General features: G+C 54.3%; 3 protein-coding genes and 1 long non-coding RNA gene across 11 annotated transcripts; all 4 read left to right on the forward strand.

Annotated features, from left to right (window-relative positions):
- The first annotated feature begins 2809 nt into the window (after positions 1 to 2809).
- On the forward strand, positions 2810 to 27780 carry NR4A1 (nuclear receptor subfamily 4 group A member 1). Of its 5 annotated transcripts, none has more exons than XM_008003314.3 (9): positions 2810 to 2947; positions 7597 to 7716; positions 22293 to 23170; positions 23289 to 23408; positions 23990 to 24119; positions 24454 to 24605; positions 25017 to 25219; positions 25312 to 25490; positions 26967 to 27780. In XM_008003314.3, the coding sequence occupies exons 1-9, from the start codon at positions 2854 to 2856 to the stop codon at positions 27221 to 27223; spliced, it is 2133 nt and encodes a 710-aa protein (XP_008001505.2). In that variant the 5' UTR covers positions 2810 to 2853; the 3' UTR covers positions 27224 to 27780. The 5 variants fall into 5 exon arrangements, with proteins under 5 accessions (XP_008001505.2, XP_072876863.1, XP_037853017.1 ...); XM_037997089.2 differs by lacking the exon at positions 2810 to 2947 and adding an exon at positions 9585 to 9694 and having other exon boundaries at positions 7623 to 7716; XM_008003315.3 differs by lacking the exons at positions 2810 to 2947; positions 7597 to 7716 and adding an exon at positions 19371 to 19514.
- Positions 27781 to 38030: 10250 nt separating this feature from the next.
- Positions 38031 to 46000, forward strand: ATG101 (autophagy related 101). Of its 4 annotated transcripts, none has more exons than XM_037997086.2 (4): positions 38031 to 38173; positions 38617 to 38745; positions 42128 to 42455; positions 45303 to 46000. In XM_037997086.2, the coding sequence occupies exons 3-4, from the start codon at positions 42204 to 42206 to the stop codon at positions 45705 to 45707; spliced, it is 657 nt and encodes a 218-aa protein (XP_037853014.1). In that variant the 5' UTR covers positions 38031 to 38173; positions 38617 to 38745; positions 42128 to 42203; the 3' UTR covers positions 45708 to 46000. The 4 variants fall into 4 exon arrangements, with proteins under 4 accessions (XP_037853014.1, XP_008001509.1, XP_008001510.1 ...); XM_008003318.3 differs by lacking the exon at positions 38031 to 38173 and adding an exon at positions 38228 to 38505; XM_008003319.2 differs by lacking the exon at positions 38031 to 38173 and adding an exon at positions 38239 to 38333.
- A 938-nt stretch (positions 46001 to 46938) lies between these two features.
- Positions 46939 to 52723, forward strand: SMIM41 (small integral membrane protein 41). The gene is made up of 2 exons (XM_037997087.2): positions 46939 to 48735; positions 51397 to 52723. Exon 1 carries the CDS (start codon positions 48319 to 48321, stop codon positions 48604 to 48606), a length of 288 nt encoding a protein of 95 aa, XP_037853015.1. The 5' UTR covers positions 46939 to 48318; the 3' UTR covers positions 48607 to 48735; positions 51397 to 52723.
- Positions 52724 to 52867: 144 nt separating this feature from the next.
- Positions 52868 to 60675, forward strand: LOC140712765 (uncharacterized). The gene is made up of 2 exons (XR_012094499.1): positions 52868 to 56136; positions 60411 to 60675. It is a non-coding gene; the product is annotated as an uncharacterized lncRNA (long non-coding RNA).
- Positions 60676 to 60948: the final 273 nt, after the last annotated feature.

The raw sequence follows: 60948 nt of genomic DNA on the forward strand, positions 1-60948 counted from the left end.
TTTCCTATCTGCAATAGGGGCTGTGAAGCAGTGCCTGTAGAAAAAAGAGGAATCAGATATGAAGGAACAAGAGGCTGGGTAGAAAGAGCACTGACCTGGGAGTCAGAAGACCTGGGCTATGGAGACAGAAGACCAGGGCTATGGTTCTGGCTGGGCCACTCATTAGCCAAGTGACCTGGATCAGGGAGACAACAATGGGGCTGATGTTTACTGGACACTTGTAATGACTAAGAGGTGACATTGCTCCTATCTGTGCAACCCCCAAGACCCCCAGTATTCCCAATAAACATACCAGCTGAGCAAAGCTAGGGTAAGCACCTTGGATGTACAGCTTTAAGACAAGGTCCCAAGTCCTCCAAGTCCTCCTGTATGGAAATGGTAGATCTGCCACGATGTGCCAGACTCTACTTCATGCTTTATGTCTGCTATCAAACAGACACTCTCATGGCAACCCTGTGAGATAGGTTTCTTATCTTTGTGTTTGAGGTGAGAAAACTGAAGCCCAGAGAGGGCAAGTAACTTCCCTGAAGTCACACAGCTGCTAAGAGATAGAGCCTCTTGTGGGAAATCAGATTCCTAGGGCAGAGCAGGGAGGAGAACTAACTCTGAGTGCCTGCTGTGTACAAGGCACCTCCACAGCTGTTCAGTCCTCTGACAACCAGTGTCCATCCCAGACCTCTAGAGACTGCTTCTTCCACCATCTCACGCCGCCTCCACATGCCACCCTAAGTGTGCGTGTTCTGGCATTCCACATTTTAGAATATGTTTTATTTGATTATAAATAGGAGAATATATAATAAAGACAAGTTATGCTGAAAGTATTTATGGAAAGGAGAGACCTCTGTGGGCTGGAAGCCTTCATGGAAAAACTGGTAACTGAGCCCTTTTTTTCCCTTCCTGTCTAAATAAATGTATTTCTCCCACACAGGCAAATATTTTAAAATGTATTTCAAAAGTTAGACTTCTGGAAAAAGAAAGGAAAAGAGGGGGTGGGGTAGCTGCTCCTCTAAGAAGCCCATCGGAAAGGAACTGCTGGGGTAGGAAAGAGGACACAGGGTGAGTGAGGAAAAGCCTGTCCCTTTACCCCACCCTGACACCTTGTCATTTTTGAAGCCTCAGTTTCTTTATCTGTAAATTGACCTAATACTTGAACCTGGGAGAGAAATGTACAGGTTCTTGGGAAGTGATTTTGAGACAAACCAGAGGTTCTTGGGATCATTATGAAGAATGAGAGAAAGGGAATTCCGAGTTGCGCTAAGAGTTTAGGATTGGTCCTGCAAAGGATTTCTGGGGGTGGGCAGCGGGGTGGAGAGAGGAATGCAGCCCCTGGAATGAGGGCTGAGTGGAGGTGTGGGGCCTCTTTTGGAGAATTTTGAGCACAGAAGAGATTCTTTGCTGCGTGGGGCCTGGCCTGGGTGCTGGAGATTGTATAGCATGCTCATAATTTAAGGTGGCTCCAAAAGGGAGCAGGGACTAGTGGCTGGCACAGCAGAGCACATGACTGGATCCTCCCTAATGGGTGTTCCCCAATGACCTTGCCTGTATGGAGGTATAGGAACAGAGATGGTAACCCCAAACCCCACCCACCCAGCCAGCCCCAACACCGTTGCTCCAACCTTAAGCTGGCCTTCCTGACCAGCCTCTCCTGAGTGGGCAGCTGATGGGGGAGAAGGATTTGCTCAGGACAGGATGATTCTCCCATTTCCAAAGAGGGCTCCAGTCACATGGGAGAGAGAAACCTTCCAAGTGCCTGCACCCCCAGGAAGATTCTTACCGTGGAAGCCTGGGCCTGGAGACTCTGGTCAGAGGAGGGTGGGCCTTCCAGGGCTTCCTGGCCACGGTGGTGGGTCTCTGAGTGCATTAAACACTCTTGTGGATTGAGGAGAGCAGGGAGAACTAACCCTCAGGGTCTACTGTGTACAAGGCACCTCCACAGCTGTTATCATCCTGACAGCCAGATAGGGTGGATAATCTCATCATATCATCTTTGTTTTAGAGATGATGAAGCTGAGGCTCAGAGAGGTCAAGTGACTGCCCTAGGTCACACAGTGGTATGGGAGCAGCCAGATCAGTGAATCCATCATCTGGGCTTTGCCGGGGCCTGCACCACCACCTCGGGCAGTGCCCTCTTAAGGAGGAAGTCCTATTTTTCTGTAAGCTGCCTTCTCGTGTGGAAGCTGGGTACTCTACTACCTGGGTTCCTTGCCCTTGGGATGGCATGAATGCCAAGCGATGCAGGCAGGGCGCCCGCAGACTCAAAAGGCCAGGCCCTGCCTTCGCCAGCAGCCGAATCGCTGTGTGACTTTCGGCCGCCACCGAGTCTCTCTGGGCCTCTCTCTTTCCACCTCTTCCTGGGGAAGCCCCGGGTAAGTTTATTTATAACCTAGCCCCAGGTGCGCCGCCTCGGGAGGTGTGAGCGAGGCCTCGGCACCCTCACCTGAGAACCAGCTCCCCGGCTCTGGCCGCGGGTTATGTAACCGAGTGTGCGGCGTAGGGGGAGCCGCGGGGCGGGGCGCTCGCGGCTATTCCGGGCGCAGCTATTTTTAGCCCCATTGATGAGGCTGCGTCGGCCGCCGCCGCCGGGATTCCGGAGACGTCAATGGGCACGCGTCACGGTCCCCGCCCCGCCCGCCGGGGGAGGCGCGCCGGGGCTGGGACAGCGCGCGGGCGGCCGCGGGCGCGGGGGCGCGGGGGCGCGGGGGCGGGGGGCGCGGCGAGGCCGGAACTGCGGGTGGGGGGCTTCCTGGGGGCGGGGGGCGCCGAGCGGCGGCGGCGCGGCTGCAGGAGCGCGAGGCGGCGGCGGTGGAACTGGCGGGGTCCCAGCGCGGCGCCCGCGACCCCCGGCCTCCAGGCATGGGCGCCCCTGCGGGGCAGAGCAGCTCAGGGCCTGCTGGTGCGCGACCCCGGAAAGCAGGAGTGGAGAGGCTAGAGGAGCCCGCGGGGCCAGGTGAGGGGCCGCCGGTGTGGCGGGAGGTGGGCCCCGGAAAGGCTGGGCAATCTCGGGTCTTTGGTGGATGCCTTGGGGCGGTCTCAGGGCCACGCCGGAGTCCCGCTTGGAAACTGGGGAGTCGGCGGAGGGACTGGATTCCCAGCGGAACTTGCTGGCTCAGAGTCAGCCCCCAAGGGCGACGGCCAAGGCTTTCTCTCCCCAGCCCGCCAAGGGTGGGGTTTGGCCCACGAGGGGCGCTGGAGGTGGCCAGGCCAGAGAAATTCCTTCCATTTCCCCGCCGGCTGCGGGAACCGGTTCCAGGAGCGCGGGAGCTTCCAGGAGTCTACCAGGAGACCCAGCCGAGAGGGACGGATGCTGCGCCATGCAACCCCTTCACGGGACTGAGTCAAGAAACCAAGGTTGGGGGTCTCGTGGAATCAGGCGGAGCTGGGGATTAGGACTTGGGGCTTGTGTCTCCAGGCGTGTTTTTTGTTGTTGTTGTTTTGGGTTTTTTTGCCGCAACATCTTCCCTCCTTGTATTGGGAGGGGTGGGGGCGCGGTATTTCCAGACCTCCTTACCATGGTGGTCTGTGTTGAGGACAGGACGCAGTTCCCTGACTTGGCTCATTCTCCTCCACAACCTACCCCCCCCACCTTTTTTTTTTTGAAATGAAGTCTCGCGCTGTTGCCCAGGCTGGAGTGCAGTGGTGTGATCTCGGCTCACTGCAACCTCCATCTCCCGGGTTCAAGTGAGTCTTCTGCCTCAGCCTCCCCAGTAGCTGGGACTACAGGCGCCCGCCACCACGCCTGGCTAATGTTTGTATTTTTAGTAGAGACAGGGTTTCACCATATTGGCTAGACTGGTCTCGAACTGCTGACCTTGTGATCCGCCCGCCTCGGCCTCCCAAAGTGCTGACATTACAGGCGTGAGCCACCGCGCCTGGCAGGCTCATATCGTTTTTATGCCTTCGTTTTTGATAGATGACCTGGTGGATAGGGGAAATGCTACAGAGGTGGTTTACAGTGAATTGTTAATTTGGATGTGGGGCTAGTATTAGCGGCACATTGGGAAAACGCAGGCTGAGCAGAGGTCGGTTTCACAACAGTTATGCCCAGTGGGTGCTGATGGATTTGGGGTCTGTTGTCAGCCTGGCCTGGAGCCCTAGTGGTGGGGCTACAAGACTTGCTCCTAGACCTACTCCAAGTGAACGTTTAAGATCAGTGACTTGGATAAAGACTTAAAAAGGAAGTCAGCCGACTCCTTGTAGTCATGCAGAGCTGTGAGGAATGACAAGTGCACAGTATAAAATCAAGATTCTAATTGAAGGCAACTGGTCAGAAGGATGGGCCGAGATTAACAATGTGAATGTGACTGATGAGGCCTGTGCTGAGGCCTCTGCTGGACTTAAGAAAGTCAGCTGAGGAGTTCAGGCCCTGTGCCTGACTCAAAGGCCCAGGAACCCAGGCCCTTAGCTTCTGAGCTGCTCCCTGGGCGGAGGCTGTGGGACTGCTCTGTGCAGTGTGAAGCCTCCATCCACTACACAGGTCCAAGTGGGCGGTAGGGGGAGCAAGAATGCCTGATTCTGGACTCCTTGGTTAGGCTCCCTGGGTTCTAATCTCAGTTTTGCCAATTCCTAGCTGTGTGATCTTCGGCAAGTTGCTTAACATTTCTTTCTGGGCCTTAGTTTCCTCATTGGTAAAATGTTTGTAATAATAATCCCTTCCTCATAGCATTGTGAGGCTGAAATGAGAAAATGCATGTAAAGTGCTTAATGTATCTGGCACATGTTGTTTAACAAATATTAGCGGCTGTTGTTATTGCTAATAGTAGTAATATTCCCATTTCTGGGTAGGAATATTGGCCAATGTAGAGCTTGTACTCAGGAGGCCACCAGGGCCTGTCAGGCAGAGGGCCTGTCAGCGGTGTCCTGTTGCAAGGGGCAGTTTAGTTAAGAAAAGACTAAAATACTTGCTAGGAAGGACTAGAATGAGGCTTCCTGTGGGCCAGTGCAGGGGACAGCTGGGATCCAGGGACTTTTAGAGTCAGGGATGTGATTCAACATAAGGAAGAACGCTCTGGCTCTTGGATCTGCCCCCAAATGGAAGGGACAGCTCTTGAGCTGGAATGCTGTCCCCACCTAGCTGACCTTCCTCCCAGCACAGCTCCAATGCAGGCATGTGCACCCCCCACCTTTCTACGCACGCTTACTGAGCACCTGCCAGTGCTGAGCAGAGTTGAGAGACTGCAGATTCTGCAGTGATTGAGATGGACAGCATCCTTACATTCTGGTTGGGTAGACAGGTAATAAACCAGTGAACAGATGTGAACATTAGACCTCTGATGAATAAAAATCAGGCTAGTGTGGTGGGGTGGGGGTGCAAGCTGTTCAGGGAGGTGACATGGGAATGGAAACCTGGTTGATCAGGAAGAGCCAGTTCTGGGCAGAGGGAACGGTGGATGCAGAGGACCTGAGTGGGGAGAGAAGGCCCATGTGACGGGACCACAGTGAATGGCTGGGAAATGAGGTTGGTGGGGAGCAGGAACTGGGGACTGAAATCTGGCCTGATGGTCCACCCCATTTTGGGGGGTCACTTTCTCCACCAAGCCCACTCAGCCTTTGGTTTGCCCTCTGCCCAGTGCAGATTGTCCTTGACCTTGGTTCATCCCTTATCAGATCCTGGGGCTCTGGGATCTTGGTGTGCTCATTCTTGGCTCTCCTGTGGTTCGGGGCACGCTGCCTGGCTTCCAGGGGGTCCTCAGTAAATGCTTGTGGTGTGACTATTGAGGGGGGCATTTTGATCTGGAGCAGGCAGGGAAACAGATACCTGCTTGAAGATGCTAAAATCATTTGTGGGCACCACCAAGTGCCAGACTCTGGCCCCTGTTCTGAGGACCAGATGGGGAAGACCTGGGTGCTCAGGTTGGGCCTGATTATGGTAGGTGGTATTTGGCCCTCCCTACCCTTCCTCCTCAGCAGTGGGCTGGTAGGGAGAAACGACAAGGCTGGGGGAAATTATAGACCAGTTTCCGGGGGATGGGAGGATGACACTGTCATCCTGGAAAGCAGGTGTAGTCCATGGGCTGGGGCAGATTGGAAGCCTCGTCTTGCTTTCTGTTTAGGGTTAAAGGTGCTCCAGATGTTCCAGTCTGCCCTCCCTTCCCTCCTTCTTTCCTGTGGCCTTTTCCTGCTCCCCATCATACCCACAGGATCGGGAGGGCGGGGTGCTGGTAATGTCGTAAGGGGAGAGCCTGGGTACTGTGGGCCAGAGGTCCTCCCCTTGGCCTGTAGACCTTGGGCAGAGGTCAGGAGGACGAGGAAGCCCATTGCCCACCCTCTGGGGTCCTCCTCCTCTTTGTCCCTCCTAGCTCCCATCATCTCCTTCTCTTTTCCCAGACCTCATCTCGGTCTTAAGGGCAGTCCAATAGCCAGTGAAGGCCTGGTCCTGCCCTCACTCTGGAGTGTAGTCGAGAGGAGAGAGCACTGGAGTGGGTGGAGGAAGAGAAGGAGAGATGTGGGTCAAGGTACCCTAGCTGAATGGGGTTAGGGGAGAGCTGAAGAGGCTGGGGTGTGGGGTGAGGCACATAGTTGGCTTCCACCCTGGAAGGAGAGGCCAGGTGCCCAGGGTGCCTTGGACTAGGAACCAGGGTCTGTGGCTAGCTTTTATGTGTGTGTCCTCATTGAACTTCTCCTAATAATGATATGTAGCAGATATGTGTATCTAGCACTGTCCTAAGTCTTTTACACATTAACTTTTTTTAGCCGGGCGCGGTGGCTCACGCCTGTAATCCCAGCACTTTGGGAGGCCGAGGTGGGCGGATCACAAGGTCAGGAGATTGAGACCATCCTGGCTAATACGGTGAAACCCCGTCTCTACTAAAAATACAAAAAATTAGCCGGGCGAGGTGGCGGGCGCCTGTAGTCCCAGCTACTCAGAGGCTGAGGCAGGAGAATGGTGTGAACCCGGGAGGCGGAGCTTTCAGTGAGCCAAGATGGTGCCACTGCACTCCAGCCTGGGCGACAAAGCAAGACTCCGTCTCAAAAAAAAAAAAAAAAAAAAACAAACTGTTTTAAAAGCCTGCTGATAACCCTGTGATTGTTAATTTTAGAGATGTCATCATTTTTACAGATGAGGAGCATGAGGTACAAAGAGATGATGTAATTTGCCCAAGGTGATAAGCAGTGGAGCTAGGATTTGAACCCACACAGTCTGGGATCCCACATCCACTCTACTCTGAGTGAAACCCTTGCCTTTTGGGGGCCTCTGAGGCTTTAGGGGCCAAACTAGAGGCCCTTAAGGAGAGAGGGGTATTCCGCTCTATCCTCACAATAGCTCCCTTCCTGTGCCTGCAACATGCCCTTTTGTGCACATCAGAGAAGGGTATGAGGTGGAGGGACTAGATGCTGATGTGTTTATATGGCTCTGAAATGCCCCAGATGCTGTCAGCAGCTCCTGGCCACACCCTACACTCCTGGAAGCAGATTGCCTGGGGCTTGGGCCCCCAGGCTCTGATGCCTAACCCAGGGAGGTCCTTGGGATGGCTTGTCCCCCTTTTGCGGCCTGGATCCTGCCACTGCTCCCATTCCTGTGTGTCCTGGCCATGCTGTCTCCAGGGAATGTGCTTGCTGGCTGGTTTCTCTTCACTCACATCGACTCTCCCTCTGTAGGCCTCCACCATGGACAGAGGCCAGGCCCTGCCCCTCCCAGGCAGCCTGGTGCCTTCTCCTGGGCCCTGACAGCTGACAGGATAATGTGGTTGGCCAAGGCCTGTTGGTCCATCCAGCGTGGTAAGTGTTCTGCTATTGTCCTTTGTACACCCCTCCAGCAGGTGGGGTTGGGGGGCAGAGGTGGGGGTGGAGCTGCCCAAAGCGGATGTGGTTAGGGGGATGGAGGGGAAACCCCGCAGAGGTGGCAGCCGAGGTGCTGTTCAGTGTGGGGGATCTGATTTCTTCAGAGGTGGGGGTAATGTGGGTGTGGGGACTGGGGAAGCCTTATTTTCTTGGCAGGATAGGCTGGAGGGCTCTGGGCCCAGGTGACATGGGCTGGTAGGAATAGGGGATGACAGCTGCTCCCAAGGCGGCATGTGCCTGGTTCTAGGAAGCAGATAGGGTGGAATAGGGTATCTGGGGACTGGGCTGGGAGCATCATGGAGCAGACGTGGCAGTGGGGAACTGGCCTGTCTCCCGGGTATAGACACTTCTCCAGGTGAGTGCATGAAGGGAAGGCCGGGACCTCCACTCCCTCATGGAAAGCACGGTGCCTGCCCCTCCTTACTGCGGCAGGCCTGAGGGCCTATGGAGTCTGTGGTGTGTGGGGTGGCCTCTGTGAATGGGAAGGCAGGGACAGCCCTTCCACTACTTGTGATCTAGCACATCTCCTCCACTTACAGAAGAGGATACTGAGGTACAGAAGGGAGAAATGACTTTTCCAGGGGTCCTGCAGTAAGGATGTGTAGAGCCAAGCCCAGAACCATGCCTCCTGGGTAGCTGGCAAGCACTGGCACCTGGTCTGATGGTGGAGGACATAACTTCCTTGACTGAGGGTGCTTCCAGAGAAGGCCCACACTGATTTGGGACTCAGAGGTGGACGACGGGAATGGGATTTCCAGCAGGCCTTTCCTGGGGACATGAGATGGGGCCAAGGGCACTGTAGTCCTAGTTCTGTGCTTAAAGGAGCTGGAGCTCTGCCTTACACCCCAGACAGACAGGGGCCATGAGATTCCCTTCCTTCTTCCCTGGAAGAGGGCCATCTCTGAGCAGCAGCCCTCCCAGGCCTTGAGAGATCCCGGATGAAGCAGGCGCTGGCTCAATATCTCCCTCAGCTTCCCAAACACTGTTGCCTCACAGGGGGTCAGCGTTCAGGGTGCAGAGAGCCTTGGAGAGGTGGCTGGGGTGGGGAGGATGGGATGTCTGGTCCCAGCCTGGAGGGAAGGGGGAAGCCCTGGGAAGCAGGGCCTCCTGTTCTAGGGGCGGGGCTGGGTGTGCACCTGGCCTCCCAATGGCAGCAGGCGCTGTACCACCAACCTCTGGCCGAAGACAGGGAGAGGAATTACTGTAAGAGGCAGGTGTTCTCTGGTCAGCTGGAGATCTGGACTTGGGAGGCACGTGAATGTAGATGACAGCAGTGGCCAGGTGTCCCTCCCTCAACTCGGCCCCCACATCCACCCCCAGTCCAGACCCAGCTTCCTAAGCACCCAGCTCTCCCTCTGGGTACACAGCAGCCTTGGTGGGCAGAATTCCTTGTGTTTACCTCGTTGTCTGGGTGATGGTGGTGATTGGGTGGAACTCCCATGCCAGATACACTGCCAAGGCCACCCTGAGGGGCTGCCAACCGGGGCCCCATGAGTGCTAGAGCTGCTGGTCTTGTGACGTGGGCACCTGTCTGCCAGGCCCGGGCACGGGCCCAGGGTCACGCTCATGCCGGGGCTCCCGTCAGCTGACTATTTTGGGCTCTTGCTGACCTGGGCCAAAGTCAGGCCCAGCCAAGAGGGCCCAAAGTGGCTCCCCCCATCCCCAGAGGCCGGCTCTGGTTTCTGCTATATAAACAGAGGAGGACACGCCGGCTTGGAGGCAGCACCACATCCAGAGCCTGCTCAGCTGCTGCCCGGCCTCGGCTGCGAGGATAGGCTGGCTGGGCAGCACGTCTCTCCCCACAGGGCTCCCTGAGGCTGCCAGAAAGAGCCCCCAACCAATCTTGGGATTCTCCCTTCGTGCAGTTGTCCAGGACCTTTGTCCAGGGTCAAAGCAGATCGTGAGGAGGAAGCTGGTGAGTCTTGGGACGGGGACATTGAGGAATGGGAGCTGGGCTGTTTGGATTTTTTCCCATTGCGACTGTCATGCCAAACCCTTTGGCCTTGGGCTGCAGGGAGGAAGCAAGGGTGGCCAACAGTTGGAGGCATGAGTGTGCAGCTTGACCACAGCTGGATGACGGTAGTTGGACTTGTGAACGCTGTGACTGAGAACTGGGAGAGGTGGACAGAGACAGGTGATGCGGTCTAGCTCCTTCCTCAGAGCTTCCCCACAGGGTCCGTCTTCCTCTCCTGTCCGCCCCATCTGGATGAGGCACTGGTCACTGTGGCAAGTTTGGTGTCCATTGGGGTATCTCAGGATTGGCTTCTGAGTGGGGGCCCCTGAGCCCCCACTAGTTGGGACTGAATGGCTGGGCCAGGGGCTTGGTGCCCTGCTGAGCCCTCAGCCCCTGGCCTGTCCCCCTTGCCGGGCCTCCCAGCTGCTTTGGGTGCCTGAGAAGCAGAGCTGGAGAGAGGTCTGGCAAGTCTGCCAACCAGCTTGCCACAAACACGCTCCGGGACCTGGGCCAGGGACTCTGGCCCAGCATGGAACAGGCAGCAGCTCCTTACGTGGGAGGCTCCTGTGCTCTCCTTCCCAGTTCTCAAAAAAATTTTTTCCCCTTTCTGAACGTGAGTCTCTAAACGAATCCAGAGCCTGTGACTAAAAATACTTTAACAATAGGAAAGTGCATCAGTCTTTCCGGCTGGGACTCGTTATCAGAGGGTTTTTATTTTGGAATTTGAAATTTTGCCCGCATGAGCTGGGTGGAGACCTTGGACAGAGGCAAGGGAATTTGGTGGGTGTTGATGTTCTGCAAGGTGGTGGGAGACCCTCCAAGGTGAGAGGAGAAGAGAGCTGGCCAGGAGCTGAACAGACTGAGGGGGAAACCGAGGGAGGTTCAAGGCGTGGGCCAACCTTTCCCAAAGGAACTCCGTGATCTTGTCAGCGTTTTCCAGCCCCGTCTGGCTGTTGTTCCTGAAGCCTGATCTTATTCTTTTGTGCTGTATGTTAATTTCTTCTGGCCTGAGAGGGAGGGAGGAAGGGGTAGAGAAATCACTGGACTGAAGATAGCCTCTGTGGCCATACCCTGACCTCCTTAATTAACTGGCTCTCTCCAGAGTATTAATTGACCACTTGCTGCATACAGAGTCTGGAATTCTCCCAGTGCTGGGTAGAGCCACATCGCTGGGCACACTCTCATTTCCTCTCACTCAGCCCAGGAATGGGAGAAGTAGAGATGGGGTTACTGTTTGTAGTTCCTGGAGCAGGAGGGCTGCTGGCTCCCCCATCCAGCTGAGGACCTTGCTATCTCCTGCCCCTGCCAGTCCCAGGATTCTGCTGCAGGCCGCTGTGGTTGTCCCACTGCAGACACGAGTTCCACAGGGCCGAGTGCGGGACTTGAGTATGCATGGATTTTGGTATATGTCGGGGTCCTGGAACCCATCCCCCTGTAGCACTTCCCTGTGACTTGGAGGTACTGCCTGCCTCCTGACTTCCACCCTCACTTGCCATTACAAGTTTCCCACGACAGTGGGGGAGCCCAGGCCCCAGGCAGTGCTACATTTGGATGTTGAACCTCTCCCTTCCACTGTGAACTGAATTCTACCAGCACTGGGACTGGTGATGTCTGCATTGGGCAGATGAGGAAGCAGTCTTGGAGAGGACAAGGGACTGGCCTCAGGTCACACATCAGGCTTGCTAGCTCCTGGACAAAGATGCCTCTGAAAGCTCTTCCATCTTTGGCCCCTGCTGAGAGCTGAGGGGAGGGATGCAGGCCTGCCTGGGTCCCTGGGAGGCTGGTTTTGGGGAGATAATGATACATGTGCTCATGGTAGGGCTTGGGCAAGGGCCAGGAGAGCAGAGCCAGGGGTCTGGGCCTTACCCTTCCCCTCTGGTTCCCAGAGCTGCCCATGGGAAGCCCCCGGGGCAGTAGGCAGTGCTTCTCTGCCCACAGTGCAAATCCCCCTGCCCACTGCCAGAGCAGGAAGAGGAAGTGGCCAGGTCAGGGCTGGCGATAGACCCTGGGGCCGAGGGGAAGCTCCCAGGGCCACTTCTGAGCTGGAGAAGGCGAAGCTCACTCCTTCTGCCCACCCCAGGGGAAGGGTGTGGAGGCCCATGGGTGGGGACAGTCTCAGTGAAAGTAGGGCAAGTTCCTGACCTCTACTTAGTAGGGGCGGGGCCCAGCCCAAGGTGGAGGGGTAGCGTGGGAAAAGGGCTGTGTAATTCCACTTCCTTCATCTCCTGTTTACCCATCTCTACCCCCACCCTCTGGGCTGGGGAATGGCAATGGACATTGGCTGCTCATCTGGGGCCTGCCCTGGGCTACTTACCACTGAGGATATATAAAGGATCTTCCCAGCATGGGGTAGGAGACAGTGCCCTTGTCCTCATGGTGTTCACATCTGGTGGGTGAGAGATGGGTCTAAGTACATGATAAATCCCTGGGCCCATAAAATTTGACTAGGAGGGGTAAGGGCCTGGTGAACTGCTCAGAAAATAAACTGTGTTGTCAGCAGGAGGACCCCTTTCTACTATGAGATATTGCATTCCCTGCTAACCGTACTTGTACTCTATCTATTGATAGAAATAATACATAATAAGAAACAGCCACTGTGGTTTCAGAAGCACACACTTGAAAGAATTGTTCTCAATAAATTCCATCTGCATCTGGATCCATATGAAGAAATATGTCTCTCTCATTCAGGCGTGGCTATTTAAAAATAAAATTTGGGCGGGGCGCGGTGGCTCACGCCTGTAATCCCAGCACTTTGGGAGGCCAAGGCGGGCAGATCACAAGGTCAGGAGATCGAGACCATCCTGGCTAACACAGTGAAACCCCGTCTCTACGAAAAATACAAAAAATTAGCTGGGCGTGGCGGCGGGCACATGTAGTCCCAGCTACTCGGGAGACTGAGGCAGGAGAATGGTGGGAACCCGGGAGGCGGAGCTTGCAGTGAGCCGAGATCACACCACTGCACTCCAGCCTGGGTGACAGAGCGAGACACCATCTCAAAAACAAACAAACAAAAAAAAAACTTTGGGGGGAATATAACATAATACAGAAAAGTACACACATCATAGGTGTACAATTTTTTTTTTTTTTTTGAGACAGGGTCTCACTCTGCTGCCCAGGCTGGAGTATAATGGCATGATTATGGCTCATTGCAGCCTCAGACTCCTGGGCTCAAGCAATCCTCCCACCTCAGTCTCCCAAGTAGCTGGGACTACAAGTGTGCACCACCACATCCTGGCTAATTTTTAAAATTTTATTGTAAGGAAAGGGTCTCACTGTGTTGCTCAGGCTGGTTTCAAACTCTGGGCTCAAGCAGTCCTCTTGCCTCGGCCTCCCAAAGTGCTGGGATTTCAGGCATGAGCCACAGTGCCTGGAGTACAGTCTTTTTTTTTTGAGACGGAATCTCGCTATGTCACCCAGGCTGGAGTGCAGTGGCGCGATCTCGGCTCACTGCAAACTCCGCCTCCCGGGTTCACGCCATTCTCCCGCCTCAGCCTCTGAGTAGCTGGGACTACAGGCGCCCGCCACCACGCCCAGCTAGTTTTTTGTATTTTTAGTAGAGACAGGGTTCCACCATGTAAGCCAGGATGGTCTTGATCTCCTGACCTCATGATCCACCCGCCTCGGCCTCCCAAAGTGCTGGGATTACAGGCTTGAGCCACTGCGCCCAGCCTTCAGTACAGTCGTAAGAGTATAGTTTGGCCAGGCGTGGTGGCTCGTAATCCCAGCACTTTGGGAGGCCAAGGCAGGTAAATCATGAGGTCAGGAGTTCAAGACCAGCCCAACCAACATGGTGAAACCCCGTCTCTACTAAAAATACAAAAATTAGCTGGGCGTGTTGGCGGGCACCTGTAATCCCAGCTACTCGAGAGGCTGAGGCAGAGAATTGCTTGAACACAGGAGGCAGAGGTTGGAGTGAGCTGAGATTGTGCCACTGCACTCCAGCCTGGGTGACAGAGCAAGACTCTGTCTCAAAAAAAAAAAAAAAAAGTACAATTTGATGACTTTTCCAGAGTGAACATGCTTGGGTGATTATCGTCCAGATGGGGAACTAGAATGTGTCCATTTCCACAAAGGCCCCCATTGTAGGCACCTCCATTTTCAGTTTATAGGTTGTGTGTGTACCTGGTTTTGTGGTTCACTTACAAGACTCAAGGCCCATGGGGCCAGAAGCCACAGACTCTGGAGGTTAGAGTCTAGGGCCGATGGGTCCTGCACAAAACTGGGAGTTAGGGGACCTGAGTTTCAATCCTGCCCCTGGGCCTCTGTTTTTGTCTTTATACAATGCAGATTGTAATTCCAAACCTGGAAGGGTTGGGGAGAGGGTTAAATGGAAGAATCCATGTGAAGTGCCCTGGCCAAGGTCTGAACCACTCCCAGTGAGAAGGAGCTTATTATAAATGAGTTAGTTGGATATAGTGACTTAGGGAAAAAAAAAAAAAAGAGTTGGGCTGGTCCAGACTCTAAGCTGAGGTCTTGGAGGATCAGCAGGATTATAATAGAAAGGAGGAAGGGAAACAGTGTGCCCAGTGGGTGAAACAGTATGTGCAAAGTGGGTGATGGGAAGGTTTAGCTCAAGGTCCTTATATGGGGTCGGTGGGGAACTGGGGTGATGAGGGCAGATGGATAGGCTGGGCTGTGGTGTGGGGGCCTGACTACTGGGTGGGGCTGCCTCTTGTTTCCAGCATGACATCTTCTCTACCTACCCTTCTGTGTTGTCATGGCCTTGCCTTACCTTCAGGTCCCTGTCTCTAGTTTTGGATACCTCTCTCATTATTACCTGTTCCCTCCTACCCCATCTCCCTGACAATTAGCTGTTCACTCTGACCTTGTTCTTGAAGGTTAGACTTGGGGGGGGGTGTCTGCTGGGAGTCTCTGGCCAGTCTGGGACCAGCATTTGCTTTAGGCCTCCCAAAGTCCACATCAATTGTGCCTTTCTCCAAAGTTCCACTAGCTGGACTCCACTCTTTCAGAGGCCCAGGCCATCCTCCCTGGAGGGCCCACAAGGCCTGGGATCCCCAAGCCCCTTTCACCTCTCTCCCCTTTATCTTAGGCTAGGTGCTCCACACGGGAACCTGCATCGGTGGCCCCAGCTGTGTTTCCACAGAGGGACTTTGCCTTTTTCTCCTTATTTACTTATTTTCAGAATGTGGTGTGTTGAGCACCCCCACCATTCCCCACCCCTGCAAGCATGGCCAGGTGGCAGCTGTAGTTTCTTATCCTCCTTCAGGCTTTGGGGCAGCAGGACTGCAGCCTTCATGACCTGCAGCGGCTTGGGGAGGTGGGGCCTGGGCTGCAGGCCCAGATCTGGAGGCTAGATGCTGAGATTCAGACCAGGGACCTGGACAACTCCTCACCACACTCAGTTTTCCTTAGGCTTATGGGTGGGCCTACCTCACAGGATGGTCTGTGCCACTTTTTACAAATGCCAAGTTGTTAGGAGGAGAGGAGGGTGCCTGAGCTTGAGGCTGGTTCAACTCTCAAAGAGCTAGCAAGGCTGGGTGGGGGGTGGTGGCTCACGCCTGTAATCCCAGCACTTTGGGAGGCTGAGGCAGGCGGATCACGAGGTTAGGAGATTGAGACCATCCTGGTTAACACAGTGAAACACCGTCTCTATTAAAAATACAAAAAATTAGCTGGGCTTGGTCGGGGGCGGGCACCTGTAGTCCTAGCTACTTGGGAGGCTGAGGCAGGAGAATGGCAGGAACCCGGGAGGCGGAGCTTGCAGTGAGCCGAGATCGCGCCACTGCACTCCAGCTTGGGCAACAGAGGGAGACTCCATCTCAAAAAAAACAAAAAACAAAACAAAACAAGAGCTAGCAAGGATGGAGATTGAGCACAGACTGGTCAAGCCATAGACAACACACCTGTTCTTGCTGGTTAGCAGGAAGAACATTGGCTTGGCTGATTATCTTTTGCTACCTATTAAAATTGGTTTTATTTTGGCCAGGCGCAGTGGCTCATGCCTGTAATCCCAGCACTTTGTGAGGCCGAGGCAGGCGGATCACGAGGTCAGGAGATCAAGACCATCCTGGCTAACACAGTGAAACCCCATCTCTACTAAAAATACAAAAAAATTAGCCGGCATGGTGGCGGGCACCTGTAGTCCTAGCTACTGGGGGGGCTGAGGCAGGAGAATGGTGTGAACCCGGGAGGTGGAGCTTGCAGTGAACTGAGATTATGCCACTGCACTCCAACCTGGGCGACAGAGCGAGGCTCTGTCTCAAAAAAAAAAGTTAGTTTTATTTTCTAGGGAAGGCCCTGCTGGGGTGGAGGGAGACATCCCAGGGCAAAGCAGGTGCTAGGTGAGGAAGCCAGCCTGTGACACAGCTGGGATCGGTTCCACCCAGCAAGACGCTGTGTGCTCCTGAGCAAGGTGCAGCTCCTCTTGGAATCCTTGTCTCCTAATCTGCAAAATGGGAGGACTTGAATTCTATACGTGGTTTTAAACCTTTTTTTTTTTTAAGCTGTGGAGTCATTTTCCACAAAAGGATTCCGCAAAATCCAAGCAAAATCTTGGCCGGGCGCGGTGGCTCACGCCTGTAATCCCAGCACTTTGGGAGGCCGAGACGGGCGGATCACGAGGTCAGGAGATCGAGACCATCCTGGCTAACACAGTGAAACCCCGTCTCTACTAAAAATACAGAAAAATTAGCCGGGCGTAGTGGCAGGCGCCTGTAGTCCCAGCTACTCGGGAGGCTGAGGCAGGAGAATGGCGTGAACCTGGGGGGGCGGAGCTTGCAGTGAGCTGCAATCCGGCCACTGCACTCCAGCCTGGGCGACTGAGCAAGACTCCGTCTCAAAAAACAAAAACAAACAAAATCTTATGGAAAAGCCTAAGAGAAAGAAAAGCAAAACTTTGGCTGAAATGAGGTGGGGATCCTGGATGGGTCCAATTGGCAGCATCCTGTCCACACTTCACGCTCAACCAGTGGCCTTGAAGGAAGATGGTTTGGGGCAACCCAGAGCTCTCTGCAGACGCATTCACGTTGAGACTGTATGCTGGGATGGAGGGTTCTGTCAGGTTCTGACCAGATCACTGAAGGCCATCAGCATTACAGTCACCCCTCAGTATATGAAGGGAGTTGGCTCCAGGACCCCAACCTGTACTGTGTGTGTGTGTGTTTTTTTTTTTTTTTTTTTTTTTTGAGGCGGAGTCTCACTCTGTCGCCCAGGCTGGAGTGCAGTGGCTGGATCTCAGCTCACTGCAAGCTCCGCCTCCCGGGTTTACGCCATTCTCCTGCCTCAGCCTCCCGAGTAGCTGGGACTACAGGCGCCCGCCACCTCGCCCGGCTAGTTTTTTGTATTTTTTAGTAGAGACGGGGTTTCACCGTGTTAGCCAGGATGGTCTCAATCTCCTGACCTCGTGATCCGCCCGTCTTGGCCTCCCAAAGTGCTGGGATTACAGGCTTGAGCCACCGCGCCCGGCCATCCCAACTTGTACTGTGAATACTCAAGTCCCACTGTTGGCCCCGTGGAACCTGCACATACTAAAAGTCGGCCCTCTGTATATGTGGGTTTTTGGATCCATGTTGGATTGAAAAAATCCCCAAATCCCCATATAAGTGGACCTACACAATTCAAACGTGTTGTTCAAGGGTCAACTGTATGAAGACTGCTCCATCTGTGGTCGACAGTGAGGCTTTAGAAAGAGAAGATAGGCAGGCTACTGGATAGTCTTCATGGGTGTGGGCAAGGAGTGGTCACTGTGCGCAGGCAGTTGGTCTGTGGGACCAGTGAGGCGTGGGCTGTGGCTGGCAGTAGGAAAGTGGGAGAGGCTGAGTGCAGTGGCTTATGCCTGTAATCCCAGCACTTTGGGAAGCCAAGGCAAGAGGCTTGAGCCTGGGAGGTCGAGGCTGCAGTAAGCCATAATCGTGCCACTGCACTCCAGGCTGGGCGACAGAACAAGACCTTATCTCAAAAACAACAAAACAAAAATGGGGAGAGGAAAGGACCCAAGAGATGTTCCAAAAAAGAATTTCAGGAAACAATGAAGAGTTGCAAATGGGGCATCAGGAGCAGAGATTAGGTGGCAGGCAGGGGGTGCAGAAATGACAGGCTCTGTCTGGAACAGCTGAAATTTGAGGTGCTTGTGGGACCTTTGAGTGGGCAGAAGCGGGGGCTGGAGACGAGGGTGTGGGAAACCTGTGATGGGGGTTGAGGGCGGAAATCAGGAGCAGGCAGAGCCTCCAGGGCAGAGGAAGTCCTATGGGGTGACCAGATGAGGTGAGAACAGGGTGGGTGGGTGCAGGCTCAGTGGAAGCAGAAACTCATGGATATTGACTTACATGGGAAGAAGGGGAATGGTTGGGGGTTGCAGTGGGGTGGCAGGGCTCTCTTTTCCTTGTGGGTTTTTTTTTTTTTTTTTTTAATTCCCTTCCCTCTCTTACCTTGCCATGAGGGCTCCCCAGGCTCAGGAGAGATCAGGGTGGACGGGTGACGGCCAAACCAGGGAAAGCTCCAGGTGGCTGAAGCCTGGTCTGTGCCCAGCAGGGCCCTGGCGGACTGTTCCGCACTCCACCGGGCAGGTGATGACTGGTCAGAGCTGCCGGTGCTCTCTGATGTGGACAGGGGGAGGGGGATTGATAAGAGGCGTGGAGAGATCCCTAGAGATGCAGTCTGTGGCCCTGGGTTCCACCCGTGTGCCACTACTTGGCTGTGTGACCTTCAGCAAGTGCCATTATTTCTCTGAGCCTGTTTATTTATAAAATGGGGAAGAGTTCGCACAAGTTTGAAAAGATTTCTCAGGCTCCGCCCGGTTCTGAAATTCGGTAATTTCCCAAGTAGGGTGCACTCCCCCTGTAAGGGGCTGGGGAAGGGACGGTGCAAAACCAAGTTCAGCTTGTGGAGCGGAGCCGGAGCTGTTGGCCCGAGCTTGGGCCTGGCCGACCAGTGCCCTCCAGAAGGTCCTGTGTAGGGAGACTGCCTGGAGGGACTAAGAGGGGGCTCTGACGTCTCAGGGGCAGCCTCTCAGCCTGAGATCCTGCTGGGGAAGCCGCGTCCTGTGCACTAGCTGCGCCTAGGGCTGAGGTGAGGGCGCAGGCTCCCCAGGGTGTGTCCAAGTTGCCTGTCCCAGCCCACGGCCTGTCCTGACCGCCCAGCAGCGGCAGCAGCGACACCCTAGGGCTCCAGAAAGGTGCAAAGGCGGGGCTGGGCTCGGAGGGAGCCAGAGGGACCGGGCGCGGTTGGCTCCCAGGAGCAGCTGGAGGGTGAGGAGATCCTCGTCCGGGGAAGCCCCACGGCCGCGTCTCTACAGCGCCCCTTCTCGGGCGCTGGCCCTCCCGCTGGTTATTTTGGACCTGGGGGCCCCCAGCTGGGACCCGGGTCCGGTGCGGGGAGCCTAGTGGGCCTGGGAGTTGCTATTTTTAGCGGGCGCGGCGGGCGCGAGGAACCTATTTATAGATCAAACAATCCGCGCTCCCTGCGTCAATGGAACCCCGCGTGCGTCACGCGCGCAGACATTCCAGGCCCCCCCTCCTCGCCCCGCCCCCTCGGGCTCCCCGGGCCGCGCCTCCCCCTGGCCGCCTCCCGCCGGAACCGCACCGCCCCCCGCGCCCTTGTATGGCCAAAGCTCGCCGGGCGGCCTGCGTCAGTGGCGCCCCCGCCCCTCCCCGTGCGTCACGGAGTGCTTAAGAGGAGGGTCGGGCTCGCCCGGGGAGTCCCAGTGGCTGAGGCTGCGAAAGTTGGGGGAGTGCACAGAAGAACTTCGGGAGCGCACACGGGACCAGGGACCAGGCTGCGACTCGGGGCGCCGGTCCGGGCAGGGGCAGCGGGAGCCGGCCGGGTAGGTTCCCTTCGGGGAATGTGCATCTGTTTTTAGGGGTGGTGCATGAGGGAGATGGGTGTACACGCGGGCAGAAAGGATGTCGTGGGGCCAGCATGCAGGAGGGCGGGTGTAGTGTGCAGCTCTAGTGCAACGGGATGAGAACCCAGGTCAAACTGGAAACTACGGAGTGCGGAGTAGGAGGTAGGGGAGGTTGACTACCTGCAAGGTGGAAGCCACAGGGAGTTGGGGTTGGCGCCGGGAGTAGGGGCTTGTCCAGCAGGCGGCTGGCCTTAGTTCAGTCTCCTAGGGTGCCCAACTGGGCGCACGGTGCTCTGAACTTGGGTGGGTGTGGATGGGGATCACAACACCGTGGGGGAACAGGTACACAGAGCTTTGGTGCTGCTGGGGATCCATACGACTCCAACTGGGATTGGGTTTCCAAAAGGCTCTTCTTCCTCCCAGCCTGTCAGCCCCCTCCCAGTGCCCCAGTTGTTTTCAGCTGTGGCTGACTTGGCAGGGGTTCCCCACCCTGAACTTTCTGTCTGAGGTGCGTTAGGAAGCCTCCGGATCACTGAAGGAAGTGACTGGCTTGGTGACCGAGCTGTGGAGGGCTGCTTGCTCTGTATTGAATAAAGGAGACTTCTTGGGATCAGGGGCAGGGTCTCTGGAAGCACAGGGAGGATTGATTTCGCTGGGGCTTGGATGGTTGTGTGTGTGTGTGTGTGTGTGTGTGTGTGTGTGTGTGTGTGTATAAGAGACAGACAGACAAAGAGAGGTGGAAACCCTTGTCCTTGGGGATCCTGGATAGAAGTTGCCAGTGTTGGAGTCTTGGGACAGTGCTGCCTAGAGGATACCTCCCAACCATTCCAGCTCCAGATGCGGATCATTGCTATGCCCCCTCCCTCAGTAGTCCTTGTTGGATCTTATAGGTAGGGTGCAGCCTGAGGCTTGTTCAGCAGAACAGGTGCAAGCCACATTGTTGCCAGGACCTGCCTGAAGCCGGATTCTCCCCACTCCCTCCTTCAACCCCGCCTCTTCCTCCTCCTGTGGGACTGCTCCCCCTTCCCATGAGGCTAGATGTAGGTCGTATCTTGTGTTGTTAAGAACCTGCATGAAGGGGGAGGGATTGATGGGGGTTGATCCGGATGTGGGACGTCCAGGTGGAGAAACAGGATTTGAATAAGGCAGGAACGAACGCCCAGTTCTGCCCAACTGCTGTCTTTCCTCCTTCACCCCCAGCCCATCCCTGCCCAGGCTGTCCTAGTGTAGGCAGATGTGGCCACCCTCACCTCTTGCAGGGTGCTGCATGCCTGTGGACTGGTGCCACTGGGTGGATGGGGCCCGAGCTACGAGGGTCTCTGTTGTCTTGGTTGGTTATGTGAATGTCAGGCTAGGGGTGGAGGTGCCCTGTTCAGGGCCCGTGGAGTTAGAAGAAAGGCTAGAACCAGAGAGGACTAACTGGGTTCTTGGCCAGGAGGTGGTGACAGGCTTTACCCCCATCACTGCACCCCTTGATTATGGTACTCTCTGTTCCTGCTTGATTTCTTCTCCAGCTTCCCTCTTTGACTGGTGAGGCCGGAGTTATGCAGACCCCAGACATGGAGGTTGGGAGGGAGACTGTCCTGGAGCCTCCTCTGCGTTATTTTTTGACCATTCTGTGAATGTGAGGATCTGCCTGAATGATGCTATCTCTGTTCAGGCTCTCTTCAGGCTCCTTGGGACTGGGGGTGTGTAACCCCCTTTGCCTGAGCCCCTGGATTCTTCAGGGCACAGACCCCGATTTAGTGGAGGGGCAGAATGTCTTCCACCCACCCACCAGCAGGCTTCTCCTTCCTGCATAGCCACCTTAAGTCTTCTGCTGGACTCTCACAGTTCTCTTATTAAAATAACTGGGGGCAGCAGAACATTCTTTTTAGGTACTGTTGTCCATTCTCCTGGGAGTCCAGGGGGCTGTGGTCTCCTTCCTCCCCCTTCCCCTGTCCCCAGCAAATGGCCTTTAAAGGTCTGGAGCCAGGTTACTGATGAGGAGGCCTAGGCTGCCTTCCTCTTTGCTTCTGGGAGCATCTTGGGCAGTGCAGAGTGGCTTCCCAGCCCCAGATGGCAGGATTGGGGTGGGTTTGGGATCTGCTGCCTTTGCTCAGTGTACAGGGTTGGGGTGGAAATGGGGGACAGGCTAAGGCCTCTGCGTTAGGCTGCCTTCTTAGGCAACTGGGCTTTCACTCCCTGCTCCTCTTCCATTTCCACGATGTCTTTCTTCCTAGGCACTGCGAGGGGAGGAGAAAAGGGGCTTTGCAGAGGCTGGGATGTGCCTGGGAGTATTCCCAGGAAGTGCCTGGTTGGCGAAACAACCCAGGGAGCTGCTCCTGGGAGCTGGGCTGAGGCTTTGCTGAGCTGCCTCTCCCACTCACCCTTTTCCCAGCCCCCACCACGCCTTCCCCGGGTGGGGGGGGCGGGAGGGTCAGGGGGCTAGAGGAACACAGCTTCCCCCTGTTCCAGCAGAGAAATGCTGGCTGGATGCCTCCCCTAGGGTTCCCAGGCTGACTAGGGTGTGGCTGGCCTTCTGACGGAGCCCACTCATGCTGGGCCGCTGCCCAGGGGCTTTGTGGCATCTAAGTCGAGACGGTACTCAGGCCAGGGGTCAGGATTCCTGGGTGCTCTGGTCCTGATGCCTCTGTCCCATCTTTAGGCTGGGATTCCTGCCACCTTGCTGCTCTGGGGCCCAAATACTTTGAGACCAGGCTATAGGCTTCTCTCACTGACTCTCCTTTCCCTCCCTGGGGTCTCCTCTCTCTCCAGAGATGCCCTGTATCCAAGCCCAATATGGGACACCAGCACCGAGTCCAGGACCCCGTGACCACCTGGCAAGCGACCCCCTGACCCCTGAGTTCATCAAGCCCACCATGGACCTGGCCAGCCCTGAGGCGGCCCCCGCTGCCCCCACTGCCCTGCCCAGCTTCAGCACCTTCATGGACGGCTACACAGGAGAGTTTGACACCTTCCTCTACCAGCTGCCGGGAACAGTTCAGCCATGCTCCTCAGCCTCCTCCTCGGCCTCCTCCACATCCTCGTCCTCAGCCACCTCCCCTGCCTCTGCCTCCTTCAAATTCGAGGACTTCCAGGTGTACGGCTGCTACCCCGGCCCCCTGAGCGGCCCAGTGGATGAGGCCCTGTCCTCCAGTGGCTCTGACTACTATGGCAGCCCCTGCTCGGCCCCATCACCGTCCACGCCCAGCTTCCAGCCGCCCCAGCTCTCTCCCTGGGATGGCTCATTCGGCCACTTCTCGCCCAGCCAGACTTACGAAGGCTTGCGGGCATGGACAGAGCAGCTGCCCAAAGCGTCTGGGCCCCCACAGCCTCCAGCCTTCTTTTCCTTCAGTCCTCCCACTGGTCCCAGCCCCAGCCTGGCCCAGAGCCCCCTGAAGTTGTTCCCCTCACAGGCCACCCACCAGCTGGGGGAGGGAGAGAGCTATTCCATGCCGACCGCCTTCCCAGGTTTGGCACCCACTTCTCCACACCTTGAGGGCTCGGGGATACTAGATGCACCCGTGACCTCAACCAAGACCCGGAGCGGGGCCCCAGGTGGAACTGAAGGCCGCTGTGCTGTGTGTGGGGACAACGCGTCATGCCAGCATTATGGTGTCCGCACCTGCGAGGGCTGCAAGGGCTTCTTCAAGGTACTGCGCGGCCCCGGGTGGGGCTTTTTGTTGGAAATGGAGAGAGGCTGGCCTCTCATCCCATTGGGACCTGTGGTCACCCCCTGGATTCTCCTCCCAGCTAAGTTCTGTCCTGCAGGACGGGGTCAGCCCTGCCAGGTGGGCTGCCTTCCTGGAGACCCATAGATGCCAGGGCTGGAAGCTTTCATTCGACAGGACACTCAGGGGCCCATGGGATTGCACAGAGCTGGAGGGAGGGGTAAGATATGGGCAGATATGGGCTGCAGGGGTGCCTGGCCAGCCTCTGGTTTTTCTCTGCCTGTCCTCCCCCAACTCAAGGTTCTAGTGGGAAGGGGTGCCCTCACGGTCTCATGTTCCTGGCGTGAGATGAAAGGATCCCGGCGGAGGGTTTGGTTCTTGAGGACTAGGGGTGGACTTGGGAACAGGCTGTGTGTTTGTCCCAGCGATGGTGCCTGCTTAACTTCCCGTCCCCACCCCCAGCCCTTTGGCCCTCTCCTGTCTGCCCTAGGGAGAGGGCAGGCGGACAAGAGCCCATGAAAAAATACAGGTGTCTGGACTGCCGGAGAGACCCTGGTCCCCGATATTGTGTCCTGGGGTCTTCCTCAGAGGGAGAAACCTCCCCCAATGTCTTCAAGACTTTTCTCTCCCCCCAACCCCCTAGCTCTCCCTCCCTTGCCACCCAAATGTTAGAAAAATAGCTGTGAACAGAGAGTGCTTTTGTCTGCAATGGCAGCAGGATCTGGACGGTCCTCTCCCCTAGGCTCCCCCCTCCCCACCCCACACTCTTGACAGCCTGTTCCGTGTTGCCCCCCCACCCAGCGCACAGTGCAGAAAAACGCCAAGTACATCTGCCTGGCTAACAAGGACTGCCCTGTGGACAAGAGGCGGCGAAACCGCTGCCAGTTCTGCCGCTTCCAGAAGTGCCTGGCGGTGGGCATGGTGAAGGAAGGTATGTGGCTGGGGTGCAGCCCAGCGGGGCAAGGGTAGGCTTGATTGGAGTGGGACCAGCAGGGTTCCCAGGCTTCTGCCCTGGATGACCCAGGGGAGGGCACGTCTTATTTCCATCCCATCTCTGAACCCCAGGCCTTGGAGGGAGGCAGCCTACACCTGCCTGGATTGTGAGGGTGGTGGCAGGGGGAGGTCCCTGTAGGGTACCTTGGATCTCAGGGGCTTTGGGTCCTAGGGACTCGGTGGGGCGCATCTCAGCAGTGGTGTGCGCGGCTTGGGCTGAGAGGCCCTTCCTCAGATCCCTTCCTTCCTCACCCCTACCCGTTCCTTTGCAGTTGTCCGAACAGACAGCCTGAAGGGGCGGCGGGGCCGGCTACCTTCAAAACCCAAGCAGCCTCCAGATGCCTCCCCTGCCAATCTCCTCACTTCCCTGGTCCGTGCACACCTGGACTCAGGGCCCAGCACTGCCAAACTGGACTACTCCAAGGTGAGGTCCCACCCCGTGCCTGCCTCGGGGAGGGCTATGAGCACATGCAGTGCCTTTGTGCATGTTAGGAGAGCTGTCCCCTCCAGAAGGATAGAATGAGAAAGGAAGTTTAAAAAAGAAAGAAAGAAAAGCTACCCCCTCCAGTTTGATAGATCAAAGGGAGGAGCCCCCTCTGGGCTGACCAGATGGGAAAATGCAACCCCTCAGGCAGGTGGCCAATTAGAAAAATATGTCCTGTTGGCAGCTGCAGCCCTGGGTTAATATGTGAGACTTGGCAAGCGAGAGCCTGGGGAGGATCTCACATCCACTCCCACTCCCAGGATCTGGCATCCAAGTGTCTGACACAGCCGTATGTGGCAGTGGGTGCAGGACCCTGCCTGGGGTGCTGACCCCACTGGACCATCCTCCTAGTTTCAGGAGCTGGTGCTGCCCCGCTTTGGGAAGGAAGATGCTGGGGATGTACAGCAGTTCTACGACCTGCTCTCCGGTTCTCTGGAGGTCATCCGCAAGTGGGCGGAGAAGATCCCTGGCTTTGCTGAGCTGTCACCAGCTGACCAGGACCTGTTGCTGGAGTCAGCCTTCCTGGAGCTCTTCATCCTCCGCCTGGCATACAGGTGAGAGCTGCCGACTGTCTGCTCAGCCCCTTTCCCTGATACCCCTGCCTGTGAACCACCCTGATCGCTCTTCGTGCCCATCTGCCTGCCAGGTCTAAGCCAGGAGAGGGCAAGCTCATCTTCTGCTCAGGCCTGGTGCTACACCGGCTGCAGTGTGCCCGTGGCTTCGGCGACTGGATTGACAGCATCCTGGCCTTCTCAAGGTCCCTGCACAGCTTGGTTGTCGATGTCCCTGCCTTCGCCTGCCTCTCTGCTCTTGTCCTCATCACCGGTGAGTGACCAGCACCACACCAGGTCCAAGGGAGTGGGTGTCAGGGAGTTGACTGGTTCTCAGGAGGGCACTGTCCCAGGGAGTTTGGTGAGCTGGGATCTAGCACTTTCTGGGCCCCTGCACTGCCCCGGGCTCATACCAACAGTAAAGTAGGGACCATAGGAATTGGAGATGGGCTCAGCTGCATCCAGCTCTAAAGCCCAAGACAGCCTTTGGTCCCAGACTGCCAGGATCTAGACTGCAGGTGTCATGTATGTGGCCTAGGGTATTGGCTTGTTTGTTGTTGTTGTTGTTGTTGTTGTTTTGAGATGGAGTCTCGCTCTGTCGCCCAGGCTGGAGTACAGTGGCGTGATCTCAGCTCACTGCAAGCTCCGCCTCCCGGGTTCACACCATTCTCCTGCCTCAGCCTCCCGAGTAGCTGGGACTACAGGCGCCCGCCACCTCGCCCGGCTAGTTTTTTGTATTTTTAGTAGAGATGGGGTTTCACCATATTGGCCAGGATGGTCTCAATCTCCTGACCTCATGATCCTCCCACCTCTGCCTCCCAAGGTGCTGGGATTACAGTTGTAAGCCACCACGCCTGGCCAAGGGTATTGGCTTGTTTTGAAAACCTTCCTGTCAATTTTGCTGCATATAGAAAAGTACACAAATGGTAAATTTTTATAAACCACACTTACCCAACCAGTGCCTTGGTCAAGAAAGAGCACATAACTGCCCCCCAGAACCCATTATTATGCCCCTTCCAGTCATTTGCCTTCCCCAAGGGTAACCACTACTTTTTATTTAAAAATTTTAAAAAGTAAGATGGTACCTCACTATGTTGCCCAGGTTGGTCTCAAACTCCTGGGCTCAAGTTATTCTCCTGCCTCAGCCTCCTAAAGTGCTGGGATTACAGGCATAAGCCACCACGCCCAGCCCTTCACTGTGACTTCTGACAGTGCAGATCAGATTGGCTGTGCCTGTTTTGGACTTTATGTAAATGTAGTTCTGCAGGATGGAATCTGGTGTTGAATGCAGAGGTTTTCAGATCTCTGTTTTTTAAAGGAAAGAATCCACCCTCGTTCCTTTTTTCACTTAAATTGCACAGGGGACCCAACTATATAGAACACAATCAGAGGTACTTTGGGCTGAGGGGTGTTGAGTTCTGAGGCTGGGTTTCTCAGAACAGTCTAGATTTTAAAAACCCAATGATCTAGCCGGAAAACCTCGGTTAGGATTTTATTTCCCATTTATGACCCTGGGCAAGTCATTAGCCTCCTGGGCCTTGGGTTCTCACTTGGAGTATGAGGATAATGACGGTTACTGCTTCTCAGACTTGTGATGATGCTTACTAATGGCCAACATGTGAACGCGCTTTTGTGAAGTGCCAGCAGAGCCTGAGGGGTGGTCGGGGCAGCAGTTTTAGGGGCCTGGGGAGGCTGGGGCTTTGGAGGCCTGGTTGTCAGATGTGTGGCTAATCCCGTACACTCCCCGCAGACCGGCATGGGCTGCAGGAGCCGCGGCGGGTGGAGGAGCTGCAGAACCGCATCGCCAGCTGCTTGAAGGAGCACGTGGCAGCTGTGGCAGGCGAGCCCCAGCCGGCCAGCTGCCTGTCACGTCTGTTGGGCAAACTGCCCGAGCTCCGGACCCTGTGCACCCAGGGCCTGCAGCGTATATTCTACCTCAAGTTGGAGGACTTGGTGCCCCCTCCACCCATCATCGACAAGATCTTCATGGACACGCTGCCCTTCTGACTCCCGCCTGGGAACACGTGTGCACATGTGCACTCTCATACGCCACCCCACGTGCCTTTAGTCCACGGACCCCCAGAGCACCCCCAAGCCTGGGCCTGCGCTGCAGAATGACTCCACCTTCTCACCTGCTCCAGGAGGTTGGCAGGGAGCTCAAGCCCTTGGGGAGGGGATGCATTCATGGGGGTGACCCCACGATTTGTCTTATTCCCCCAGCCTGGCCCTGGCCTTTATGTTTTTTGTAAGATAAACCGTTTTTAACACATAGCGCCGTGCTGTAAATAAGCCCAGTGCTGCTGTAAATACAGGAAGAAAGAGCTTGAAGTGGGAGTGGGGTTGGGAGGAAGGGATGGGCCCCACCCACCTGGGCAGCCTTTCCAGCCTCTTGCTGGCTCTCTCTTCCTACCCTTCTTCCACATGTACATAAACTGTCACTCTAGGAAGAAGACAAATGACAGATTCTGACATTTATATTTGTGTATTTTCCTGGATTTATAGTATGTGACTTTTCTGATTAATATATTTAATATATTGAATAAAAAATAGACATGTAGCTGGAACTGGGATTCAGTCTGTCTCTGATGCCCGCTCCCCACTCCCCCACCAGGCACACCTCATCATTACATAAGAGATGGGTCGCTCAAGATGAAACTTGGATGTTACCAGTCTGAGCTGTCAGGCCTCAGTGTACTTATTTGTAAAAGGTGGATAATAATGACACCTGCTCCACGAGGTTGTTATGCAAAGCACTTAGACTAATTTCTAACACATGGGAAGCCTCCACTAGACATGCCTGGCTCATTGCAGGGGCCTGCAGTGGCCGACTAGCCCAGGGGTTACTGCAGGACTCTAGCAATATACTTAGCTGCAGATCTCAGGGTTGTCACAGTTCCTAATCTGGACACATTATTCTCTGATTATTGATTTCCACATCCATAAATCAGGAATAGACCCAGCCTCACAGAGCTTTTAGGATCAGAGGAGTGTGTGTGTAATGTTTAGCATGGGCTGGGTTTAAGTAAGCCCAAATTGGTAGTAGCTGTTGTATTCAGTGTTGGTTTTTTTTTTTTTTGAGACGGAGTCTCGCTCTGTCACCCAGGCTGGAGTGCAGTGGCGCAATCTCAGCTCACTGCAAGCTCTGCCTCCCAGGTTCACACCATTCTCCTGCCTCAGCCTCCGGAGTAGCTGGGACTACAGGCGCCCGCCACCATGCCCGGCTAATTTTTTGTATTTTTAATAGAGAGGGGGTTTCACCGTGTTAGCCAGGATGGTCTCGATCTCCTGACCTCGTGATCTGCCTGCCTCGGCCTCCCAAAGTGCTGGGGTTACAGGCGTGAGCCACCGTGCCGGCCTGTATTCAGTGTTTTAACATTCTCAACATTCTCAACATTCCTCCCCACTCTCCTGCCACCCCAGCAAGAGGATCCAGGGATCTGGTGGCCCTCACCTTCTTGGCAAGAAGTCCCTACCTGTGCCTGTGTCCCCACGTAGGCCCTCCAACCCCCCAGGCTCATCAGTTGTTTAGTCAGCTGGCTTAAAATACAGATTCCTGGGATCTACCCCCAAAGACTCAGATTTGGGGAAGTGAGGGGACCCACGAAACTTCAGTCTTAGCAAGTACCCAGGTGCTTGTAATGCAGGTAGCCTGGGGCCACCCTTTTAAGAAACAGACCCAGATGGACCTAACCTGAGGCCCACGGGAATTGGTCACCATGCAAGGCATGGCACCCTTCCTGTGCTCAGTGCTCGCCCAGCCTCACTGTTTCCTTCTCTAGGACCCAGTAGGAGGCCTGAAGGCAGTGCCCTCACATATGTTCCTCATAGCCCTTGGCCCAGGACCCCCAAGTCTCCACCTCCATGGCCCCTGGGAACTGGCTGGCTGAGGGGCAGCTCCTACTGGATGGGGCCAGACAGAATAGGGCTCTCGACTGTGGACAGGGGTGAGAAGGGCCTTCCCTAGTGCTCCAGCCACAGCTTGCATGGAGCCCCCATCCACATGCCCTCACTCGGGTTCTGGGAGCACAGTCCAGCCTCAGGCCTGCTGAAGAGTCCACATGAGGCTGGGGTAGGGAGACCATGGCCCCGACCCTGGGACATGCTCCCAGCAGTGCTGTGGACTTGCAAACATGTATCCATCGCCCCACCCAGCCCCAGACCCTTGAGCAAGGCTTTGTCAGCTGCGCCCGCACCTGATGACACGAGGCTATCAGTAGGTAGGCTTCTGTTTGCAGCCTGCCTCCAACTCCATGCTGCTCTCTGAGAAGGCCCTCCTCCTCACCGAGCCTCAGTTTCCCATCTGTTCAGTGGGGAGGTGAGGCTGGTTAGGAGCAGAGCTTGCTGGGAAATCTCCCGCCGGACGGCTGGACCAAGTCCTCCTTTGTGTCACTTGACTCCAGCTCCCTGCCTTTAGCACAGACAGATGTAGGGACAGGACAGGACAGGCCGCTGGGGAAGGCAAGAGGGCTGCTCAGATGCTCAGGGAGGGGCCAGGGCTGGGGGTGGAGTGGGGCCGAGGGAGCATCTCCATATCTATGGATGAGGTTAGCCGGTATTAGGGTCCACGCTGGCAGATTCTTTTCATCAGATGCTTGTGATTTCCAGCCCTAGCTGCCATCCCATGAGGACAGCCTGGCTATTCCCACTTCATAGGGGCACCATGGGAGAGTGGCGAAAGCAAGGACCCTGGAGCCCGAGGCCTGGGTTTACATCTTGGCTCCAGCTCTTACTAGCTGTGTGATTTGGGGCAAGTTTGTTAACCTTTCTGTGCCTCAGTGTTTTCACCTAGAAATAAGAAAACAAATTGAATCTATTTTACAAAGTTGCTATAAGGATTACAGAAGTGAATACATACAAAGTGTTTTTTACAGTGCCTGGCACACAGCAAGCACCAAATAAATATTAGCTATTGTTTTTACAAAAGAGGATAATTCATTTCAGAGAAAGGATATGACTTTCCCAAGGTCACCTGGCTTGTGAGTAGCTGAGCCGGGTGCGTCTGGCTACTTAGCCACTAGGTCTCCCTGCCCAGGGCCTCGAAAATAAGAAGCTCCATTGATGGTCGTTCCTTTTCAGGACCCTGGCAATTAGGGTACAGGGTTGGGGGCTGGTTCCTCCAGCCCCACCCTGCCCCACCCTGCCCCGCCCAAGGGCTGGATCCCGGAGGCAGGCCCTTTCTTTCCACTCAGCAACTGGAAGAACTGGCCTCCAACTCTTGCTATGGGATGGGAGGGCAAACAAGGGGGCATTGAGCCTGATGGGGCCTCACAATGGCTGCTCTGTCCAGGCTGGCCGGGGGCTGGGCCCATTTCCGACGGGGACAATAGTCAAAAGGCAGTGACGCCGGCAGGGCCTGGAATCCCAGGCGGGATTTTCCGAGGCCTCAAAGTCTGCTGTTTGTCCTCACGCGGAGACCGGAGACCCAGGAAGCCTGCCTCTCTGTCTCCCCCACCCCACCCACGCTGGGCCCAGTGCCCAGAGGTCCCTGGCCCCCTCCCCAGCCCTGAGGTGCCACTGTGACTGCGGAGGGGTGGCTTTGAGGTCTAGGGACTGAGGGGGAGCTCTGCACTCCGGGGGGGGGTCTCTGCCTGTAGCCCTTCCCTGAGGCCAGTGTGGAGGAAGCTGCTCCACACCTGGGTTCCAGCCACCTGGTCTTGGTTATGGAGGGGTGTGGCAAGGATCAGCCTCCAGGAGGTGAGAAGCTCCTGAAGGTCATGGGTGACTGTGCTGTAATGGGGTGTCCTGTCCACATGGCCTGCTCTGAGCACCCAGCATGTTCAGTTGTGTGGCGGCAGCTCTGCTGCTGCAGAGGGCAGCCTGAGAGAGACTCATCAGAGGCAGGTGGCCACTGTGTGGTCCCTGGACAGTCAGCAGTGACATCCCTTTGCAGCCATGAGGCAGTTGTGCCAGGCACATCAGAGTCATGCCCTGGTGAGGCAGTGCTGGGCAGCCTTGTGTGAGCTGGACCTGGGATCCTAAGAGAGCTTTAGTTTAGACATCTGGACGAGCCCCAGCCCCTCTCTCACAAGTCCCTGACTGCAGCAGAGCCCCAGGGCCATTGGGCCTCCTTGGAAGATGAGGTTGAAGGGGGGGACCTCTGTCTATCTGGCATCCAGCCCTGCAGGGGCCTGGCCTTGCAGCCTTATAGTTCAGGGGGCAGCTGTACAGTCTTACCTGGGGCAGCCAGTGCTCAGCTCTGGGTTGCAGTCTCTGCCCCAGACCTCTGCCTGCATCCCTGCTCCAGCTTCAGGCGCTCAGGCCTCTTCCTGGGCCCTAGGCTGGAGACTGTCTGGTCTGGCCTAGGCTGGCCAGTGGGACTTTGAAACCTGCAGCCTCCAATGGTGGGTACACGAAGGAGTCAGTGCAAAGCAGAGGAAAAGCCCTTTTCACTCCCCAATGTCTCCTTTTCCACACAAGCCAGGGACATTCTGAAGGCAGGAGGCACATTTCCAGGTCCCTGACTGGACTCGGAGCCGGTGGGAAACCTATGGGCCCCTGGAGGCCCTGGCCTTGGTTTCCATCTCCTGCCTGCCACTCCTGGGCCCGTGCTGTGTTCATCCTCCCCAGCACCCTGGCTCCCCCTCATCTCCTCCTGGGCCCTGACCCTGCCAGGCCAAGGGTGCCACTTGAGGTCTCCTCAAGGTCTGACCCAGGCGCTGGCACTGTCCAGTCCCAACTCAGGACCATAAATCAGGCCTGGCGTGGCCACAGGGGCTGGGGGTGGCAGCTGGGACAGGGAGGGGAGTGCGGGGGGGCCTGTCCTGGTACATGCTGTGTTAGCAGGGAGCAGTGCCCAGCCGCAAGCCAGGCGGGCAGGGTGCTGACTGTTACTGCGCTCCTCGCCTGGAGAACATCAGAGGAAAGAGGCCTCCAAGCAGGAAGTCTGGACTCCACCCCAGGGCCCCAGGTAGCTGGGATACCATGAGGACAGATACAGAGATGCCCCCTGCCCCACAAGAAAGCAGGGACGGAAAAACAGCTCCCCAGAGGCAGATACAGGGACTGCCTTATCGGGGCGGATAAACAGCCCCCTAACCTTTCGCAAGCACAGTCGCCCAGAATCCTCTTCCTTAAAGAATGACAGATGCTCAGAACGGCCTGCCAAAGGAACAGACCTTGCAGCAAGGAGAGAGAGTCCCGCACCCCCGAGGGACGGAGGCACAGAAATAAAGCCCGGCTCCTACTCCAACTTGGCCAGACAAACACAGGCCTTTCTGGAAGAAAAAAAAACAAAAACAAAAACGAAAAAACACCACACAACCCTTCCCCAGCATAGACAGATCTCTGGGTCCTCAGGAGAACAGACAGCACACATGCTGCTCCCGGCCTGGTCCTGGTCTCCAGGCTGCCTGGTGAGGTTGGCAGGTTGGGGCTGGGAGGCGCCCCTTTCTCACGCTCTCTGCCACTCTTTCATCCGCCCAGACATTTTCCCTGTCAGGGAGGGTGGGGGCTGGAAGTGACATCCCAGAAAGGGTGGGAGGTGGAAGAGCCCCTGCCCGCGATCCAGAGGGCAGATGTCAGAGAGGGACAGCTGGTCCTCCTCACCCCCGCAGTCTGCCCAGGCTAGAGGGTCAGCAGGCAGGGTGCTGGCTTTCCAGCCAGCCTGGCCCCCAGCAGGAGCCCTGGCCTACGTCAGTCCCACTCATTGTTGTTGCTGGGGCTTGAGTCACTCCCTGTGACGCCACTGGGGTCAGTGCTGGAGCAGCTGGGGTGGTTTGTAGGGGCAGCTTTGGGGCTCAGCTCTCCCCTGGGCACACACCAGGATGAGTTGGGGCCATCTGAGGCCACACTCACCAGGCGAAGCCAGCTGCCTACTCCCAAGGTCTTGGGTTGGCCTTCAAGGTCTCCCCACAGGCCTTTGCTGCAGGCATGGCTCGGAGAGTCTCAGCCAGTTGCCTGTCTGCTTGGCGGCTGTGGCTCTGGGCTCTGGCTGAAAAGTCTGCTCTCTCTATCCTTGCCTCTCTCACCCCAGAACCTTCAACTTCCACTCTCTGCCCCCGTGCCCCCTGGCTTTTTTCTTCCCTCTTCTCCAGGGAGCTTTCCTAGAATAATTCCCACTTCTTCCTGGAATCAGCCCCCTTCCCTGCCATCTCTTCAGGTTGCTGCCTGCTGCTCTCTCAAGCTGTCCTGGTTTTCTCCTGGTGCCTGGTCACTTCTCAACTTGATGAGAGCAGGGCTTGGGATTCCTCTTCACTCTGAATACGTCGCTTTCTGTTTTTTGTTTGTTTTTTTGTTTTTCGAGACAGAGTCTTTCTCTGTTGTCCAGACTAGACTGCAGTGGTATGATCTTGGCTCACTGCAACCTCCACCTCCCAGTTTCAAGTCATTCTCCTGCCTCAGCCTCCTGAGTAGCTGGGATTACAGGCATGTGCCAGCAGGCCCACCTACTTTTTGTATTTTTAGTAGAGATGGGGTTTCACCATGTTGGCCAGGCTGGTCTCGAACTCCTGACCTCAGGTGATCCAACGCCTCAGCCTCCCAAAGTGCTGGGATTACAGGTGTGAGTCACCGTGCCCAGCCTGAATGTGTCACTTTCTATTCCAGGCAACCAGCATCTCTCCATCCTGGCCCTCTTGGGTCCCCACAAAACCTGCTGCCATTTCTTTCATACCACTTGTTGGGTTTTCTTACCCACAGGTATCTCCTGGTCCACCTCATCTGAAGACTCTGAGCTCCCAGAGGGCTAGAACTATGACTTGTCTCCCTTGGCATCACAAGGTATTACAAGGGCCTGGCATGTGGACAGTTCCACATGTGTGGCATGAATGAATGAACAGACGATTACGTCTTGATCATCAGAGGTAGGGGCATAGAATGAGAGAATTCATCCACACAGTCCCAGTTTTTTAACCACTCCCTCCCCTCCATGATGGGACTACTCAGAGGGGCTGAGACCCAGGGTTGCAATGAGAATTTCCCTGTAAGAATTCAGGGAGGTAAGAAGAGGCAAGTGTGGGTCAGCATGTGAGATAAAGAGGTGAGAAGACTCAGCCTCCCTTATGTTCCCCAGTCCAGCAGGCAAGGCTCCATGGAAAGGGTGAGTGCCGGAGTAGGTACATAAATGAGTGAAAAGACTGGTGGAAGGAGGAAAGAGCAGCTGCATGGCCTTGGGCATGTACTAGTCAGGGTTCTCCAGAGAAACAGAAGCAGTAGGACATAGACACAAACACATACTATATATAGTGAGAGTTTCTCCCCTGTATATATGTGGCGGGAGAAAGAGAGGGATTTATTTATTTATTTATTTATTTATTGAGACAGAGTTTCGCTCTTGTTGCGCAGACTGAAGTGCAATGGTGAGATTTTGGCTCACCGCAACCTCTGCCTCCCGGGTTCAAGTGATTCTCCTGCCTCAGCCTCCTGAGCAGCCAGGATTACAGACATGTGCCACCACACCTGGCTAATTTTGTATTTTTAGTAGAAATGGGGTTTCTCCATGTTAGTCAGGCTGGTCTCGAACTCCCGACCTCGGGTGATCCGCCTACCTCGGCTTCCCAAAGTGTCGGGATTACAGGCGTGAGCCACTGTGCCCAGCCGAGAGGGATTTATTGTAAGTAACTAGCTGACAAGTCCTAAGATCTGAAGTCAGGAAAGCTGATGGTGTCATTTCAGTCTTGAGATGCAGGCGAAGCAGCTCTCTGAAGGCAGTTGGAGACTGAAAGCAGGAAAAGACTGATGTCCCAGTTCTAAGACAGTCAGGCAGGAATTCCCCTTACTCACTGAAAGGTCAACCTTTTGGTTCTACTAGGCCTTCAACTGATCGGATGAAGCCCCTCCACACCGGGAAGGGAAATTGGCTTCACTCAATCTGCCAGTTCCAATGTTAGGCTCATCAGAACACCCCACAGACACGCCCAGAATCATACTTAACCAACTGTCTAGATACCCTGTGTCCCAGTCAAGCTGACACGTAAAATTAAGCATCACAGCAAACCACTATGCATCACTATGTATGACTGGGCTTCAGTTATAACATTAGTAAATCAGAAAGTAGGGTGTTGGGGAGGTGAACTGTATCTACCTTGAATGGTAGTTGGCAAAATCAGCACAATAGGGTCTGTGAGTGCTGGCATGGTGCCTAGTAAGGCTCAATGATTGGTGGTAGTGGTGATGAGGATGATGATGATGATGTCAGGCTAGTGGCCGCAAAGGGCTGTGAGATGGAGTGTGTGCATGGCCAGAGAGATCAGTCACTCCCCTTATTCAATGGCAGTCTCTGGGGATGGGCTCTGGTACCTCCTCCACTCCAGGACTGGTTCCAACCTCCCTTGGTCCCTCTCTTTCAGCTCCTTACAGACCCTTCCCTCTCAATATTTCCTCCTGATTGCTTTCTGGTTTTGTGCAGCTTCCCGAAAATATTGCTGGTCTGCAGGGCAGGCAGCTTTCTCTTTCTCCCAGGAGAGGCACCTACACCTGGGATACGAGGCAAGGGCTGAACAAGGGCAGAACTGTGGGGAGGAAGGAAAGAAGATAGGGAACAGATGATGGAGGAAAGGCCAGCCAGAGGAGGAGCTTGTGCAGCCAGGTTTGGAAGACCTGAATGGGAGGAGGAAGCCTAAGGCTGAGGTGGTGACAGTGGTGTGCTGGAGCCAGCTGGCACTGGCCCCCAAGGGCTGATTCTAACCTTGACGATCAACATGCAATCATCCATCCATTCTGGACTCTGCATTCATTGATGTCTTGTAGCTTGAAATCACCTATGGCAGAAAATGGGCAAATGCTACAAAGCAAGGCATTACCCCTACCAGAGAGCAGGTGTGAAGCATTTATCAGGACACCACTGGTGGGTGAGGGTGTATTGGAGAGTGGTGGTACATAGGGGAGAGTTGGCTAAAGAAGCCAGCCAGAAAGAGAGCTCCCATAGTGGTAAAGAGTTTTGGATTTGAATTCAAGGCTCTGTTATTTACTGAGTGACCTTGGGCCACTTACTTAACCTCTCCCCAATCACTTTCTTTTTCTTTTTTCTTTTTTCTTTTTTTTTTTGAGACAGAGTCTCGCTCTTTCGCCAGGCTGGAGTGCAGTGGTGTGATCTCTGCTCACTGCAACCTCTGCCTCCTTGGTTCAAGCGATTCTCCTGCCTCAGCCTCCAGAGTAGTGGGCATTACAGGTATGTGCCACCAAGCCTGGCTTTTTTTAATTTTTATTTTTATTTTTAGTAGAGACGGGGTATCACCATGTTGGTTAGGCTGGTCTTGAACTCATGACCCCAAATGATCCACCCACCTCGGCCCCCCAAAGTGCTGGGATTATAAGCATGAGCCACCATGCCTGGCCCAATTTCTCATCTATATTGCAGGATTGATTAGTATCAGGTTTAAATTTATATGTACATATATATGGTATTTAAAATCATGACATTTCCATTCCACCTAATAAATGTTATCTATTATCATTTTGGAAGATAAAAGCATGTGTTTGAAAAACGAGCTTTTTTTTTTTTTTTTTTTTTTTTTTGAGACAGGGTCTCGCTGAGTTGCCCAGGCTGGAATGCCGTGGTGTAATCTCAGCTCATTGCAACCTCCACCTCCCAGGTTCAAGCAATTCTTCTGCCTCAGCCTCCCAAGTAGCTGGGATAACAGGTGCCTGCCACCACACCCGGCTAATTTTTTTTGTATTTTTGGTAGCGACGAGATTTCACCATGTTGGCCAGGCTGGTCTCAAACTCCTGACCTCAAGTGATCCGTCAGCCTCAGCCTCCCAAAGTACTGGGATTACAGGCATAAGCCACCACGCCCAACTTTTTTTTTTTGAGACAGGATCTTGTTTTGTCATTCAGCCTGCAGTGTAGCGGCATGATTATAGCTCATTGTAGCTTCAACCTCCTGGGCTCAAGTGATCCTCCACCTCAGCCTCTGAAGTAGCTGGGACTACAGGGGTATGCCAACACGCCCAGCTCATTTTTAAATTTTTATTTTAAAGATGGGAGTCTCAGTATGTTGACAGGGCTGGTCTTGAACTCCCGGCCTCAGGTGATGCTCCGTCCTCAGCCTCCCAAAGTTTTGGGATCACAGGCGTGAGGCACCCCAGTGGCCAGAAAACAAGCATGGTAAACACCAAGTAACATCTTAAGAGCGCCTGCTATTGGAGGTGGGTGCATTAACGGAGCTCTCAAACCCCTGTCTGCTCTGGGTTTACAATCTACATGGATAACCAAATGCGCTCCAGGAAGTTACACAGCACTAAAAATATATTTGCATTCATATTACACTTCACAGGTCACAAAAATCTTTCATATGACTTATCTCCTGTGATCCTCACAACAGCCCCCTGTTTATAGAGAGCATCAGAAAGGATTAGTGATGTTAAGGGTCACACAGAGAAGCAATGGCCGAATTACTAGCCTCCGAAGGACTGTCACCAGATTGGTCACCGTGGAATACCAAGTAGTGCTGCTGCATAAAGGCAACACTGAGAGATGAAGCCCCTTTCTCCAGCGTCTGTGTGGGTGGAGGGCCAGGGATCCTGTCTGTTACGCACATTGAACAAACTCAAGTTTTGCCATCCACTGGGCGTCCTGCAGCACAGCGGTGTGGGCTCATCTCCAGGACCTCTCCCTACGGGGTACGCCCCTCATCTTGTGGGGATCGGTGCTCCTTTCAGGCCTCTCAGTCCGGACTGAGTTGGGGACCCTGTCTGCGTCCCCGGGCCGGGCTCGCAGCCAATGACTCCGCTCGGCCTAGGGAGGCGGCCGAGAGCCCATCGGGCTCCTCCTTCTCTCCAGTCTCTATGGCGGAAGTGAGTTGTCCCAGCCGAAATACCACAGCGTTCTCGCTGGTGGGTTGAATGGACTCGTCCACATAAGGGGGATCATCATCACCATCAAATCTTAAAATCCAAGACATAACCACGAAAAGAGCAGCCCCCAGATACAGAGCAACACATAACTATTTGTGTGTGCTCCTGTGACTAGGCGGATGATGTGGGCGGCTATACGCATGCGAGGACCCGGCTAGCCGGGTACGTGCCCCCTCCGGGGCCACGGGATCCGGTGAGCCTCCCGGCGCGCGGGGGGCGGTGCGGCTTCCGGTCCCGGCTCGGCCTCCGACCCAGGTGGTCTGGAGCCTGCCGGGAGAGTGGTGGCATCTCGGAGGCTGGTTGCGGACGGGGGTTGGGGGAGGTGGGAGCTGTTTTAACCGTCTCCCCCCTCTCCTGTGCCGGCGTGGGCATCCCCCCGGGGCGGCGGAACGGGAGCGCTCCTCCAGCTTCCGAGTCCAGCCAGCCTGGGCGCGGGGCGCCGCCCCCGAGACACCCGAGGAGTCCGCTCTTCCCTGATTACGTGGACGGTGGAGGTTCGCTCGTAGTGGCGGCCGGGGATACGGGACCCGGGCGGGAATTCCTTGCTGCGTCCGTCCCGAGTCTCTTGATATGAAGCCAAGTAAGCTTTCTGGTTTTGCTTTTAGCCGGCCTCTTGTGGTTCAGCGCCGCGCGGAGGTTGACACGTACCTGCGGAGGTCGCACCTGGGCGTGAGGAGGAGGAGAAGGGCATGAGCCGAGCTTGAGGAATTCGTGCTCGAAACTCTACGCTCAAGGTGGGAATTGGCGCACCCTGTGCTCCGACCAAGCTGGAGAAGGCGGCTGTTAACCTCTGCAACTCGGGGGGACCAGACGGACGAGACTTGCCAGACCCTACTCTGGTGGGCCCTGCTGCTCACTACTCACTGTGTGGTGCAGGGGACAACAAGGTTTTCAGAGACCAAATGTGGCTGCTGTGGGAAGGAGAATGGGGTTGGTCAGGACTGACTTCTTGGAGGAGTGGATCCTAAAATAGCACGTAGAGTGAGGGAGGAGCCCAGGCTTGGGGCACAAGTGAGATGTATGGCTTGTATGAACGATTGAGTGGGACACAAGAGGGAGAAGTCGTGGAAGAAAGGGAGCCAGACCAGAGCCAGGAGTCCTCCAGATAGGAAGAAGACTGCTAGATGGAGTGGAACTGGAGGGCAAAACGAGCAAGAGAGCCCTTCTCATTCTTGATCCAAGCATGTAGGAGAAACTAATCTAGCAACCCCTGGAAGGACCTGGAATTCCTGGGTTGGGATGAATTGAGCAGTTGTTTTGTACAAAGTACTAGGAATTACCATTATAGTGATGAATGGAATATAGTCTCTGCCCTATAAGCAGAATATAGGAATTGTCTGCCTAGTGGTAGAAACAAAAACAAAACGTGATGGTATGTGATAGTACAGGTAGACGCGAGCTGATCGCCAGGTGAGAGGCAGAGCTGGCCTGATCTCTGTGCAGTCCACAGACTGTTGCCCTGTATCCTGTGCTGAGCAACATTTTAAAAGGGGGCAGACACAAACTGAAAGATATTTTTTATTTTCACCGTCTGTCAACCAGATGAGTGAAATACACTTAGAAGACAGCTGCCAGGATTCCATGCAGATAAGATGTGATGTGGAACAGGCATGTTTTTGAGGACTGGGGACCTTCCGCCTGTAGAAAGGGAGAGGGGGTGGTGGAACAGCTGCCCCTAAATAAAAACTCACTTGTGGAAAAGAGGTGAGACTTTATGTGGGTTTGGGTACCAAAACTAAAACTAAAAGTAGTTTGAAGCGCTAAGAGACAGATTCTTCAGTAGAAAGAATAACTGGACTGGGTGCGGTAATCCCAGCACTTTGGGAGGCCAAGGCAGGTGGATGTCTTGAGCTCAGGAGTTCGAGACCAGCCTGGGTAACATGGCGAAACCCTTTCTCTACCAAAAATACAAAAAATTAGCCAGGTGTGGTGGTGTGCACCTGTGTTCTCAGCTGCTGGAGAGGCTGGGATGGGAGCCTGGGAGGCGGAAGTTGCAATGAGCAGAGATTGTGCCACTGTACTCCAGCCTGGGTGATGGAGTGAGACCCCATCTCACGAATAAAATAAATAAATAAATCAGAATAACTGAATAGAACTTCCTGAACATTGAGTGGTTGTTGTGAGAGCTAGTGAATTCCCTGTCAGGGGAAGTTTGCAAGCTGAATACTCTGAGTTATAAGGAACTTGAAGTTCCCTTTCCCTCTGGGCATGTATTTAGTTATTTACTATGTTCTGGTTCTCAAGTCTCTTGTCTCTCCTTCTCACTCCCTCTACCACTACTGTTGTATAGCCTTGCACCATCTCTTGGCAATAACAATGTACTAATGAATACTTAGTGGAAGTTTACTACTTGTCAGATACTGCTTTTAGTGTTTTATGCATGCTAACTCATTCAGCCCTCAACCCTTTCAAGGTAGCCATTATTATCTCTTGTATATATGGCAGATAGGTGTTAAGTAGCTTGCCCAAGATCATGAGCATGGAGCAAGTGGCAGACCTGGAGTTCCAGTCCAGGTTGTATGACTTTGAAGTCATGGTTTTTTTTTTTTTTTTTTTTTTTGAGACGGAGTCTCGCTCTGTTGTCCAGGCTGGAGTGCAGTGGCCGGACCTCAGCTACTGCAAGCCCCACCTCCCAGGTTTACGCCATTCTCCTGCCTCAGCCTCCCGAGTGGCTGGGACTACAGGCGCCGGCCACCTCGCCTGGCTAGTTTTTTGTATTTTTTAGTAGAGACGGGGTTTCACCGTGTTAGCCAGGATGGTCTCGATCTCCTCACCTCCTGATCTGCCCGTCTCGGCCTCCCAAAGTGCTGGGATTACAGGCTTGAGCCACCGCACCCGGCCTGAAGTCATCGTTTTTAACCACTATTCTACTGTATTTTACATGTGTCACCTTAATTCTCACTACTATCCCCGTTTACAGATAAGAAGTTCAGAGAGGTTGAGTGATTTGCTTAAAGTCACAGAGCAAGATGTAGATGAGGTGAGATTCAAACCCAGGACTGTAGGGCATGAAAACCCCCCACACCTGATTATGCTGCCTCCTGTAACTACTTCTACTGTAGTGGTCTTTAACTGACTTCCCTGCCCAGCCTTTGTGCCTTAAATCCAAAAGTTTTTACCCTGGAGTCTGTGGATGTAGGTGTCCCTAGAAATAGGTGAGATTTAGTATGTGTGTGTGCGCCATGTTTTTAAAGCCCAACCTTCATGGCTTCATTGACTTCGCTGAGTAGTTTGTGACCCCAATACAGTTTAGAGCCATTCTTTGCCCTTTAGCCAGAGGTACTTTTCTTTTTTTTTGAGTTTATTTTATTACTTTGTTATTTATTTATTTATTTATTTATTTATTTTTGAGACAGGGTCTCACTTTGTCACTCAGGCTGGAGCACAGTGGCATGATCTCAGCTCACTGCAGCCTCAGCCTCCCATGTTTAAGTTATCCTCCTGCTTCAGCCCCTCAAGTAGCTGGGACTACAGGCGCCTGCCACCAGGCCCAGCTAATTTTTTGTATTTTTGGTAGAGATGGGGTTTTATCATGTTGCCCAGGCTGGTCTTGAACTTTTGGCTCAAGTGATTTGCCTCAGCCTCCTAAATTGCTGGGATTAATGTGAGCCACCACACCTGGCCCAGAGGTACTTTTCTGATGCACAGATTTGATCTTGGCACAGTGCGCTGCCCTTAGGACAGAGTTCAAATGCCTTAACCTGTTCATTCAAGGTCCGAGGAAATCAAATTCGTCTTTCTGTACTTCTTACTCGCACCCTGTACTCTCTCCATGGTGATAATGTTTAGTTGCCTGCTTTTCCTTCATTCTGTCAGCCTGAGGGCAGGGGCCGTGCTTGCCTTTGATGTCTAGTACCTGATAAAGGTTGCACAGTGAGCATCTGCTGTAAACTACACTGAAGGTTGTAAAATGGAATCCCGGCCTGTTGTTTGGACTGATAACTTTGAAGCTCTTGCGCTTTCTGATCCTGAGAGTTGATGATTCTCTGATAGTCTGTGCTGCCAAAATGCAGAGAAGGGCCAGTGGAGGCAGAGACTGAGCTGAGCCTAGAAGGAAGTGAACAGATAACATGTGGACTATTCTTGTCAGCATTCTGACCTGGGCTCCTCTTGCAGGGTGGCCCTTGGGTAGGGTGAAGATCCCTTGTCTTTATCCTTGTTCCCCACCTTGGTGTGGGTTACTGGGTGCAGGATGAACTGTCGCTCAGAGGTGCTGGAGGTGTCGGTGGAGGGGCGACAGGTGGAGGAAGCCATGCTGGCTGTGCTGCACACGGTGCTCCTGCACCGCAGCACAGGCAAGTTCCACTACAAGAAGGAGGGCACCTACTCCATTGGCACCGTGGGCACCCAGGATGTTGACTGTGACTTCATCGACTTCACTTACGTGCGCGTCTCTTCTGAGGAACTGGATCGTGCCCTGCGCAAGGTTGTCGGGGAGTTCAAGGTAAGGGTGTGGCACAGCGGATGGCGGGGCCTAGGGTGCCCTCTACCCCAGCTTGCTGTTGAACCAGCCTCTTCTTCCTGAGTGTGTGAATCGGGTTCTTTCAGGTTCTGAGAAACAGGCGTGTTGAGAGCTCCTCTTCAGGGGAGGGCGTGTGTGTGCGCGCGCGAACGGTGGTGAGGGAGGGAGGCACTCATAAGTGTGCTTGGGGGAGAAGGAAGAACAGGAAGCTGAGCAGTGTTGGTGGCCAGGCCCCCTGGGGCCATCCTTGCTTCTGTGGTCTTGACCTTCTCTCTGGCTACAGCTCTCTCTGCTTCTGTTTCCACTTTTCCTTTCCCACATGAAACTCCCCCAGAGGGTGGCTTGCTTGGCTCAGGTGGCTGCCATCCACAGATCTGTTTTGGCGGTGTGGCATTGTGTGCCTGGGTGGAAGAAAGATGTGGAAGGGACATGGCCGGCTGCTGCTGTTGGTCACCTCAGGAGGTGGAAGTGGTAGTGTGGTTTCTCCTCTGGTCTTTGTTCAGAGTCACAGTGTTTGACCATTTCATTGAGTGGGTACTTTTAAATTTTAAAGTAGCAAAGATAATTTTTCTTTTTTCCTTTTTTTTTTGAGACACATCTCACTGTGTCACCCAGTCTTGAACTCCTGGGCTTGAGCAGTCCTCCCACTGCAGCCTTCCAAGCAGCTGGGACCACAGGTGTACACCACTACCACCACGCCCGGCTAATTTTCGACGATTTTTTTTGCCAGGCCTGGTGGCTACGCCTGTGGTCTCAGCACTTTGGGAGGCTAAGGTGGCCAGATTGCTTGAGCCCAGGAGCTCAAGACCAGCCCCGGAAACATGGCGAAACTCCGTCTCTACAAAAAATACAAAAATTAGTGGGACGTGGTGGCACATGCCTGTAGTCCCAGGTGCTTGAGCAGCTGAGGCGGGAGGATTGCTTGAGCTTAGGAGTTCGAGACTGCAGTGAGCCATGATCACGCTACTGTACTCCAGCATGGGTGACAGAGCAAGACCCTGTCTCCAAAAAAAAAGAATTTTTTTTTTTTTGTGAAGATGGGGTGTCACTGTGTTTCCCAGGCTGATCTTGAACTCTAGGCTGGTCTTGAACTACTGGCATGAGCCTAAAGGCATCTGCTCTGGGGTTAGAACACAGGGGAGCTGTGTGTCTGACTTTCATTCCATAAATACTTGCAGAGCCCTTCACTGTGTTGAGTACTGTGTGCTCATTGCAGGGGATTGCCCAGTGTCAGGCGAAAGCTGTCCCTCATTGTCCCGCCAAACCCAGAAAGGGCAAGTTCATCAGCGGTTTCCCAGTCACCCTCAAGAGCAGCAGCAGCTCTCAGCTCTCTGTCCTCCAGGTGTCCGTAAGAGGCAGGTGGAGTAGAGTGGTGAAGAGCATAGGCTTTGGAGCCGCACTCTACCATCCAGCAAGTGTGTGACCTTGGGCTAGTGGTTCCACTCAAAATTGGAATGGTAATCCTACCTGCCTCAAAGGGTGTGTGCACTGCAAGGACTGAATAAGTCAAATATGCCCAGTGTTTGGAACAGAACCTGGCACACAGTAAACATTGGAGATACTCATTCAAGGTTACTTGACCTTGGTTTGTCAATGAAGGAGAGCCTCTTCCCTGATGAGTGTGGTTCAGGATTTCAGGCATCCTTACCCTCTGGGTTGGCATTAACTCAGATGGAAAGGAGCTTCAGGGTCCTGGCTGCCCTAGGAAGAGGAGTATGGGACCACCCACACCCATGGGGTGGCAAAGGCAGAATCATTGGACTGGATGGTCCTGTTTGCTTCTCAGGGAAGAAGAGGGAGAAGCACCAGGTCTGGTCTGTTCTTCAACTTCCCTTCCCCATTCTGTTGCTTGGTTTCCCTCTTTTTGAGCAAGGATCACTGGGCTCTACAGTTCCCTCTTCCTGCGCTCATAAAAGAGACTGTGAACTGGGCGCAGTGGCTTGCAACTGTAATCCCAGCACTTTGGGAGGCTGAGGCAGGAGGATTGCTTGAGCCCAGGAGTTTGAGACCAGCCTGGATAATGTAACATGCCCCATCTCTAACAAAATAAAAAAAATTAAAAATTAGCCAAATGTGCCTGTAGTATCAGCTACTCAGGAGGCTAACATGGGAGGATCGCTTGAGCCCAGGATTCCGAGGCTGCAGTGAGCCATGATTGCTCCACTGCCCTCCAGCCTGGGTGACAGAGTAAGACCCAGTCTCTTTAAAAAATATCGAAAGAATTATGTTTAATTGGCAGTGGAGAAGACAAATAGCTTACAGGGGAAGAGGGAGATGTTGATGAGGTGATTAGAACATTTTGAAGGATATGGGCTAAAGGAGTGGTGTGGAAGGAGAAGGCCCTTAATGCAATGTAAAGGTGAAAAGCAAGGATTTAGAAATCAGACAATCCAGATGCAAACCCTGGTCCAGCCATCCACAGGCATGTGACTCTTGCAAGTTACCTTACTTCTCTAAGCCTCATCGTGCCTTGGTGAAAGCTCATGGGGTTGTTGGGAGGAGCCAGTGGAATTGTGTATGTTAAGTTCCTGGCACAGAATATGTGCCTGCAGACCAGTAGTTATTCCTGTAATATCAGTTCTTCACCAAGCTGGAGGAATTGGGCTTGGAGACAGATTTTGTTGGTTTGCTTGAACTACACAATTTCAGGTTGGCAGTTTGCTGTGTCACTTCACCCAAATCGTTTACCCTCTCCCAGTCTTGTTTCCTTGCCATCCCTGGATGATTACTAGAGCTAAGAGAGCATAATTCCCTGGGGTGTGGGAAGCAGGCCCTCACAGGTGGGAACTCAGAGGCCTTGGCATGCTCATTCATTCTCTTCTTCCCCAGGATGCGCTGCGCAACTCTGGTGGTGATGGGCTGGGGCAGATGTCCTTGGAGTTCTACCAGAAGAAGAAGTCTCGCTGGCCTTTCTCAGACGAGTGCATTCCATGGGAAGTGTGGACGGTCAAGGTACATGTGGTAGCCCTGGCCACGGAGCAGGAGCGGCAGATCTGCCGGGAGAAGGTGGGTGAGAAACTCTGCGAGAAGATCATCAACATCGTGGAGGTGATGAATCGGCATGAGTACTTGCCCAAGATGCCCACACAGTCGGAGGTGGATAACGTGTTTGACACAGGCTTGCGGGACGTGCAGCCCTACCTCTACAAGATCTCCTTCCAGATCACTGATGCCCTGGGCACCTCAGTCACCACCACTATGCGCAGGCTCATCAAAGACACCCTTGCCCTCTGAGCCTCGCTGGATCCCTGGGAGCTCCTTGATGGCTCCCAGACCTTGGCTTTCGGGGATTGTACTATTGGGCCTTTGGCTCTGCTGCCTGCTTGGGGTCGTTGGTGAGACTTGGAAGGGGCAGCCCCCGTTGGCTTCTTGGTTTTGTGGTTGCCAGCCTCTGGTCATCCTTTTAATCTTTGCTGACGGTTCAGTCCTGCCTGTACTGTCTCTCCATAGCCCTGGTGTGGTCCCCCTTCTTTCTCCACTGTACAGAAGAGCCACCACTGGGATGGGGAATAAAGTTGAGAACGTGAGTTTGGGCTGAACCATCTCTCCCTTTTCTTGTTTCTGCCCTGATGTGTTAACACTTTCTGGCATTCCTCTGAGGACACAGGTGTGTGTGGAGGGCATTGCTCCAAGATGAGAGGGGTGGGTGGATGGGATTAAAGATGTATTAAAATGGACAGATTTTGCACTTGACTGGCTATTCACACAAAGCAGGTGTTACCCAGATGTGGCCATAGCCAATCCCATGAATGAAGGTGCATGGTAGGGTGAGGGTCTGTTGCTTTTGGATGTGACTGAGCTGCTCCTCCCTTTCCCCCCCACCAATTGACTCCCTATTTCAACACTTCCAAACTCACTTTCCTCTTTTTTTTTTTGTAAACTTTTGTTTTGCAGATTATTTTGTCACCAAGGTATTAAGCCTGGTACCCATTAGTTATTTTTCTGATCTTCTCCCTCTTCCTACCCTCCAGAAAGCCCCAGTGTGCGTTGTTCCCCTCTGTGTGTCCATGTGTTCTCGTCATGTAGCTCCCACTTACAAGTGAGAACATGTTGGTTTTCTGTTCCCGTGTTATCTCCACCTTTTCTAAGGAAGCTATGACATCCCTGGCCTTTATGTTGTCTGGTCTTGCTTCACCGTGGCCCCAGAGAGTACCTTCTCTGTCTTTATAGAGCACACAGATCCCCACGTGCACCAGAAAGGTCATTTGATGTGGGTCATGTCTGGAGACAGATTGGCCAACTTGAGACAGTCTGGTATCTGGTGACACTTCTTCCAGCTTGGGCTGGTCATTGCCTCCATCACTCACATTCATTTCTACACCCGCATACTCAAGCCCCCATTGTGTGCTATGCTCTCGTCGATACAGTCCATGCTTTACAATGCTTTTTGGCTGCTTCTGGGCCAGTTCTAACCAGACTAAATGAGGTGTGTGTAGAGAGGGATGCTAAGGGAGAAATGGGGTGGGAGTGGGGTATCTTGTCCATGGTCCTGGAGCAGTGTAGGTAGTCAGGATGACCAGGAAGTGTTTGCACTTGGAATGCGCTTTTCCCATTCCAAGTTACCTTTGGCCATGTGATGTTTCTACTCTTGATCTCTGGGTCATCAGAGAGTTGGAGGACTCAGGAGAAGGGTTTATAGTTGAAGAAGGCCAATTTCTAGCAAGTCCTTGATAGCATATGACACCCCACTTGGCCTGCTGCAGTCTGGGGACTCTTCTTGTTTTCCTACCAGACGGCCATCAGCTAATCTAATCCCTTCTGAGGGGACTGGTACAGGTGTTGGCTGGCAGTGACTTTATTTTTTAAAAGAGGACTCAAGGCTTGCTACAGAATTTGCAACAGAATTGTACAAGAATTGCTACAGGTCCAGCTACAGACCTGGCAGGAGGGTCTTGCTTCTCTGTCCGCTTTTCCAGTCTCTCTGCTTTTCTGCAGCTGAACTCTGCTTCACTCTCCCACCCTGGCTTGGCTGTGGGACACCTAGCTGGCAATGGGCCACCCTGGTAGACAGGACAGTAATATTCCCCTCCTTTATGGCATTGCGATTTTCTGAAGTGGGGGACTGATTTATCCAGAGTCAGGACTGGAGTCCTGGTGGATCAAATCTGTGCTCTCCCATTGGTCTGTAAATGTGACTCTCCTTGGCCTATGGGGCCTGAGAAAAGGAGTGGAGGTGGGCCTTGAATTCCCCATGCTCTGCTCTGCTCTGCTGTACCTGAATGTCCCCCTGCTGTAGAGTGTGCAGGAGGCGTTGGCCTGCTTGTCCAGCTCCAGGAGGCTTCTGAAGGGGATGATGGACGAGGAAGGGTGGGACTCACTCTTATGGCTGCCCATGTGCCTCCTGGCTCAGCAGCCACCTGGGCCCCCTAGCACCATAGAACTTTGGTCTCGGGACAAAAAACTCAAGAATGGGGACAATCACCTTTGTCTTGTGTCCTGCTCAGAGGGGCAGCACCCCAGCCTGCAGCTGGGATGGGGTCTGAGATCTTCTCAGGGCTCTGCCTAGGTGTACCTCTTGGCCCACTTTGCGAAGGGGAGGGACTCTTGGGGACATGGCTTCTGGTTTTGGCTGACTGGACTCGCATGGGGGTGCCTGTGGGCCTTGGGGATGAGAAGAAATATGGTGGGCCCAGAGCCTGGGCCTGTGGAGAAAGGGCCGTAGCCACAACGGCTGGAGCTCTTTGTCTAGGAAGTGCCTGAGCGCTCTGTGCAAGGGGTAGGGGCGTAGGGCGCCTGGGGTCCGCCCCTTGGTTCCCTCCCCCCGACGCAGCCTCCGGCCCGCCCGCCAGTCTGGGCTCCCGCACATCTGGCGATCCCGCCACATCTGGGCAGCCGGCGCTGGAGCATGAACGGCTCTCAGGCGGGCGCGGCGGCTCAGGCCGCCTGGCTGAGCTCCTGCTGTAACCAGTCGGGGTCGCCGCCAGAGCCTCCCGAGGGGCCGCTCGCGGTGCAGGCGGCGGTGCTCGGCGTGCTGTCCCTGCTGGTGCTTTGCGGGGTCCTGTTCCTGGGCGGCGGCCTCCTCCTCCGCGCCCAGGGCCTGACAGCGCTGCTGGCCCGCGAGCAGCGCGCGTCCCGCGAGCCGGAGCCCGGCAGTGCCAGCGGAGAGGACGGCGACGACAACGACGACTCCTAGGCGCCCAGCTGCGCTCGGAGGTCGCGGCCTCCAGGCGGCCCCTGACTCCCAGCGGTCCGGAGCATGCCCGACGGCTGCTGCGGCTGCTGCGGTCGCAATCCCTTACCCGAAGCGGCGCGCCCCACACAGGTGAGAGGGAGGGTAGCGGGAGTGTGGGCGTGGGGGTCCGGGGGGCTACAGTAGCTTCCTTACTGAGGAGGCTTCTTGGGGCGCAGCAGGGCACCTGTCTGGGGAATGGCTCTTCAGCGACTCCAGTTCCCAGCTCTGTAAGTCCACTGCAGCCACCCAGGTGTGCGGAATCAGGAGGAGGCCGCCCCGCCCGGGATTGTGTCTCCTGCAGCTCCGGCCCCCTCCCATCTTAAATGTTCCAGCATTAAGCTTTTTTTCTAGGAACAGAGGCTGCTGTGTAACTGTGGGGTAGTTGTGGAGGCAGGAGGATGACAGAGGAGGGAGTCTAGAGGCCACAGTGTGCTTTGGGGGCTTCTTCCTTAGCCCCCACCCTCAACCCCACGGTCTGCATCTGCCCCGGCCCCTATAGGTCCTAGGCCCAACTCTGCGGGCCCCAGCACTGCCCACTCCACGGGGCTGAGGAGATAGGCAGACAGCACCAGCCTTTGGCCTCAGCTGCCTGAAACCTTTTCCCTGGAAGGGGGCTTGTGGGAAATTCCTTGCCTGGCCTCCCTCTTGAGACAGGGAGAGGAGTGTGGTCATGTTTGAGGGCAGAGCCAGGGGCCTGGGTGGCCCTGGGGAATGGGGAGGTGTGTGGAAGGCCCTTCCCTGGACCCTGCTCAGGTCGTGGGGGCGGGGGTGAGGGGGTGAGGGGTGGGGGAGTAGATGTAGCCCAGACAAAGGAGCTTTGTGTGGTGTGTGTTTGGGGGTGTGGATGGCAGGGTTCCTGACAGCTGGGGGGCCTCAGGAGCGCTGCTCCAGGAAGTAGGGCTGAGGACTCCCAGCTGTGGGGGCTCTGTCTGGGTGTCTCGCTCTGTCTTTCCAAGGACAGGAGCCATCTGGAGGGAAGGGCCTGGGTGGCCTGAGGACAAGGTAACTACAGGTGAAAGCCACCTGGGACAGCCACAGGGACTGGAGAGGCCTTCTCTGTTCCTTCCCTCTGTTCAGCTTTGCACCTAGGAGCCCCTGGGGGTTTCTGTGGGTGGAAGTGTTTGTTTGTCAGGGGTGACTTTGGCCTCTCTTGCCCCCTCCCCGATTCTGGAGCCCCTGCCCTGCTTATCTGGGGTAGGGCAGGGTCCCAGTTTCCATCCGAGAAAGGAGTCAGGCTGGGTGCCTGTGAGGGGCAGAGGGAGGATGCGGGCAGGTGCAGCTAAGCAGCTGCGAAGCTGACGACGATGTGTGATCCCTACTCAGCAGCCCAGGATTTGGCGCTAATCCTGGGCAGCGGCGCCACACTGGCCTTGCTGAGCCAGGGACTTCTCACCTCAGGGTCCCCTCCTATCCCCTACCCTGCCCCCTAGGAGGGAGGGTTGTCCAGCGCCCTGAGGGGTGTGTGTGGTGTGTCTGTTACTGCACCTGGCACAAGCAGGGGGTTGGGCCCAGGGGACATCCCCCGCTCCCTTTGGTGGGGGAGAGGGTGGGAACTTCCTCTCTTGATTATACCCGGTTTCACCCAGCTGCCTTGCCTGTCACCCTCTGGCCCCACACTCCTCTCCTTTCCCAGCTGGGAGAGAGGGTCTCCAGATCACTGGGAACCCCTTCCTTTTATACGTGGGGAAGCTCAGAGAACAGTAAGTGACATGCTCACATTAATGACAGAGCTGGAAGCAGACCCTGGCCCTGATTCCAAGTTCAAGCCCCATTCTGGCGCTTGGGGGCCCCTCTTGCTCTGTCCTCTTCCCTTCCCTGCTTTCTCATCACTCTTGAGATGCTGGTGCAAAACGCGGCCTCTCTTCATACATTTGCGAATCAGGGATGGACCTCCAAACCCCTGTGTCACTGCCCCCTTCCCATCCTGCTTCCCTGGGGCCCTGCCTACCTTCTTGCTGTGGGGAGCAGTCTTCCAGATGCCGGCAGCAGCTCCTAGCCAGCTGGGCTCGGCTTTCCTGGCCTGAACCTGATGGGGGATGGGCTTAGAGGGTCAGCTGGAATAAACATCCGTGGAAAAAAAATCCCAGCGGTCAGAGCTGAGGGATCAGGGCCGAAGGCTGATGACCTTCCGTTTGGCCTTTGGGCTCAAGTTCCCGTGGTGTGAGGGTGTAGAGTGATTTGGTGTTAGGAAGGGCTGTGCCCCCAGCATCATCGTGTCTGCTCACACCCAGGACAGGGCTGGGGCAGGGGTGTAGAGGTGGGGGCAAAGGCTTTCTTCATCCAACTTCCTCCTGTTGCTGTTTCTGAGCCTAGTGCTTGGAGGGCAGGGCGTGGGGTGTGCCTGGGACCTCAGTGTTCCTACGGGAAAGGACTGAGATGTTTGCCGTGGAACTCTGACCCTGGTCAAGGCTGTCAGGCTGAGTGGGCAGGAAAAAATGTGGAAAATTGGGAAGTAGGTGCTGCTGTTACCCCATCAGGCTCCAGCTGGCAGTGAGAGGTGGGGGATGGGTGCAGGTCTGAGTGCCAGGGAGAGAAGCCAGGCACCTGGACTCCTAGCCAGCTCACTTAGCCTGCACTGTCCATAGGGGAAGGGCTGGAGCGATTGATGGGTTCAGATCTTGCCCTAACCTTCCAGCCCCTGAGATTTTCCCTAAGCTGGGAAAGGCTGTGAGAGGTTTATGGAGTCCATTCCTCAGGCTCCACATAGTGCAGCTCCCTCTCCAACAAAGACAGGGGTGGCTCTCTCTACAGATTCCTGAGCCCTGCATCATCTGCCAACCAGAGAGCTCTCCTGCTGCCGCTCTGGGGGTCCCCTGCCACCTTCAGCCCATTCTTGCTGCAGATGAAAGACTGGGAGATACCTGGCTTATGGTGAGACCTCAACCTGGGATCCTTGCACCCAGCCGCTGCCTCTGAACTGCTCCACTGGACCTCCGGAAGTGCTCGGTGTGGGCCTAGACTTGGGAGACCTGCACTCCCAGCCCGCTTGGGACCTGCTGCATGTCCTGGGCACTGAAGTGGTCACACATCCTGGACGCCTGGTGCAGCAGGTGCTGGCTGTGCCCCCTGCCTTCTGGCCTCTGAGGACATGAGTGCAGCACCTGTCCTGTCTGGTGTGAGGCAGCAATGGTCTGACAGTGACCAGCCCCTGCTGCAAGTCAGTGCCTCCCATTTGCAGGCCTGCAGTGCCCCCACAATCCAGGAATGCTGCATCACTTTCTGTGGCCTGTTATTACATATGCTGGTAATGCAAGCTTCAGGTCTACAGTCTATGTCTCCAGCCCTTGACTCTAGGAATTAATGGTTTGTTCCCCAACTCTCCTCCAGTTTTACCTGTTTCTAGCAGATATAGCAACCCCAGCCCCCGTCCCCTGGCCTCTCCTCGGTGGTGGCTTTTCCCCTTGCACCCTCAGATCCACATCTTCCCAGGGTGGGTGTGAAGTGAGGCAGAAAGCCACCCTCACGCCAGCACTCGGCTGCCGCCCTGTGGCCGGTGTGGGCAAGAGCACCGCTTCATTCAACCAGTCACTGTTGGGGTCTGTCTCATCAGAGTTCAGCCTGAGCCTTGGCTTTGAGATGAGAGTGGGTTTCGTGAGCATGTGCATGGAATTCTAGATTGCAAAGCCTTCCTAAACCTCAGTCTCTTTGTTTATAAAATGTAGGTGACAATATCATAGGTTTGTCATTGATCAAATTGGTAACATGCTTATTTATTGAAAAAAGTCTTTCTGCCTAGTAATCATCCTGTGGCATAATTATTTTCCCTGAACCTGACCATCCCTAGAGAGGAGAAGAAGAGAAGAGGAGAGGAGAGAAGAGGTATAGAACCAGCCCTCTATTCCTGGGAACACTCGTTTTATTCTCTTTTCCATGAGTATTTACTGAGTGACTGCTCTGTGCCAGGCATACTCTGGGACGTGTGGATGAGGAAATAAACAAGACAGGGCTGGGCGCGATGGCTCACACCTGTAATCCCAACACTGTGGGAGGCCGAGGTGGGTGGATCATGAGGTCAGGAGTTTGAGACCAGCCTGACCAACATGGTGAAACCCCGTCTCTACTAAAAATACAAAAATTAGTTGGGTGTGGTGGTGCGTGCCTATAATGGGGAGAATTGCTTGAATCCAGGAGGCAGAGGTTGCAGTGAACCGAGATCCTGCCGCTGAACTCCAGCCTGGGTGACAGAGCAAGACTCCATCGTAAAACAACAACGACAAAAACAAAAACGCACAAAAAAAAAAAAAAAAAAAAAAAAAAAGAGCCCCTGCCGCTGAAGAGCTCACAGTCCGGTAAAGAGTGCTGCTCACAAAACTGAAGTTAAAATAGACAATGAAAAGAGCCCAGAGTGACAAGGGCCGAGAGCAGAGAGTGAGAACTCTGCTGGGATTAGCAAAGCACAGCTCACCGAGGAGGTGGCATCACCATTGGGCATTCGCCTGGCAAGAAGGGGGCAAGAGCATTTCAGGCAGAGATTTGGAGGTGTGAACAGCAAGCTTCGGAAGCGGGGGGCTGGCGGGTGAGGGAGGTGTGAACAGGGTGGTGGGTAGGGCCAGCCTGGGCAGGAGTTGGAGCTTACCCCAGGAGCAATGAGGTGTCTGAAGGGTTTCATGCGGGAAGTGACACGTTAAGATCTGGATCTTAAAGAACTTGGCGGTAAGTTTGTGGTGGCTAGAAGTAGAAAGGAGGCAAGGAGGCTGTTGTCAAAACCCAGAAAAAAATGATGTAGTCGCCTGGACCAGGGGTAAGAAGAGGGCCAGGGCTGGGACACCAGCTTTGGTCACTGGTTGGATGTGAGGGATGAGGGAGAGGGAGGAGGGGAGGACGATGTTCTGGTTTCTGGCCTGAATACTGTGTGTGCGATGGTGCCACCCACTGAGAGGATGTGCTATCGGTTAGAACTTTTTTGGTCTGAATTTATAGAAAACCCAAACTATATTTGGCTCAGGCAGAAGGGAGTATATTGGCCCATGTAACTGAAAAGTCTAGGGGTGGTTCTGGACGCAGACCCAGCATGATTCAGGGCTCCATGGTGGAAGCAGGCCTCAGTTTCCCCTCTTCCTATAGCTCTGCTTGCCTGTGTCGGCTTCTGGCAGTAGAGTCTGGTGGTTGAGAGCAAGGACTCTGGAGTCACGTGGTCTGGATTTGAATTCTGGCACTGCAGTTATTAGCTGCATGGCCTGACAAGGCCCTGAACCTCTCTGTGGCTCAATTCCCTCCTCTTTAGGTTGGGGAAAAATAGGGCCTAGCTGGTGCCATGTTTTGTTAGGATAAAGTGAGATCCACATATGTAGGGTGCTTGGCACATACCTGACACCAAGAAAATGGACTGCGAGTGTTGATGGTGTGTGTTCCTGACCTCCACGTGAGGCAGGGCGTTGGCTTGAAGCCTCTCAGGTTCAAACCTATCAGGAAAAAGGGAGGTCTTCTCCCACGTCACTCGGGCCAAACCCCAGGGTTTGCTGCTATTGGACCTGTTTGACTCTGTGCTAACCCTGAAACAGTACTACGCTGAGAGTATGGAATGTTCTAGACTTTGGTAACATGCTGTACTTGGGTTGGGGTAGAGGTGGAGGGAACACCACAGACTGCAGGGTCCAAAGCAGAGGGGGCTGTCTGTGCACCAAATCTGGGCCTGTTCCATCCTGGGGTGGACAGATGCTGGGTGGCCATGAGATACCTCATGTCCGCTGCCGATGGGGCCATGGGCAGACGGGCAGCAGACGAGCTCAGCTGTGGCTCCTTGAGTTGGAGGGGAGCTGTCAGGTGGACAGTGAGTGTATAGGACTGGAATTCAGCAGAGAGAGTTCTGAGCCCTGATGCTGCTGGAGGTGGAAAGTGAAGCTGCAGGAATGCATCAGAATGAGGCGAGGAGGCAGGGGATGGAAGACGCAGCCCTGGTGGACCACCACTTAAAGGCAGGGGCAGACAAGGAGTGCTCAGGGATAGGGGAGGGAGCCCGAGGAGTAGACTCTCTTGGCAGTTGAGGAAGAGAGGATTTTGGAAACTGAGGGGTTGGCCAGGGGCCTCCGTACCCTGAGCAGTTCTGGGGTGCTGGGAGGGGACCTGAAGCCTGGAACCTTGGAAGGAAGAAGTGGGGAAGCCTTCCGCCCAGCTGAGCTGCTCCCAGCACTACCCCTCAGGCTCTGAAAAACGCTCCACACAGAGGAAGATGGTGGTGCAGTTGCCTCTGGTCTGCAAGCCCACTGCAGGGTGAGGAACAGACTTATTAGAATATACTCCTTCATGCTGTGTGAATGCTTTCCCAGGCACTTGTCTCACCTAGGCATAATAAGACAATAAAAAAATAAAACAAACACACAAAAAGGATCTTCATCCTGCTCCACAGCTGCCAGGCTGCCCTTCCCAGCCGCAGCTGACTTCCGCGAGGCTTCTGTGAGTCCTGCCAAGAGGCCAAGGCTGCAGCCGCATCCCCACACCCACCACTCCTCTGGGTGTTCACCTGCCCTGGCTCAGAGCTGTGGCCCCTCTGAGATCCCTCCTTGAGAGGCTGTGCTTTATGGTCACGCCTTCTACTCTTTCAACCTGCTCACTCTGACATTGTCACTCTGGTCCCTTGACCTGTTTTACCTCTGCTTCCTCCCTGACCCTCAGCCCCTTCCCAGCTGCCCCACTTCCAGTGTAGATTGCCTGGTGCATTACCTCAGTCACTCTCTTGCCCATGTCCTAACTTCACTCCATCCACAGAACCGTCCCGGTGAAACCTCCTCCCTGGATGACTGCAACTCTCTATCCTTTGAACTTTTACCTAGGCTGCTGGGTGCCCCCAAAGAGTATCACACCCTTGAGCAGACTGATGGCACTGAGAATGGTCACTGGGTCCCACTGCCTGGCCCTCGCTGCAGCCAGCTGTCTCCCCTGCTGCATGACTGCAAGCCTTCCCCACTCTTTCAAACCTGACCCTCCCACCTCCCAACTCTGCTCAGGTGCCCTCTCCTCCTCCTACTTCCCACGGAAAATAAGTGGGCAGAGGAGGGCTGGGCCTCCGCCTCTGCAGCCCCTCCACCCCGGTGCTGAGCCGCCCCGCTTCCTCCTTAACTCAATTCTTCAGTTGCTCCCCTGTTGGCTGTCGCGTCCAAGCACACTCCGGTTTCTGCCACCTTAAAATAGCGCTCTTTGCACCCACTGCCGCCTCCGGTTACTATCCTATGTCTCACTTGTCTTTACAGCCAAACTTCTCCAAAGAGTTACCCACGCTTGCCGTCCCCACTTCCTTGCCTGCTGTTTATGTCTCCATCCTCTTCATCCTGGCCTCCACCCCAGCTAAGCTGATGGCCAGGTCTTCAGATCCCCTGGGTGGTTGCTCCAGAGGCTGCTCTCCCGGCCACGTCTGCTGTGGCTGGCCCCTTCTCACAGCTCTCCTCCTCCTGTGGCAGTTCCCAAAGAAGATCGGTGCCATCAACAGGAGAGGATGAGACTGTGGGCTCCAGAAGAACACTGCTGGGGCTTCCCCCTGGGTCTGCTACTTGCCGTGTGAGTTAAATCCTCTTCATCCTTAGGAAAATGAGATAGTGATCATGCCCACTTGGCAACACTCAAACAAGATGAAGGCCAGCTTAGTGTCTGGACACTGGGGCTCTGGAGCGCCTGCTGGGTCGAATCCAGGCTCCCTCAGTTCCTAGGCCTGCCTTTGGGGCATCTCCCCTCTCTCCTTGAGAGTCCTGCACCAGGGTTTCCTCTTTCCTCTCTCAAAACCAAGTTCCTCCAGGCTCTCTCCTAGATCTTCCCCTGGGCTCCCTGCCCTTCCCCTGCATGGAAATTGGCATCTCTCTGCCCATGGCTCTGAAATCAGCAGCCCCAGCCTAACCTGGCCCCTGAAGGCCACGTTAATCTTGCCACCCATTCTACAGATATTTTTGAGCAGCTACTGTCCCAGGCACTGGAGACCGTGTTGTACACGGGACAGAGAGCTCACGTACTTGCTGGTGGGAAGGGCTCTTCCGTGCACCTGTGAGCAAATGCATGACGTGCCTGCAGAGAGTGAGTGTGCTGCAATGGAAAGACAGCAGGGTGACGGGATGGAGACCTGTGGGGGACTTTCATGAAGGTGGCCAGGGAAAGCCTCTCCAAGGAGGTGACACTTGAGCTGAGACCTGACCTGTGAGGTGACTCCAGCCAGGGAAGATCTGGGGCACAGTGTTCCTGCCAGAGGGGTGGGAAGTTACTGGGGTGGGAATGAGCCTGGTGTGTCTGAGGGGACACCAAGAGGCTAGTGCGGACAGAGAAGGACTGTGGAAGGTGCCAGAGCACACCCACAGCCAGGTTCTTCCCTCGGGAGCCATCTCCCTGGCAGGTTCTGCATCTTAGAGGATGGTTTCTCCACCCCAGCAGCTGTCCCGGATTCCCCTCCACAGCCAGTGCGTCACCAAATATGGTCCCTTCTGCCTGATGGAAAGCTTCGTTTCATGTCCCCGGCCGCCACCTCGCCTTGCACCTGGTCCCTGTGTCCCTTGGGGCTTCTCAGCCCACCCATCCTCCACACTGCTGTCAGAGTCGTGTTTAGCAGAGGAGCGTTCTATCTGGCCACACTATCCGGTCCCTGTTTCACACTCTCTCAATGTGGTGTCCACTGCTCGTAGGATGGCGTCTTCTTGTGGCCCCTAAACTGCTGCCCTCTTGAGTCCCTGCTCCTGCATCTCACTACTGTCCCTCACGTGCTCCACCATCTCTAGTCTTCTGGGCCATTGAGGATGCTGTGCCCACCCTTCTGCCAGGCACCGAGTCTTCAGTGGCCGTGGAAGAGTGCTAGGCTCCAACCTTTCACCCCTCATCCAGCCGCCACTGCTTGTAAAGCTTGTACTGCGTGCCAGGCACTGCTCTAGGCACCAAGGGAACGAAACTGGTGGAATTCCCTGCCCCTGTGCTGCCTGCTTTCTTGTGAGGTGAGACAGATGATAAACCACACAATTTAAAAATAGAGCCTGTCAGATGGTATATTAACTCCTGGGGCTGCCATAACAAATACCACAAACTGGGTGGCTTGAAACAGCAGAAATTTATTCTCTGATAGTTCTGGAGGCCAGAAGTAGGAAATCCAGGTGCTGGCAGGGCCATGCTCCCTCTGAAACCTGTAGGGGGGTCGGGTATGGTGGCTCACACCTGTAATCCCAGCACTTTGGTAGGTTGAGGAGGATCACTTGAGTCCAGGAGTTCAAGACCAGCCTGGGCAACATAGTGAGACCCCCCTCCCCCATCTCTACAAAAACATTAAAAAATTAGCCGGGCATGGTGGTTCATGCCAGCTACTCTGGAGGCTGAGACAAGAGACTCAGTTGAGCCTGGAAGGTTGAGGCTGCAGTGAGCCATAATTGTGCCATGCACTCCAACCTGGGCAACAGAGCAAGACCCCTGCCTTCAAAAAAATCAACAAACAAACAAACAAACAAAAACCTGCAGGAGAATCCTTCCTTGCCTCCGCCTCGCTTCCAGTGGTGACCACTGGTGGTGGCCGGAAATATCTGGCATCCCTTGGCTTGCAGCTGCACAGCCCAGCTCTGTCGAATCACATGGTGTTCTTCCCATGTCTCTGTCTCCAAATTTCTTATGAAGACACCAGTCCTCTTGGATTTGGGGGCCCACCCCAGTCCAGTATGACCTCATCTTAATTTAACTAATTACATCTGCAATGATCCTACTTCCAGATAAGGTCACATCCTGAAGTGCTCAGGGTTAGGACTTTAGCACATCTTTTTGCGGGGGGACACAGTTCAACCTATGGAGCAAAGCAAAGCAGGGAAGGTGCATGGAGAGAGCAGGGGAAAGGCTGGAATTTTAAATGGAATTATCAGGGAAAGTGTCGCCAAGAAGGTGTTTGTTTGTTTATTTATTTGTTTATTTATTTTTGAGACAGAGTCTTGCTCTGTTGCCCAGGCTGGAGTGTGGTGGCATGATCTTGGCTCACTACAACCTCCACCTCCCGGGTTCAAGTGATTCTCCTGCCTCAGCCTCCTGAGTAGCTGGGATTACAGGTGTGTGACCACCACACCTGGCTAATTTTTTATATTTCTTGTAGAGATGGGGTTTCACCATGTTGGTCAGGCTGAGTCAGGCTGGTCTCAAACTCCTGAACTCAAGTGACCTGCCCGCCTTGGCCTCCCAAAGTGTTGGGATTACAGGCATGAGCCACTGCACCCGGCCAAGAAAGTGTTATTTGAGCAAAGACCTGAATGAGAGTGGGCAATAGAGAGAGTGGGGAGGGGGAAGGGTGGAAGCACTCCAGGTCATGGAACAAGTGCTGAGACCCAGAGAAAGAAGCATGCCTGCTGTGGTCGGGAAACCACGGGGAAGTCCAGGGAGCTGTAGTGAGTGAGCAAGGGAGCACCGATGAGAACACAGAGAGGCTGCAGGTGAAGTGGGTCTTCCATGGAGAGCCAGAAAATGGACTTGTCTTGCACATTTTCTCAGGAAGCCACTCAGAAAGAGTGTGCTCTACCCAAACCAGAGCATCAACCTGAAATGATGGAGGCCTCTTCATGCTCTGGGAGAGAGGAAAGACCAGGCAGCCTGTCTCTTGAGTTCTCAGTTGTTGTTGGAAATCCATAGATGGCTGCAAATGCTTGTTGGCTGGAAATCCATAGATGGCCAGTGTGTGGGGCAGCTTCTTCTTGAGTACAGGTCCCATGCCTGGCTCCCATCCTCACCATCCTCCCAATACACACAGAACCTCACTGGACACCCAAGATGTACTTTAGTGAAGGATCAAGTAAGGGTTCCAAACCCACAAAGGTGATGAAGCTTAGCCAACTCTCTCCTTTCTTGTTTTTATTTTTGTTATTTTGTTCTTATTAAAACAGGGTATTACTCTTTCACCAGACTGGAGTGCAGTGGCGCAATCACAGCTCATTCTAATCTCAAACTCCTGGGCTCAAGTGGTCCTCCTATTTCAGCCTCCCCAGTAGCTGGGACTACAGATGTGCGCTGCCACATCTGGCTATCTCCTTTCCACCATATAGAGTTCCCTGATGTTTTTGCTCCACGGTTTCAGGTTTCAGGTGGTCATTCAGGGAACTGTCCTCAGCCTGAGCCTCTGCTCTTTCTGCATGGGGAGCTCCTGGGGGCTTCAACTCAAGCTCCATCTTTGGAATCTCTCTCTTCTTGAGCAACCCAAACCCATTCACCCCTATGAGAGCTACTCTTTGTTGAAGCTGACAGTCTATGTGGTGAACTCTCCTCTTTTCTTGACTTTGAACCCATTCCTTGCAAAACAATCTGGCACAAGGTGGCTGTGTCTCCTTCTTGGACTGGTTTGCATGATAAGAGCCGCTATATTAACTGGGAACTTCCTTGCCCAAGCCATCTGCTCAAATGCCAACTCCGTTAGGATGGGGATTTCTGCTGTTTTGCACTGCACATGGAGGACCATGGGGAAATATGTTATGGAACAAGGGGCACTGCCCCTTAAATTTTTCCTTTGATCATAGAGTGGGGAGGAGGGGGGAACTGTAAATGTATGATAGCTCCTTAACTTTCTCAAACAAAAATGTATAAACTCCCAGAAATGTCCTAGAATCTAACGGAGGCACATTAGAGTTGGTCATATGATATGCTGCTGGCGTGAACAGAAGATTTAGGGAAGTGTTAACAGCAAGGTTTAAGGAGGACAGTTGGTAGACTTACAGATATTGTCATGCTCATCTTTTGGATTTAGCAATAATGAAGTTTTGTGAGGAAATCAAATAATTCCAAAATGTTTTCAAGGCTGTCAATTCTTTAAATACCACTCTTCATGGATTTGCATTTTCTCCCAGTATGCAGGCGGAATGGAGAGGGACATGGCCATGTAACTGGTTGAAAATTTGAACGGCATGCTCTTGTACCTGCGAGGGCGTTCCAGAGGCTATGAGCACATTGGGAGCAGACTCAACCACTTCAAATGCACAGGTGGCTGGTGAATGGAAGCTTTGCTGCCTGCTGGTTCCCAATTTTGAATGTATCTTTTTGTTTAAAATGTCTTTGTTACAAACTAAAGGTTACAAGAGTTGTAGGGGAAATGAATTAAAAGTAGAAACAATATTTCATCCTTTGTCATTTTAGAGAAACGATGAATATTTCAAAACCATTTGTCAGAAAGCAGGGAGTTATGTCCCACTTGTCCTCCCCCAGAGACCAAGGTGGTGTTTCTTTCAGTGGGTTCCAAGGTCCCCTAGCACCAAGGGACTTTTGTGGGTGTTACTTGAAAAAAGGGTGGTTAATAACTTGAGGAGTTTGTGTTAAGCAAAGATAAACAGGCTTCTTTATTGTTGTTCTTTAAAGAGGCATTACTATGCCAATAGCGGGATGAATCTA

Source organism: Chlorocebus sabaeus, chromosome 11, assembly GCF_047675955.1.
Source record: "Chlorocebus sabaeus isolate Y175 chromosome 11, mChlSab1.0.hap1, whole genome shotgun sequence".
Classification (NCBI taxonomy): Eukaryota; Metazoa; Chordata; class Mammalia; order Primates; family Cercopithecidae; genus Chlorocebus; species Chlorocebus sabaeus.

Bases quoted from the DNA above. Each gene is read 5' to 3' on its own strand.
- NR4A1 (XM_008003314.3), top strand. From the start codon at position 2,854: ATGGGCGCCCCTGCGGGGCAGAGCAGCTCAGGGCCTGCTGGTGCGCGA. The intron at 2,948-7,596 runs GTGAGGGGCCGC...CTCCCTCTGTAG, and splicing joins AGAGGAGCCCGCGGGGCCAG to GCCTCCACCATGGACAGAGG. The intron at 24,606-25,016 runs GTGAGGTCCCAC...CCATCCTCCTAG, and splicing joins CCAAACTGGACTACTCCAAG to TTTCAGGAGCTGGTGCTGCC.
- ATG101 (XM_037997086.2), top strand. From the start codon at position 42,204: ATGAACTGTCGCTCAGAGGTGCTGGAGGTGTCGGTGGAGGGGCGACAG. The intron at 42,456-45,302 runs GTAAGGGTGTGG...CTTCTTCCCCAG, and splicing joins AGGTTGTCGGGGAGTTCAAG to GATGCGCTGCGCAACTCTGG.
- SMIM41 (XM_037997087.2), top strand. From the start codon at position 48,319: ATGAACGGCTCTCAGGCGGGCGCGGCGGCTCAGGCCGCCTGGCTGAGC.